Source organism: Juglans regia, chromosome 7, assembly GCF_001411555.2.
Source record: "Juglans regia cultivar Chandler chromosome 7, Walnut 2.0, whole genome shotgun sequence".
Taxonomy (NCBI): Eukaryota; Viridiplantae; Streptophyta; class Magnoliopsida; order Fagales; family Juglandaceae; genus Juglans; species Juglans regia.
In genome coordinates this window covers 46,939,362-47,008,459 of record NC_049907.1, presented here as the reverse complement: position 1 = coordinate 47,008,459, position 69,098 = coordinate 46,939,362, and the positions used below count along the sequence as shown (strand labels likewise).

Sequence of the window (69,098 nt, the reverse complement as noted above, 5' to 3'; positions counted from 1 at the left end):
ATGTTTTAGAGTATGTAGTGCATGCTTTCTTAGAGCTAATTCATCTTACTGATTAGTTCATTGATGTGATCTTCACGATTCCCAGTGTCTCCCCCTCGCTTATATAACATTTTGCTTCCTTGCAATCCTTCTGGCTTCTTAAGTTTAAAAGGATATAAAAAGCTAGTGATCTCCTTGAAATGTGGACCAACGTTAGCGATTTCATGCACAATATCTTCGATGCATATGATGCCAAACTTCCCCAATGCCTGCAGCAAAAGACAGGCAGAAAGAGGATTAGAAACTTAAGGCCGAAAAGATGTTTAAACTCCAGGATTCAGCAACTATATCTACACCTGTTCGATGATGTTATTGTCTGTGAGGGGAACCCGCTGCTTGTCTATCATTGCATAACCCTTCTTGTAAATCAGCTCCTTAATGTTCTTTAGATTTGGGTATCTTTACAATCAAGCAATCTCATTAGAATAACAAAACACTATAAGGGGCACAGCAAGCAAGAGCATCATAAGAATAATCTTCCTCAGTAGAATTTCAAAATCCAAGGAAATTCACGTATAAAAGGAGAAAATCAACTTAAAAGAGCCTGATACTCGGATTTCTGTGGCTTATTAGCATCCCTGATCCAAGAAGGTGGTCACATAGAGCTTAAATAAACAAAGTAAAAACCCCAAGACAATGTTAATTAAATAAACAAAGTAGAAACCCCAAGACAATGTTAATGGTTTGATCCAAAATTATAAATAAAAAGTTGTCCACACTGCCTGGAAAAGGATTAGTTACTTTGGGAAGAGTATTACGGAATAATAGTCTATAAAAAAGAACCCAAAATATAGAAAAACAAGCAAACACCAACAGAAACACAAAGCTAAAAGCTAGTTACTCCTAGTCCTTTTTTATTTTTTTTTACAAGTTGTCCTTTTTTTTTTGTTACAAGTAGTTACTCCTAGTCCTTAATGTAAGCTAAAAGCTTTATTTGCATTATTATTCAAGTGCCCTCTAGATATTGTACATTTATCCTACAGCTTATTCGGGTATATTATATTTATTGCATCGGAATTAGAAAAGGAAGCTTGTGTATCCTACCCATATGTGACGTATGGCTCCACTCTTAGCAGCTTTTCCATAATCCCTTCATTTGCCTTCACAAATATACCACTGAACGTTGACCTCAATCTCATATTGTACAAGACCTTCCTTGTTTTTTGATGCATTTCTCTTTTCCTGGGAAACAAATGCAGATACATCAGGGGAAAAAAAAAGGTGCACAGACCACACAAAATCACCACAAAACAATATTAATCTCACCCATGTATGCGAATGACAAAAAGCAGTTTTGATTTTGTTGTCACCGATGTCGGTCTTTTCCTCTTTACCCTATGTTTCATCTTGATGAGGTCCAATTCCTGCATGAAAACAAATGATAAGACTTATCAACAGTTTTCAATATGAACCGTATAGGAGTTTTGACAGGCAACTAGGCAAGTGAATGTATTATTAAATAGCAGAAAACGCAAGAACAGGCATTTTGTGAAACATTGGCCTAGAAAACATTAAAGCTTAAAATGAAACTCACACATGACTACCTTTCCAATCTGATAAACTGACCACCTGGATGAGCATACACATTTTAATGAATATTGCATGCTTCTCACTCAGTTACCATAAAAAACTCCATCACATCTACTATCGGGATATTTCACAACATGCGTGTCTAACATACAAAACTTTGGAAGAAAAGTACAGGGAAAGCGCCTATATAGTATTCAGAAATGGTAGATACGTAAACACCTCATTATTCTTGAGGGTGTAAGCATCACAATTTCAACAATCAAGACACGTATCCATTTCCTGATACAACAGAACTAAAAAAATTTTGATCCGTCATAGAACTAAATGAACACGATCTGAGTCCATTTAACATAGTTTTATATACTCCAGTCTTTCCTGACATTTTAGTCCTCTAACAACATAGTCTCTGATACTCCAGTCCATCCTTATATTTTAGCCGCAGAGCATTTCCAACTAATCACTAACTCATGCCATATTCTCATTTACTACTTTTCTAATTTTTTTATATACTGCCTAACCCAAGAACTCACGCCTCAAATAAATGAAACCCTGGTTTTCACTCTTCCAATTGAACACTACAAAGAGAACTTCAAATTCCCTTATTCCAACTTTTGTAACATATCAATCTCCCAAGTCCTAACAGATAGTCTGTAAAGAAAAATAAATGCCCAATTCTAAAACTTCTTCAAATAAATGAAACCCCATGATGGGTACATAATAATGGCCCCCCATCAAAATAATGCCCAATTCTAAAACTTCTACATTCTGGCGTATGGAACAAAAAGTTACAGCAACCAACAAAAATCTTAGAAAAACATTCTATCAATTCCCACTGCTTAAAAGGAAATAAAGAAACATTATATCAGTTTTTTTTTTTTTTTACTTAAAAAAAAAAATCAGTATTTCCCAATAACAATACAATCTTAAACCTTGTGATAAAGTAAAATAAAGGGCACGCAAGCAAACGGATATACAGGAACGCAAGCATATACAGATAGAAACAGTTACCCTAGTGCGGTACTCTTTGATGAAGTCCTCGGGCATTCTGATGAAGTCGTGCTTGGCTTTCTTCCTGATAGAGTTTCTCTCCTCATATTGGGCTTTCCTCTTGAGTGCCCATTCTTCATTGCTCTTTCTTTTCTTTAATATTATCTCTGGTATGTAAGCCAACGGCTTCGACTCCTCTTCCGCCATCGTTTTTTTTTTTCTTGTCCTGTATACGATTTATTCAAAGTTGTTCAATTCTTCTCTGCTTAGTTTTTTCAAACTTTCCTAATAACAAAATGAAAAACAACCCAAATTGAAACCCCATATAAGAAGAATACGAAGGCTTACCGACAACTGGATAAGAAGATATCTCAAGAGCGTTGCGGCGGAACTTTGGTCCGGGAAATGCTAAGCAAAACTGAAACGAAACCCACTAAAACCCAAATCTTCGGTTCAGGGGAGCAAAGATGAATAGGCCGACGCCGAAGTAGAAGAGGTGCAGATGCGAAGCTTACCTGATGAATGTCGCAGCAGCCAGCAGATTGGTAGAAGAGAGGAGGCTGATTAAGAGGAAGGGAGAGAAAATGACGAGAATAGAGGAACGGAGGACGTGTGCGTCAAAGCCCTAGACAATTGAGGAGAGGCTGTTCATGGGCCGCAAAAGACAAAGATCATCTCAAGTTGGGCTCTTGGCTTACATGTGGACCCAAATAGACCACATATGGGCCTTTTTTACGATTAACTAGACCGTAATGATCGGGTTTATTAATTGCAGGCAGAAAAGTTGGAATTTTTTTAGAAACAAAATGATAAACACCAAACATTTTACAATACTTTATCTAATTATATTTGAGAAAATATATTTATAACTGTAAATTATACAATCATCACGTAATGTTTTAAAAAAATAAATAAAATATAAGATCTACATAAAAAAAATTAATTTTTTAATAATAAATTCTACTCTTTTTTAAAACGATTGCACGACGTTTACGTATTTTATAATTGTACGTAGAATTACTGATTATATTTTAAAATAGTGATTATGTTTATAAAATTTCTTATAAAAATAATATCACCATATAAAAATACCTTTATTTTAAAATATATATTTTGAAATATTCTATAAAATATATTGTAAGGATACCATTACTTTTTTTTTTTTTTTTATTTGCGTGAATCCAAAAAACAAAAATGCCTGTTAGTGTTTAGCGATTTGACTCAACATGTGATATTCACAACTATAATTTTTTGACACAACTCATAAGTCATATTTAAAAACAAATTTAATTTGACATGCCATAACGAATTTTATCACATGCTTAGTACGTTCCATCGGAAAAAAGTTTGCAGAGATCACTATAAATTAGTTGTGCAAAATGGTTCTCCACTTTATTACCTATCATCGCGCTTATGATTAAGGGCACTACTTCAAGTTGAAATGGTCAAGATGGAAAGTGGAGGCATAGATCTTAACTTAAGTATTCAACAGGCTCAAGTTGGTTTTAGTAATTATTGTTCTTCAGCGTTTGAATCTGAAAATAATTCATTTTAGTCCAACTTAAAACATGGATATCTCTTTTTTTTTCTAGGATTAGAGAGGATAAGGTTGTGTTCGGATATCTATTCAATATTTTATTATTATTTTTCACTATTATTCACATACACTGTATTAATATTCAAGTAGGCATTTAATATTATATTGTTTTCGTATGCCATCTTAAATTGTCTCTAATGTATCATATTTTTTTAAGTAAATATTTTTATTTAAACGATTTATTTGTAAAATAATTTAAAAAGTGTAATACAAGTCATTGTGAATATAAATTATGAAGTTAAGATAAATCGTAATATTTTTTATTATAAGTTGAATAATTAAATGAAAAAAAAAAACCGATCTCTATCTTTATAATTTGAATTTTTCCCAAGTGAACTATCATGAAATTCTCATATTTCTCTTTCCTTCCCAAAAACAGCCTCATAATTCATATTCTCTGTTTTTAAAGTTTAAATAGGTTAGTAGAATTATCAAAATTAATTTGGAAAAATATTTATTTTTCATTCACACACTACCATTTTTTTTAATTTTAAAGTACAAAAATTTATAATTTACACTTTAATCCATCACTATATTGAATCATGTACATTAAAAACATGTGATGATTTATACTGATAAATTAAATTTGAATAGAAGTTTCATGGGCTTTGTATTTGTATATTTAAACCAACCAATAGGAAGAACAAAAGCCCATGGACTAGCCCACATTCTCAATGGTTACAGAGAATAGAACTAGCAGGCTGAGTTAGAATATACCTACTGTACAAATAATAAAATAACCAATGTGCTGGCACCAGCCTTACTCGTACTACGGTGGTAACTGGCACGTATTTGGCGTAGCTTCTTCCACTAGAACCGTGGTTCGAAGGCTGGTAAGGAGAAGAAGAGCTGAAGAAGAAGAAGAATTAAAATGAGGTATTTCAAAATACCTCTCCTTTTGGAAGTTGGGAGACAAAATTCATAAAGTTTATTTTTTAATAAATTAAGAATGTAATCTATGAATTTTAATACTTTGGATATAAAATGCAACAACGTTGTAATTTGTAACTTTGCCAATTTTACGGGCAGACACAGACATGCATAAATAATAAATAATCAAATATTTTATGCTCAACATTAACGTAACACTATATATTACTGGTTTGACAATGTTAGATGGAATAGTATTTTGATGCTGTTAACTCTAATATAGATGATAACTCCTAGATGGGGTAAGTAATAGATGATATAAAGTAGATGATGGATTTGTTTATTCGATGGCGGCTTTCTTTTATCTATAGATCTGATAATAAGACTGCTCATATGATAGCACAATTGGCTATGAAAACAGATTGTGAGAGGGTGTGGTTAGAGGAGGCCCTTCCGAGATTATTTCTATTATCTCGAGAAAAAAATTATGTAATAGTTAGGCTGCATTTGAATATTGAATTTAATTGAGATGATAAAATATTGTTAGAATATTATTTTTTAATATTATTATTATTTTGAGATTTGAAAAAGTTGAATTGTTTATTATATTTTGTATTAAAATTTGAAAAAGTTATATTTTATGAAATGATATTTTGGTTCCAAAACAATTTAATCAATATCTAAGTGCCAAATTGCCATTAAAATTTAAAATTAATAAATTTAAAATTATAACTATTAGAACAATTATATTTACGATTTTAAAATTTACAAGATCAATACATTTAAGAAAAACAAAATAAATTTACGAACAAAATTAAATACTATTTGCAATTTTAATTTTAATTTTTTTTGAACAGGCAATTTTAATTTTTTAAATGATACTGTTTGTTCGATGCCATGCGTCCGTGAAATCACCCGTGTCGTGAGCATTTTCATTTGTTATATTGCATTTTATTAGCTATCCGATTAGAAAACGACGAAGTCACGAAAATATGACCATTAAAAGGGAAATAGTATTTATCCTGAACATTTAGGAACACGCAATCACCCGTTGGTTAGGATCTGCCGATCTGAGTGCCAAATTGCCGTTAAGAAAAGCAGAGGATCTGTCCTTGTCAATTGTCGCCAAACAACCCCTTCAAGACCAAATCCCTCCGGAGAAGAAAGAGGACGACGAAGAGGAACAGGAGTACATTCCAGAATTTTCCACAGATAAGAGAATTTGGAGGAATGATGGATGTGCCGAGCTCATGGGATGCCCTTCGCAAACAGGTCCGATTGGTTCTCATCCTTTAAAATTTCTCTTAAAATTATGTTTGCTTGTTGAAAGATCATCGTAGACGATAAGAAAAATCTGAATTATGTGATGATAAGAAAAATTTCTCTTAAAACGTTTGCTTTTGTTTCCTTCGGTTTGTCGGCAGCCGGAATTGGAGGTTCTTCTGATCGGGAAATATGCATGTTTGAAATCAACTTGTTATACCTTATTTTACGCTTCATTTATTTATTTATTTTTTAGTTTGTGAGATGAAGCATATAACGAAGAAATTATATATTTTTTTTCAAGGGATGATGTAGTTATTGTAATAAAATCGCGAGGCAGATAATTTATGAGTCGCATTAGTTTTAGTTATTTGCAGGGAATGAAGCGTCTAGAGCTCCGATTCAAAATTATCTTGATTCATCCCCCGTGAGGAATTGCCAAAACATCATTCCAATTTAAGGATTAGTCAATCAAATAAGACATAGTAAATGGGTCGGTTTGAAAATAAATGAATTGCTAGTTGCAGAAGTATTAGAAATTTATAGGTAACGGTTAGGTTTAGATGGTGCGTAGAAGATTGTCTTTGATGGTTGAATATGTAGACCATGAGAGATGGTATCTGATTCCAATATGAAATGCAATCGATTATTAAAAAAAAATGCAATCACAGAACATTCAAACTTCAGAAGACGCTTTGTTTTGATTGCATAAGCTTATGGAGGGGTTTCTGCTAGCACTTTTCTGTACAACCGTTCCTTCAGCCTGTTCTCCATTTGTCATTGGACATGCCATTTAAAATATTTACATCTATTGAGCAGGGAATGCATTACGGTTTTTTTGTGTACACTTTCCGGTCTCACCTAATTCATGCTAGGTAGTAAATGCAATTTCCTCCACTGAATATTTTATCCATATGTGATTGTAGGCTCGGAAGCTTGAAGCTCAGTTGGATGAGCAAATGAATTCATATCGTAAAGCGGTTTCTACAAAGGTCCCTGCAAAAAATGATACTTCAGAGAACAATCTTGAATCTGGGATAGATCGACTGTTAAAACAGCTACAGCAAGTTAATTCACAGATGCAAGCTTGGGTATCATCAGGGGGAACAGAAATGGTTTCTCACACGTTGACTAGGCACCAGGAGATTCTGCAAGATCTCACTCAGGTAGCGTGGCTTCTTATTTGATGTTTAGCTGGATCATTTAAAATGAATTTGAATCAAACTTTGTAGTAGGGGCTTTTGCCATTGTGTAAGGGGTCTTGAAGTTTTTTTGCATTGCTTCAAAAGGGTTACACTATCTTTTTCTTTTGTCCTTTTTGTCTTTCATGTGCTTTCTGCTGACTTGAGGGGTAAATCATAGGGCTATAAGCTCCCTCCTCACCAAAATCAACAGCAAGAGGATTAAGAACTCTTAGGGCCTGTTCTTATGTTGTTGTAACACATGCATCTATTCTGCCCTGGATCTCTGTTTGAAAGAAGGAGAGAGAAGAAGTTAAACAGTATTTGTTCTGAGTTTACTGGAAAGTGAAGATTGGTGGCTATTTAATTTAACTTTTATGGTTGACCAATTGCACCTTCTTAAGCTTCATACGACCCCCTATATCAAGAAGAATTTTGTTTTTGAGCTTGGCCTCATGCTGTAGGCCACTGAAGCAGCTTATCTATTTCTCATTCTTAGTTTTACTGTAAATGTTATTAATCAATTGGGAATTCTGTTTGCTATACGTTATAGTGTTTATTTACTTAGATTGAACCTATCAGACGCCAACTTTTAGTTAGACATGATTGAAGTGCAGGAGTTTTATCGTCTTCGCTCCAGCCTTAGAGCTAAGAAGGAACATGCTTCACTTCTTGAGGATTTTAGAGAGTTTGATCGCACAAGATTAGACTTGGAAGAGGGTGTTGGTTCTGGTGAGCAAGCACTCCTAAAAGAGCATGCATCTATTAGCCGAAATACAGGACAGGTATTGTTAACTTCAAATGGTACCTCTCTCTTATTTGTGTGAGTGCTTGTCCTCTATTGGATGAATTTTAAGTTTTGTATGAAGTGTGAGATTAGATTTAATCAATTTTGTAATTTAGTAGTTCTCTGAGAATGAGGAATTAACAAAGCAATTAATGATTGCATTCATTCCTATGGATTCACGCTAGAATTTACATGTATATTCTTTATTTTAGACTTTAGTGTTGCAGCTCATGTATGTGTGGATGGGTTCCTGAATTTGTGGTGTTTACAATGCTTAATATGCCAAAATATCAAATTTAGACATTACGAATATTCATTTGTTACAAACAGGGGGAAAACAGAAATTGCAAAAGCAATCAGGTGACCATCCTTCTGTCTAGTCTTTGACAAGAAAAGAACAAGATATATATTGTTAGGTTAAGATATAAGGCTACAACTTAATCAACACATAAACATCGGGTGTGAGTTTGACACATACAAATAACAACTGCTACAAAGAGGAAAACAAATATTGCATTATTGAAGTAATCAGAGTAACAACCCCGCTTTGTTGGTAATAAGCCAGATATATGGTTAGGTCAAATAGACACAAGGTAGGTTCACCATAATAAAAATCAACCCATCCTACACCTATTTAATAACCCCCATATTGAGTATAGAAGGTGGTGAATGGGACCCTGCATGGTCGGGAAGGGAGAAGTTTTTGCCTCTTAGAATAATTTCAAGGAGCTCGAATTGTAACCATGAGTAGTCTTTTGGGAGTATAGGGCCAGATATGGCTTACACTTTCCTTGAATCATTATAACTATTATAAAACCTAATCCCAGACATAAGTGTGAGACTTGAGCCATGATACTTATAATAGAATGACCTGAAGAGGATATTAGAAATTTAAGAAAAATAAATACTCCACGCTGACTATAGGAGGTGGTGAATGAGATACCTCATTGATTAGTTTGTCGCCCTTTATAATGATTCTAAGGGCCTTGAATTATAATTTTGACTAGTCCATTTAAAATATAGACCCAGATGTGATTTCCATGAGTCGTTATAACATGTCCCATCAAATTTCTTACCAAAGAAAGATTATGTCAAACCTATACTAGGGCACGGATCGCCAGATCATTTCCATATTCCCTTACAAGTATAGGCAAAAATAAAATACATAAGTCAGTAGTAGGCTTGGTGAAGTACGAATCCCACAAAAAATAATCCATGTGTTAAAAAACAGAAACTTCCACACCTGCTTGGATCTTAAACATATGGGAGTGGTTGTGTGAAGAGTTTGACTATCCTGACTGCCATCCTTCTCCCTACGGCATCCATGCTATTAAATAAAGGCACAGGTATTTTTCCTTTGTCTTCTGATGGAATGAGTTTCTTGTTGTTTGAAGTAAAAAAATTAAAAACAAAGAAGTGGAAGGGAGGGGGTGGATTCATTGCTACTTCTGTTCTAGAGTGGGAACTGAAAAGTCTCTTTCCCTTTCTTTTTTTTTTGGCACTGGGTGTCTGGGAACAGCATCCCAACTAATCCCAGGAGTGAAAAGTTTCTTTCCTATTATCCTGGCCAATACTTGCTTAATCAAATTCGATGGTCAAGAGTTATTGGTCAAGTATGTCGTTCTGAAAATGTTATGTTGGAGTGGTGACAATCTTAGTCTGGCTCTCTGATCTTGTAGCCTTGTGGTTTAAGTGGCTGAATAATATGAACCCTTGAGTTGAAGGTTGTTTGTATTTTAATGGTTTCTGTTGTGTGGATTATATATCGTGGACGCATTTACAAAGTTTTTCGTAAAGTGATTCTATATTGGTGAGTTCTTTTACTCGAGGGGAAAACATATACGAAGAACTGTTAGTTTTCAACTTCTGCTTTTAATGAATTGCCTGCTCTCAGCTCTTGCTATGATTCTGCAGGTGGATACTGTGATTTCGCAAGCTCAAGCAACACTTGGTGCACTCGTCATCCAACGTTCCACTTTTGGTGGCATCAATTCAAAGCTCAGCAATGTTAGCAGCCGCCTCCCAACGGTAGGTGGATTTTGTTATCCTCATAGATACTTGCTGAGCTGAGATAGAATTCTTCTACTGTCCTACGAATAGTAGTAGGATTTTTTCATCTCCATCAGCTTCTGGCCAATATTGCACCCACGCGTGCCATGGAAAACCTGAGAAAAAAAGAAAAAAGATATAAACCGTTTATACTCGTCTGGTTGATTGACATTCTACTTTAACATGATGGTGCAGGTTAATAGCATACTCTCAGCAATCAAGAGGAAAAAGTCTATGGATACCATTATACTTTCACTCGTTGCATCCGTGTGCACATTTCTCATTTTTATCTACTGGTTGAGCAAATGAGGATAATATTAGTGTTCTTTTTTCCTGGCCGGTGCTTGTGGTGAACAGTGTATTCTTACATTGATACTCTTTTTTCTTCTGGTTGAGGGCATCCTCTTCTGTTTTTGAGATGGGGTTTTTGTTTTTTGGTGGGCAGTGCATTATATTCTCTTTGTATCTGTAACAAATTGCATTCTGCAGTGAAGTTCATAATTTCGTCACTACTCAATCCTCTCTGTTTTTTTTTTTTTTCAATTTATTTGTGCCATAAATAAATAAAATGGGAACAACTCCCCCTGAAAAAAAAAAAAAAAAAAAACCCTGAAGAAAAATTACGTGAAGCAATTTCTCAAGGAAACTTCTTTCTCAATTAACCATTCAGTTATGGTATTTATAGGTAACTTTGTCTATTTGGGTGATACTCATGAGTCATGAGTATTTGTTAATTCTCACTATAGAGAGAGGGGTGGGGGTGAAAGTAGGGATGAAAGAGAGATAATGGTTATAACTCATAACCAAAAACTCTCTCTAATTTAAATTACTAAATGATCCATAAATTCAACAGTCTTGTTAATTGAGGTTATTCTTATTAATTAGTGAGTTTTTTTTATATATATATATAAAAATGGTAATAATATTATTATTTGTTTTTTTTTTGTTATGATTATTATATAAAACAGTACAAGAATGGAGGCTCTGCGCAAGTTTGCTCGACCTATAGAGATGTAAAATGAAATTATGATACTACTTTTATATATCCTGATAATATTTCTAGTACTACTGCTAGCAGTAGGAATGGCAGTGCAGGTTAGAAAATGGGATTTAAACTAATAGCTGGTAAATAATGTTAAATTTTGGAAAGGTAGGAGTAGCCTCAGAATATTGTTGAAACTTTAAGATATGATGTATTTAATTAAGAGAAAGATATATATATATATATATATATACACACGCACCCGAGCTCGACCACAATTAAAAAAATAAAAAACGTGTAGACGGAAATTTGGGTCAGAGAATCTGGCCAGAAATGTTCATACCATGATTACTCTACTGATATGATGTCTCAATTCCCTTGCTTGCGTAACAATGGAGGGCAGCCAAACCTAGCTACCTATATATATATATATATATATATATGGAGAGAGAGAGAGAGAGAGAGAGGTGGTGTTAATGAGTTAATGAGCTCTACTGTGACTTTTGAAGAAGAGATCAGAAGACTACAATTGTCCTTTTTGAGTAGTAATCCATATCCTCAGATCTTTCTTATGCGGATGAGACAGTGATGGGAAGTCCCTAACTTTCTCTCCAAACTACTCATTCACACACACATACGTAGCCAGACAGAAAATCTCTCCCTTTGATTTTGGGTCCAGATTGATTGGACAAAGCAAGCAAAAGACAACACAAGGAATCATATTTGGTATTCACTGACTAGGACAAGCAAAAAATATATTTTCAAAAGCAAGTGCACTCAAAAGCCAATGACTTTCTATTAATCTTGCTAGATCTTCATCCATCATCAGTATCTCCTTCTTTTTCTGTTTCACTAATTTCTTCATAGAAAAAAAAAAAAACATAAAAAAAAAAAAACTGATGCTTATCTCGATTGGGGGAGAGAGGGGTCTGGGAGTGGTGGGGGTCTGGGCTCCTCCTTATTTTGGTAGTTCTTGTTTTATGAAAAAGATGCATAGTTGTTTTGGCAAATAGAATGGGACAGCACCCATAAGATAGCAATTTAGAGGCTCCATAAATCAACTTCTTGAATCCTTACCCCCATCTACTTGTCGGCCATTTGTCGTGTTGGCCGTCCCCACGTACGCCTTTTATCAACATGTAACGACAAAACTGCCTCTCCTATTGACATGTGGGAATGTCCCGTTGGCTTCTTGCCTGAGTTTCATTTCTGCACGTGGGACTACATTTGACTCATCCCTAATTTTGTTCTCTTCTGTTCTGTTCTGTTCAGGCACATCCAGACCTTGTTTGTGGAGAGGGAAACTGTACTTTCTCAACTTCCATTTCATTTCCCTGAAAGAATGAAAGAGAAAGCTAGCATGATCAACTTCATACCGTGGAAAGCAAATTTGAGAAAAGTGCGTGCTCAGTCTTTGTTTATTTTCTTTTCTATCCGGTACATACGGACGTGTTTGCAAGAAGTTAAGAATACGTGGCTTGATTAGCATAATTCATAATTTTTAAAACGAAAGTTTTAAATTCGAAACCTCTATCACCTCTCTCAAAAAAAAAAAAAAAAAGTATTTGCAAGAAATAGGGATGCTACCCGCACCATACATGGTGTGGGGGCACCCCCTCCCCACCCCCCGCCTTGCATGGCAGCATGGGGTTGAGTTTTTCTCTCCCGACACCTGCCCTCGTGGTACGGGGGTGGGGTATCTCGTCTGGATATCAGGGTGTGGGGGCGGATATCCTATCCGTCCACCTCTCATACCCCCAAATGGGTCATGGGCTCATAAATTGTTTTTGGGTCATTTTAAATCTAGCAATATATATATATATATATAAATATATTATTTTTTAAATAGCAATAAATTGAATTTATAATAAAAAAAAATATAAATTAAGAGAAAAAAAATTAAAGAAATACTACTAATACTCATAACTCCTAACTCCTAACTCCTTAAGTTAATACAATTTACAATGATAATTTATAATAAAAATATAATAACTAAACTATTACAATAATAGAAATTAGGAGAAAACAATTATAAAATTACAAACATAAAAAGGACATTGTAATTGTATAAACATTACAAAGAATTAAATATGTAAAATCTAAATACAATTGTCAATTGAACATAAATTATAAGAGTGACAATGAAGAACTTTGAACTTTGACTTTGATATTTGGGGCGAGTAGCCAATGGTGGAAATAGAATTTAGTGTTGCCTGTTGTGAGTCATGAGATCATAAAATCTGAAACATTAACAATTGAATATGAAGATAAATTAGAATTATAAAAATAAATAAATTAAAAAATTACAAATTAAAATTTGACTAACTAAGATGAAGGTGCGATATTGAGAATATATCATTTGAATTTCGGCTTGGAATTAGGATTGAGGCTTGAGGTGTGCATATGATCGTAAAATTATAAAAATAATTAGATACCAAAAAATTATATAAATACAAAAAAAAAAAATTAAAGGGACAATACAAATTGTACAAACCTATAACAAATGGCAATGGTGGGTCGGGATCCAATATGATGAAGTCATACTGCAGTGGAGGTAGACGTCATATCATATATGACTACAACAATTAAATTTGAAAAATTAATACCGATGAAATGAATATAAATAAAATAAATCAAAATAATAAAATGAAATTAATGATTGTTAGATCCAGACTGATCACCACACTCCTCCTTGTCGGCCTCATTAAAATCAAGAACATTCGGAACAGGAATTTGAGTCCCTTTGATCTAATTTTGTGTGCAAATCAATACCTCCAATGTGGTAAGGAACAAAGAACTTCAGAATGGATCCAATATGTGTCATCTGGTACTAAAGACCGACTCTGAGGCTACGGTGCTAGTAGGGATAGCCAAAATACTACGGGCTATCTCTCCAAGAACGGGATACTTCATGGCATTAATCTTCCAGCAAACTAATATATCAAACCCTTCCGTATATAGGAGAAGATCCCCAACCAAATATCAGTCTACCTCTGACTTCGCCTCTGTAGATTGACGGACTAGTTGAGAGTTCTGTGAGAGACTTTGGGCTCATACCAACCTATGTTTTTTCTCTGCCCCAGCTTTTGGAGGAGGCACTGGGGTAGGTGTAGGTGCGCTACCATCTTTGATCACAGTAAACTCATTAAACAATCTATCGAGGGTGTCTCTAACCATGCCCCCCCAATAAGTTCAGCCCATACGGCTCCGTGCACAAGTTTCAAACTATATATCATGCTATCAATCTTGAGCTGGGGGTCAAGAACAACAACCAAATATAACAAAATATTTTGCCTGCTCAAATCCCTTCAATACTTGATATATTTGACCATCATCATCAATGTCATCTCCCACATCCTAGTACGGTCACTCATATATATCTCATCCAATTATTCTTTTAACCTACATATTTGTTGAGTGAGCTCATTGGATGTATAGTACAAAGAACCATATATTTTCAATGTTATCTCATAGAAAAGTCTTAACAAATCTACAAATATAGTAACCATCTCCCAATCATCATTAATAGGTTTTCCTAATCCCCCATGCTTATCAAAATACTTGACATATTGGATGTTTTCATCACCCATAATTCAAAAGTTACCTTATATTCTTGGGCTGTCTCCAACATCAAGAATGTTGAATTCTATTTTGTAGCAACATTAGTACAAATGCCCTTCTTGGATATTGTGCTCGCATTCCTTATAGAGGTTTTGAATTTCTCCAATCTAGCAGGAGAAGATGTTACAAATCCCACAACCATTTTGACTCGTGCAACTGAGTCATCAACATCTCTGAAGCCATCAGACACAATTAAATTCAAAATATGTGTAGCGCCTCTAACATGTAAACAATCACCACCCAAAATTGTCTTATTTACCTCTCTAAGATAGGTCTTAAGATATCTCAATGGGACATCATTAGACGAAACATTATCAATTATAACTGTCGAAACTCGTGCCATCCACTCGTTTATTAAGACCTCCAAGACCTTCCCAATTGTCTCGTCCTTGTGATAAAAAATTAGACAAAATTTCATAATTTTCCTATGTAGTATCCAATCACAATAAATGAAATGCACAGTAAAAAAACATGTAATTAAATTCTGGACGGATATCCAAGTATCGGTAGTGAGGCTTACAACTTGACTCGACAATTGGCATCTCAACAAATTTTTCTCCTTTTGATAATGTTTTTTAATATCATTTGCCACAGTATGGCGAGAATGAATATTAAACCTAAGTTCCAAGTAACTAGAATATTCTTGGAACCCTCTCCCCTCCACAAACTGAAAATGTATCTCGTCTATAATAACCATACGAATTAACTTTCTTCTACACTTATCGGGATTATACTTAGTATACCCCTTCAACATAGAACCCCCAATACTCCTAACCGCAATTTTTTTTTTTAGTCTAATATCTAGTCTAGATTAACTATTTTCTTATAAGAATATCAATATTGGACTTTTCTTGTATTGTTCTTCTAAGTGCACATTTTATTGTGATGTACCATATTTCTTATAGTGACATCCATAGAGTTTACTACAGTTGTTACACTTTGCTTAGGGGTTATTGGGGTCATCACCCTTTAGTTTTGTAAAGTGAGATCAAACTATGGAAACATATTTCTTGCTTTGTGTGAGTTTGGAGGCAGGGAAAGTGGGGTTAGGACTAGGGTTCGTAGGGTTAGTGCTGGATGTATAGGTGTTGGGGTATGCTCGGTATGGGTAGGACAACTATCACTGAAATCTGAGGGAGTAGAGGAAGTCATTCTCCAAAACAAGCAACAAATATGAAATTAAAACAAAAACATGCCACTAATATCAACAATCAACACATAAGGATCAACAATCAAAACATGTCACTAACATTTTCGTTATTATAATTTGTTTTATAAAATAAGCATGCACAGTCAAATTTCAACATGCCACTAACATTTTCATTATTATAATTTATTTTATAAAATAAGAATACAAAATCAAAATAGACATCATATTATAAGCATGCACAATCAACTCTGAATTTTTAAGAATTTTTTTCTATATTTCTATATGCATCACAAGGAGCACAGTTCTCTAACATTTCTTCTTTGCAACTTGGATCTCACGTTCTCTACAGGTCCAGATTTATATGCAGACCCTCGATGCATTGATTATTGATATACCAGAGAATATTTGAGGACCAATACCAATTTAAATGTTGTGAGACTGTATCTTATATGTTATTTTCATTTAATTTTTCTAGCTCTCAGTTCATAAGAGCTGTTTGAGTTTTTATCATTTTATGTTTCTAGGGGTGGCTACAACATAAAAAAAAAAAAAAAAAAGGAATAAAAATGTATACCCATTAGCATTGCCTCATGGGTTGATGAATATACCTCGAAATTGTGATGTTTTAGTCAACAAAATACTGAGATTTTATTTTGATTGAAAATAGTGGAAAATAAAATTAATTTTAATACTCAATTAGAATATAAATTTGTATATAATCATTTAATGTAACAAAAAGTTTCTAATCATATCTCTAGTAAACCAATATTTCTTCTAGTAAAACATTGTTCATTTGTTTTTTTTTTTTTCTTGTATGGATAGTCTTACTACAAAACTCAAATATATAATGGCCGGCCAATATTGTAAGGAGTATCATATATAAAAACAATGCTGCCCAAAATCAATCACATGATTAATTCTATATTATTAACCTCATTTCTAATTAGTGCCAATTGTTAAAATATTTTTTTAACTGATTAATTGGTAAACATATTTATTTCCAACAGTAGCACGCACAAGCCCAAAAGCACAATTGAAAGATGTTAAAAGACATTATAACCCTCATACAAGAAAAAGTAAAATACAAACTATTACACAATATATGAAAAACCCATAATTAATCAGCTCAACAAAACTTTAGTAATAAATGCATCTTCAAATCTATGGTGATGAGGCTGATTTCTTTATTAAGTAACTAAAATCAACTATAATCCATCAATATTTACGTTTAATTAGCTTTAATGGTGGGAAAAAAGCCAGATTAACATGAATTAATAGACATCATTAGAATAGAAAAACATACCATATAAAAGAGGCGCCTGTATTTATTTGAATTGGAACCCTAAATTAGTAAATTAATTTAGAGTTTCAATCTAAAACCCATGCACAAAATCACAGATTCACGAATCAGAACAATTCACATTCACAAATCACATGCACAATAAAGATTCTTCATAACACAAAGTTCACAAATCTCATCATTCATCTCCATTTAATCTCAATATTCCTCCAATCTCTATAACTCAACAAAAAAAAAAAAACATAAAATACTAAAACTAAGAGATTTGGATTTGGGGTTTACCTTCGACGACAATGATGCGACAGACACAGATAGCGATGGAGATGAGCAGAGGCTGAACACAACGAAGAGACGAGCGACAGAGAGAGAACTGAGAGAGAGTGATTCAATTTCAAGAATGGAAGGGGGGGGAAGGGGAGTTGCGCGATGGGGGGGGGGGGGATAAATTAGCGGGGTTCACTCCGTCATTCGCCTCCGCTAGGGGCCGAAATTCAAGGTTATTGCAATCAAATGAAGCCAACGTAGTACTATAGTTTGAAGTTGTACTTGTCTAGGTACGTGATTCCTTGCATGGTGACCATTACTATAAAAAAAAATTGTTTATTTGTGGCTAGTTATTTCATTTGAAAATGATTATTTCTTGTAAAAATAAATCTATTTTCATTGTAAATAGTCATTATCGTCGCAAATAATTCATTATAAATACTTGTTTTTTTTGTAATGTTAATTTGGTAATTCATACACTAACAGAACAAATAAATGCAAAAATTATGTTGATTTTTGGACTTTAATTACCATCCTACGAAGTTGTATAAATTAAATATATATAAATATATTTCCATTAAATATTTGGGGTTTATTATAAAATGGTTATAATTATGATCGTCTGAATATTTGTGCACCAGCTCTTATAAGTCATTACTTTTATTTCTAAATTTATAAATTATTATATATATGATCACTAGCTAGCTATATATTAATATTATCTGATCAATTAAAAGTAATAGTACTCCTCCACGTTAACTCTGGGGATCGAGCTTACACATCTAAATCAGAACAATAATAGAATTTTTCCCTACATATATATGTTAATTGGTGATCTTTTTTTAATGGATCGAATAATATATAATATTGCTACCTTCCACCCTAAAGACTTTTTTAAATTATACCATACCGACAGAAGTTGCTTTTTCCTTGTCCTTTTCCTTGCTCATGAAGAAAAAATAACCCTAGAAAACACGAACAAAAGATGATCAGCCTTGTGTGATCTTGGAAGATGGTTCTTACTTATCCATCAAATGTCAAAGAATTACTTCCTAAGGCAACGTGAATATTTAAAAAAAAAAAAAAAAAGAGAGAGAAAGAAATTTATAAAAGCAAGCTCCTGTTGAAACTTTTGTTCTGTTCGACTTCGTGTTATTGATGATTAGATATTGACTATATAAGTCTATAGTCTATATCGCCTAGCTAACAGATTCCTAAACTTAATGTAAATTAGATGATCAGTAATAGGCATTGCAAAGTCATGTGGAGGCTTACCTAACATTTTGCCAAATATTCAAACTATATCTGATCACTTAAATCAACTTGATATGACACTCTGATCATCTGAATAGAATGTCACTCGATCGATCGATGATCATCATCTGGTGGCGCAGAGAGAGAGAGAGTATGCAGGGTGTTTAAGGAATTAATGGATAATTATTGAAATGACTGCAAAATCTGACCTGAGATCAGACAGAATGTATAATTTAAGGATTAACATAAATATATATTAGTGGCTGATTGGTCAATATATATATATATATATAGAATCCTCACGGGGATAATTCTAGCTCGTCATGCTAGCTTTTGACGTTAAAAATGATCTACGTACGTTAGTTGCCTTTTAGGATTTCTTTAGATTCGGCCTCAATTATTTTATTTTATTTTATTTCTGACGTACGTGAGATCATATAATGAAGACAATACTTGTCTTGAAAAAAAAAAGGGTGTTAAAAGAGGTGGAAGGCGGGAAAAAAAATCATCACTCGAGGATGGAAAAGACAAACGACGATCAAGATCAAACTCATGTACGTGTTATCTCTCGAAAAAAACATGGCATATATTTTAAGACAATTAATTGGACATTCATGAATAGTACATGATAGCCTCACGAAGACTATTAATATTAGTGCGTAGTACTGATCATCATGACATTGTCATGACAATATTCATGAATATATATATTGTTCATTCGAGAAATTAAATAATCCACAGTATACTATATATATATATATATATTCTTGTTGCTCTTCTCAAATTATCATTTTTATAAAAAATAACAAACTATAAATAAACAATATTTTTCAGCTTAATTGTAGTCATCATGTGATCTCATGATCATCAATCCTGCAGGTATATATCTGCAGGCCTTGATCATGAACTACTAACATTTTACCTAATCTTCTTAGCTAACGTTTGCATGCAGTCTGATGATCTCACTGATCAGTCACTAATTAAGATGGATGGATCTAAATTAGGATGGTGTGTGAGAGGTTCCCGTCTCCAAACCTATAATATGAAAGCAGTACTGCCTATATATAGCTAAGCTAACGTGGTAAAGATGTACCAAATTAGTAAAACAGGAATAAAATAATTACATTCTAACTTCCTGCAGATGAGAGAAAGTGATCAGCTCAATGATGAATGTGAAGGAAAAAAAAAAAACCAATGAACAAATTTAAAAGAATATTAGACATGCAACGTCGTCAAAGAAGTTTTACTTGTCCTAAAGTTTCAAATTCCCCATAATTTGCAACATCAAGTAGTGCACAAATTTTCAACATGCAAGCTGTGAGATCACGCCGCCCGCCCGCCCGAATATTTACTCGATCAGCTTATAATTAAAGTAAATTATTATATAATATAAAACTTCAAATTCAAAAACCAAAGTCAAATAAAAAGCAAAGTAGGTTATCATGTACGTACGTAGTAATTAAATTAACAAACAATTTTTCATAATCAACCAATTGACACACATATTTACTAAAAAATTACTTATTTACAACCAGTTAATTTTAATAAAATGACTATTTATAATTAAAATTAATTATAAATAAATTTTTAATTGTAATAAATTAGTCACAAAAATTTATTTTTCTTGTAGATATATATATATATATATGAAACATATATATATATATATATATATATACTGTATTTTAACAGATCATGAGTTCTAGTCACTAGCTTTTGCTGCCGGAGAAAAAAAATAGTATTTATGATGAGTTATTTAAAATGAGAATTGATTTGTTTTAATAAAAAAAGATCATTTTGTAGTAAATAACTAATCGAGTATTTCAACAGATCTTGAGTTCTAGTCACTAGCTTGACGTTGGACTCATGTACTTGCAAATCCTCTTTCCTTTTTTGGGTGAACGGCCGGGAGGGAGGTCTGATTGCAGGTTCTAATATTAATTATTAATTGATCAAAGTGTTAAAAAAGCTAGCTCATGTGTTAATCTCTGATCTAGCTAGATGAGATAGAGCAAGAAAAGGCCGGTAGATGTTTCGTCCATATATATAATTGTTGATTCCATCCATCAGCTGAAAGTGAAGAAGCTGAACATGAGAAAGTACCCCACACTTCAAATAATTCCCATGAGGCCAGATGATCCTTCCAAGCATTAACTTCAATCATCATGCATTCTCTCATTGTCATATTTTAATCATAATATATATATATATATCGTCATGATATATTATATGGTACTGATCATCATACATTATACTTTTTGATATTAATGCATCCTCGCTTCATAATCAGTTTGGCATTTATAGATCACAAACCTAGATTGATCTTCAAAATTTACACAAAGTTCTCTGATGGAGTTGCAATAATGTGGAGATGATGACGACTGATCATGAACGAAGCTGCATGTAGTACTACTCTTATATATATATATATATATATATAAATTCTCACTAAATATTGTACGTGCTGATCAGGTATATATAATATGCCATTAATTAAGTATATAACAAAGTAGTACTGCCATATCAAGGGACGATTCATTAGAGAGGTCATAAATATTGTTTGTTTGATGGATATTATAGAAGCCATTATGCAGGATAAGGACAGAATATATAGTCTGTGTGAAGATTTTGAAAATCCTCCAACACTGTTGAAACTATACAAAAACCACACCTTTTTTAAGACACGTCCATTCTACACACCTACATGCATATATAATTCTGGATGGAATCCAGAAAAGCAGATTATTATAAGTCGTACCTTGGATTTTTAGTCTGTCATGAGTTATACTACCCTTTACTATATCCAAAAAAGGGGACCGAAAGACAAGAAAATGTAAGAAGACAAGAGTGGGAAGACAACAGAAGATTAGAAAAACACTGAATGGGGTATATGGTTAGGAAAGGTGTTACATGGGTGTTCCTCATCAGTGTCGATCAAAAGGCTGCTTTATGGCACACAAACTCTCTCTCTCTCTCTCTCTCTCTCTCAAATGCGCACGCGCCCACACACTCACGATTAAGTCTTATTCTCCAAGTGTTGGGATATATTAAGACCTTGTAACTGTAAAACAGTGATACATCGTCCTTCGTTACATAGTACAGAACATCTATCGATCTCTACAACAATAAATATTTCATCTTCCTTGCTTGAAAACCCAAAATTTCATCACGCCCAGTACAAGGAGGAAGCTGTTCTCACGCACCACTTTCTCCATATGGGCCTTCCAATTTCAGAACCACGTTCCCCTGATACTTCAACCATCATCTCATTTTCAGATGCTCAACCATGCCAGAAACCCATTTCGGGAATCCCAAAGGGGGGAGGACAACAAGAACAAGATCAGAAAAGCCCGCCAGGCTCAAATCCTGATCTTGTGTTGGATCTAAGCCTCTTCAGCAAGGATCCCAATCACGGTTCGAAGCCAGAACTCAATCTCATCGATTCAGTCGATGTAAACTCATCGAGAACGTCTTCGGACACTCCTCCAGGTCAAGGTTATGAAACCGAGCCCCGGGTTTTCTCATGCAACTATTGCCAAAGAAAATTCTATAGCTCACAGGCACTCGGAGGGCATCAAAATGCGCATAAACGAGAGCGGACACTGGCAAAAAGAAGTCAGAAAATAGGTGCAGCTTTTGGAAACCGATACCCTATCATGGCTTCTTTACCTTTGCATGGTTCTTTCAATAGGTCTCTTGGGATTCAGGTACACTCCATGATTCATAAGCCCTCCTACCAGTCATCTAACTTTGGCTCCCCTTATCTGTATGGACAAAATGGGTGGTCAAGACAGTCGATTGATCAACAACCAGCCATTGGGCGGCTTGCAACGGAGAATTTTCACACGGGAATGGCAGTGGCGTCGTCCGGGACTGGTGGGGCTGTAAGATTCGACAGCAGCCGGAAGTTCACTCCGGCAACTGATGGAGGGTTTTGGTGGGATAGGGTTGGCCGTTTGAGGACTAAACAAGATGAGTTGCAGAAGCTCGACTTGTCCCTTAAACTCTAACTACATACATGACCACTCTCTCTCTGATCTCGTTAGTTGGGTTTTTTTTTTTTTTTTTTTCCCATTTATCTGTCTCCTTTGTTCTTCATTGATTTAGAGGTGATTTTTCAATTTTATGTTCAGTTTCAACTTTTGTAAATGCTTTTTGGCTAAAGAACAAGAGATCATTCTGTAGCTTTGGCTTCGCAATTCATAACTTGGAAATTAATGATCATGCCCATGGTCTATGGAACTTTTGTAAATGCTTTTTGTCTAAAGAACAAGTGATTTGGTAGCGTTAATTACCAGGTCTATATATATATATATATATATATATATATATATGGGTACTTTGGTTTAGAGTGGAATTAATTCGGAAGTTGCTGATCTCATGTGATACCACACGCATTAAATATTAACAGCTGTTATAGCTGTAAAATTAAAACTCGATCGACCTGTAAAATGATCAGCTTATAACATTCTTTAATTTTGGGAGGCAATAATTCCTCAATGCTTTTAGCCATTAATGAATTAGCATTTGATTTCTCAACAATACATGCAATAAAAAGTCTATAATCTGGCCTGAGATTAAATTCTATCTTTTCCTAATCTAAATAAAAAAAGAAATTAAATTTTATGATCTCTTTGAATACTCTTGCCTTTGCCATTTTTTCCATATTCAAATGGGAATTAATTTGGGCTTGGAGGAAGGTGGGGTTGATCCTAATGGCCAGGTATGTATATCATGGGACGTACGGCGCGCGCCTGAACCAGGTGACGTTCTGGGACTGACTCTTTGATCAACGGCTGGCTAGCTAGCTAGCTAGCTCATCGATCCATCTAATTACTATCATGTGAGTAATGGTCCAAGAGATGTGCTCATGTTTGGAAGCTTATGGTTGTCATTCATTTTTCTAAAATTAAATTGTGATTTAATAAGATGGCCCACCAAAATTATACTAATCGAAGGGTTGTGGTTTCTCTGTGTGACAACATCTTTGACCCACTTGCAGTTGAATTAATAGACCATCTCTATTGGGATCAAAGAGGTAGGTGTAGCAAGCCATGTGAAAATAAGGCTCATTAATGACCCTCAGCTATCCTATCACATCAGGATATATGTATATATATATATATATATTATATTAATATAAGATAGATCATATTATATGGGTTATAATTAATCTTTATTTTTTCCTAAGCTAGCTAGCTTTGGGTAAATCTTGATTGTCTTAATTAATTTCTTACCAAGAAGAATATTTCTGGGTGGAGCCCACCTAATGGTGGGTCCAGATCCTTGTGATTTGTACAACCTAATATGATATTAGCAATCATAATTCAACATTAATATCTCCTAAAATTAAGATGTAAAGTAACTGAAATCTTGTTATGTGACAGTTAATTATCATAATAATCTCACACTAAGATGGGGCTCGATCATGTGAGGAAGGAAAGTCGCAAGCACAAGTCTTGTCAATGAAACATATATATATATATATATATATATATATATATGAAGAAGCTGTGGTGCATCATGCTTTTGCTTTGCCAGTAGTACTTACTGTGAATCAGTTGGGCTGTCAACTTTTTTCGTGTTATACTGCCTTAGTCCTCACCATATTTCCATTTAAAATATTCCGTGCCTTCCATTTTGCCTTTGAATTAAGAAACAACTCAAAATTTCCAGTTGGAAAGAGACGCTCCAAAGATGCATGTGGAGCTATCACTTTGCTTGGATTAGGTGGGAAATTAAACCAACAAGGGATCTTCTCACTTACCATCTTATGATAATTAAAGACGATATTTATTTATTATTATTATTGTCCCCAGCTCTTATATTTTTATGAAAACTTTCTTAAAATAAATACACTGCTACATTTGAACTTTGAAAACTACTTCTTTTTGTGTACTGGATTATGTTATTTGCTATATATACATCAGTTACTACTCACTTTCACATTTCACACCTGACAATTTTTTGTTTCAAGTGTAGGGTGTGGGGTGTGGGGTAGTAAATAGTGGCTAATGAGAAGAATTATTCCTGGATTATATATGCATGATAGAGTTTTGTTATATATCAGTCACTCTTCACTTCCACACTCCACACTTGACAATTTTTTTTTTCATAGAGTGAGATAGTTTTCATAAGGTATGGTGCGTGGAGTAGTAAATAATAACTGACGAGAATAATTATTCATGCATGATAATACATGGTCATCCAATAATAAGAACCCACAACATCGATCAAGTGAGAGAAATTAGAGACAGATTAATTAGGCAAATAAATGAAAACTATCATATATATATATATATATGTATATGAAAACTATATATACAAGTAGATGACTCAATTTAAATAATTAATTGTTGTTTACATGATTGTTACGTGCCTTTCCTTTTCTAATGATCACTAGCTAGATCGAACCCCAAACAAGGTGATCCATATATCCCAGTAGTGATAAGCGTGCTATCAGCTAAAAGATGCAGTACTAATGAATTTGTTTAATATATATTTCTAGAGGATCATGATAATCATAATAACATAAAAAGCTTAGAAACATGAGTCTTCGGGCAACGTACGTCCACTCGTTAATTTCATGGCACAAATACTTTTTATTGCTCGAAGACCAATCCATTTACTCAAAAAGTCTCTTTACAGATCAACTCAATTTGCTTCAAACAAAAGGGAGGGCCCCCCCTACTGCTCAATTACTTTCCTCCTATGTTCCTGTACGTTCTTCGCTCAGCCATCATATATATAGAAAAGAAAAAGAAAATGTAGTAGCCTTTATAAATCCTAGTACTAGCTAGAGGTGGCAGAACCTGATGCAGAACGGCCAAAAAAAAAAAAAACAAAATGCTCAAAATAAAGAGGACCCCATGCAAGTTTTGACCAATTGACACGGCCATTCACAATAATGATCATATAATATGGTGGAGATTTACTGAGATTTTAAACATCTTTTCACTTGCAAAACGCTGGACCCCCCTTTGGAAAATCTCTGTATCAGATCAAAAAAAAAAAAAAAAAAAGCCTTACTAATTGCTCCAACATGGGCAGCAAACGTTGTCCTACTTAGATGTTGATTTGATTTGATCGATGACAGATCACTAATTTCATGAACTAAGTTGTCATAATTATTTGGTTTGATGATGAACAACAGAAGCGATCAAGACTCCCAACAGTTTGCTGCATAATATAAGACAGTAATAGTGGAGGACCTCACATCACTTGAGTTCTTCTGAAGAAATGGATGCAATAAGCCAATATGCATGCAATGTCATCTCATTTAATAGAATTGCAATATTTCCATGATATTCGTAGGTAAAAACTTGAATGCAATTTATGTAACAAATATATAATTAAATGCAATAGGCTTCTTGTAATTTTCCTTTGCGTTTTCTCTCTTTCCAAACGCAACTTTCTGCGTTTCTTAGCATGGAAATTACCATCAGAATTGGGAAATTACAAGAGAGAGGAGGAACCAAAACATTACGCCCCTGCCCTATAAACTTCGTCACAAAAAGAACATCGAAAGGGATTCTTGCATAAAGTTTGATTTTTAAGGCCTTTACCCGGTTTGTCGTCAATTTGCAGGGAGCACCTGTCTAGCCGAGTTATCTTATTTTGAAATAAAAGGCACGCTTCCGAATATAAAGGAAATCAAGTGAAACCTTAAAGAGTTCTTAGTTAACACAAAATTAATAAATTAAGTATATGCTTCCATGGAGACAATTGTTACTCAAAGAATTCATACACAAAGCTTAGCCAAACAAAATGGGCATTGGGAAATGCACATATGATCCTAATAATCTCATCCACAACACTAAAAAACCAATCAATTCCCTCGACATTCAGTGAAAGATTTCACAGTTCCCATCCATCTAATAAACTCAGTTATATCTTTGTTCTTCATGTATTCATGCAAGAAAGCAGCAAGTTCATCATTTATACCCCTTCTTCCAAAAATTCATAAAGCGAGTCTTGTAACTCATCATCCAATTCCCTGCAACAAACCAATCACAAAAATAGCATTTTCAGACCAAAGCTCAATAATCCAACCTTTAGATGATGTGAAAACAAAGAATAAAGTACATACTATTTAATGATCATAAGCGTGGCAGTGTTCTGGTCATTTTTTTCAATTCAATTGAGTAGGTCATTTTGTTCTACCCAGCTAGTATGATTTAAAACTCTTCTTTTACTACCCTCCATTTCCTTAATAATTAAATGGATTACTAGAAGAAACTGAAAGATTCATATACTTGAATTCAGGGTCTGAATAAGGCTGAACCGGCATCTTATCAACTTGACTTGATAAAGCCTGTTAAGCTATATACTATCTGACCAAGCCGAGCACAGAATCTCCAATACATCACCGCCTTCCCATTTAGTGGATTCGCATTGACAATATTCAAGCAACTTTAACTCACAAATCTCACTACTATTCACAACTCATCTCATTACTATTCACAATCCATCTCAAGTAATGTGAAGCTCAAGGACTGGACCCCAACCATAGTGCTGCCACCACCACCTGATTTTGAAGCATGAATGGCTTCATCAAACATGGCGACCTCGACTTTAATGTCTTCATCTCCAAATTTTCTTTTCAATACAATCCACTGCTCTCCAGGCCAGTCATCAACTGTGAATCAATAAAATCTTACCACAGGCTGTAACATGAGAATATATTTAACTACTAAAGTCTAGATAATGAAATGACTATTGACTTAGGTGAAACTGTTCAGGGACAACATTTTTGAAAAACAAAGACTAGTTACAGGAGATAGAAAAGAGAGAAAAAAATATATATATCAACTCCCTATATGGACGCTGAGAAGATCTAGTAGATAGGAGTGTAGAATTGGGCCAGGTTTTTTTTCCCGCCAGGTCTAAAACACGGAATCCGCACCGGATTACATTCGGGCAGGTGAGATACATCTGGATTCGGTTATGTAACCCGGTTATCCGTAACAGGATTTTTTTTTTTTTTAAATCCTGACTCATTTTATTTCGTCTCTTCTGGCTTCTACTCTCTTGAATCCTCTCACTCTCTTTCAAGTCTCTTGAGTCCAGGATCGGCGAATCCTCTTAGCTTCTCTTACCCATTCGATTTCATTGTTTTGTTTTTTTTTACCCAGTTGAGCCATATTTTGGAGAGGTAGTACTAAGTTAATTTGATCAGGGACCTTACTTTCGGCTGGCTTTCCTGCCCAACTCCTGAGAATTATCATCACTACTGCTCGTGGAGGATGGGTTGAGCCCATATTTCCTTGTGGCTCCATATTCCTGGCTATCTGATGACATCCTCCTCGAATTCTAGATTTAAGATGTGAAGAGTAGTAGATTGTATTAGTTTAATTAGTTATGATGTATTATTATTTATTTTATTTTTTGTAAATTAATATTTTGCATTGTGAATTTCTGATTTAACAATTATATTATTTATATTGCATTATTATTTATTTTGTCCTTTATTTTATTTAAAAAGAAAAAACTATTAAAAAGTGTTTAGATTATTTTTAAAAAAAATCTGGACAATTTAAACATGATATCATAATTTTTTTAAAAGAAGTACTATAAAAATATTTTTTTTAAGTTTTAAATAGTTTTTTTTTTTTTTTTAAATAGTACTATTAAATCCGGTTATAATCCGGATATCTAAATCTAGATTAAATCCAGTTACAACCAGGATATCCAGATTTATAGCCGAAAAAGGAAAAAAATCCAGATATCCAGTTACAACCAGGATATCCGGATTGAGTCCGGTTATCCGTCCAGATTATTTCTGGATTAATCCGGACAGATAACCGCCCAATTTTAAGAATCCGGATCTGGTTGCACACCCTTACTAGTAGAGAGAAAAATAGCAGAAAACACGACTAAAATAGAAAAATACGACTATATTCATATTTTGTTGCTTTTGAAGAACATAACTCAACTCGTGGAATTCAGGTAATAAGGGTGTTTCTCAGTTGGGCAAGGGATTTTGCTTAGTCCCTCCCAGGCCCATCAATCAAAATGTTTTTTTTCTTCAAGAAAGATCTCATTTACCAACCAAAGCACAAGCTTAGTAACGAAATTTCAAACAACATAAATGGATTCTTATATTCTATTTGATTGCTGAAACTAAGTAAGACCAAATAAATATGAGACTGTTATGGTAATGTGAGTTTAGATTCTAACAAGCAACAATTCAGCTAAGTCCATAAGTCTAGAATTTTTCATCGATTGCACAGTTTCCAAACTGATAATAGAAACAAGATTCAGTTAAAAATATTATTCGAGAATATCATCCCATAGAACCAAACAAAACTATTGTAGTTTTTTACTTTTTCTTCAGAACCATTTACATTCTGGAAAGAAGAATAAAGAACAATAAAAAAGAGTTTGTAAAAAGACCTGTGCGGCAGGGCAACGTTCAAGCTCGTACTGGATCTCGTTTCGGAGGAGTTTGAGGATGTGCCCTTCGAAGGCCGAGTTGCGCATTTAGGAGATGTAAAATCTTTTTTGGGTTGTTTGAAAGCGAGAGTTTCGTGTGATTTTGAGAAAGGGTTCTTGTAGTTGCGGTTGGAGAAGGTGGATTGGGAGGGTTCTGGAACATGAGGAAAAAGAAGACGAAGAATAAAGGAGGGGTTGGATAAGGCGCGCCATTGGAGGATTCGTTTTGGTGTGACAAAGGGAATGAAATGGTGGGAGAGGGAGTGTTCACAGGTTAGGGTTTATGTACCTGTCATTTCAGGTTGAATATGGCCCAGATTAATTTTGGACAAAAGAAAATAAAAAGTACATACAACAGGTAAAACTTGAGCGGACAGAACAACCGCCATCAAGCAAAGGTATCGTGAATGACTTTCTCTTGATCAATCTGACCGAGTTTTTGGAATTCAAGATGACCCTAAAATCTGGGAATTAAATGGCAAAATAGGATGGAACGAATATAGATTACACTAATCAGAGAGAGAGAGAGAGAGAGAGAGATGCGAAACAATAATTAAAAACAAACTCGCAGTGGATTTCGAGGCAAGGAAGGCCAAACACAAATGGGACAGGGAGAGGTGGGCATAGACAGCGACGAAATCTGGAACTATAGAGTATAGTTTTCCTCTTTTTACCGGGGATTCCTAAGATCTCGTGTTTCTTCTGTCCCAGGTGTTTCTCTCCATTGTGTGTAAACTGTACATATAGATTGAGTTCTCTGAAAGTCTAATAGATTGAGTTCTTAATTTGGTTGGCTTATCGTTTGTGGTGTAAATCACTTGGATTTCCCTCCCTATTGATCTCCCCATCTTCATCCGAACCCCCGGCGCCGACAAAGGAGGTGATCGATACCGTAAGCAAAATTGCAAATCATCGGATCTCCCACTAGATGGATCAACGGGCTAAGCCTCAAGATCAGTTATTTAAAGATGACATTTTTAGAATTGCATGGGCTTTGTTTTCACCACTTAAAGATTTGTTTTTCAATTTTTGTGTATGGGTTGCATGGATACTCCAATCTGATTGAAACTATACGGGTAAGGGTTGAAAGATAGTCTTCCGTCCACCTGGAATCAGAGCATAACACTTTCTGCAAATGTGCAGCATCACGACTATTCTAAAATAAAATAAAAATTGAGCTTTTAACTTTATAAATTGGAAGTGATCTTGTATGCAACTAATTATCACAATGTGCCCTTGCCATTCCATCCAAGTGCGCGCGCCCACCCACATTCCCACACAAGCTAAGTGATACCAGTGATGTTGAAGCCGCCGGTTGAATCTGATATCGGTGACCCTCCTGTATAAGAAGTTGGTTAGTATGTGCCTCTCCTTTTGCGCTATGTATGAGATATCAGAGCTAATACTTTCGATACCAAATTTAACTTGGCATGGACAAAGATGGATTAGAAGATCGGTGGAACAACACTCAGTTTGTCGTATAAGTCACCGAAAACAATCTCGGTGCGATGAGAAATGCAAACGAAACAAATAGATACCACACTCTGAAAACAAGAAGACACATTTGTAGGCAATGTAATGCATCTAAATTGAACTCCCCAAGGCATTCACAAATCAAATATTTCTTCCATATTGCCAGCAGAGAAAGCCCCTCAACAAGAGAACATTCAGCCGCATACAAATTTCAACTAACAAGCAATCGAATTTGTTGATCAACATACCTCTGTGTCACCCACCAGTCCGATCCCACTTTCATGCCAATAAATTAGTGGCTTTTCAAGAATATACGCATACTGAGTCAGGTGCATGCTATGTCTAAGACACAACAAAACCTCTGCGCTTTTATATCTACACTAGCTGAAGAAGCTTTTTTATTCATGTCCAAGCATCTTGAGAAGGTCCTCCATTAATTTTGGGTCTTGCCCTTCTGATCCTGCAAGGAAGCATCAGGAACTGGTGCTGACCCACTCACCCTCTCTCGGCCCAACCAAGGTCGATCCTGTTTATTGAGATGATCGCTCTCTACAATCTTGCTTGGTTCTGATCCACTTTTGGTGTCAGGTGGCCCAGTTGTCGCAAGATTCCTTTCCTCACTACTGTCTCCCCCGTTTTTGGCTACGCTGCTGATGGTCTGTTTCTTTGTTTCAACAGCAATTCCTTTTACTGCCTCCTCAAGTTTATCCAGTCTCACTTTCATCTCCAAAAGCTCTGGATCAGATATCGGTTCTTTTCCTTCTATAACACTTAATTCCATTTCTTTTTCCTTCTCTTCTTCATGCTTCTTTTTTTGCTCCAATTCCTAAAATTTTGGTGGAAAAACCGATCATAACAAGAAAACAAAAAAAAGCCAAGCAAAACATAACTATCCTTTACAAAGTTTTCACATTTCTATCAAACTACAGACGTGTTGTACACCCATGAGATCTCGTACCTTAAATAAGTTATATCATTGCCGATAGCAAAGTATGATGCATGAGACAATATGTATGCTTTTTAGATATTCGACATGTCAGTTGAAGTGAATATAGATTCACCATGAGAATCCTTGAGTTTTTGAAAGTAAATTCCATCCTTCAAACAAAGTATTGAGGAAATAAAGTGAAGAAAGAAAGAAAGATCAAGAGTCTCTAAATGAAGAGAGAAATGACAAAATAATCCGACAAACATTAATATCTAATATACTTCATTGCAGGCTTATAAAGAAGAAGGAAATTTACTTACAGCTTCCATTCTTCTCATTTCATAGCGAGCATATTGAGCCACCAAATATACAGCTGTCACAGGAAGCAAGCTTTTTAGATAGTAGCATCAAACCTAGGAACATTTCAAAAGAAAAAACATGATGTGTAAATTAACATACCAAAGGAAGGCATACAGGCAAAGAAGAGTTGTACCAGATGGAAATCAACCCTGACCATGGAAGAGGGACAAGTAAGAATATGAATTGATATTGGAGATGAACATGAAAAGAGGATAACCAGATATAGTCTTATAGATGGCGTGAATAGTACATAATTCCTTTGAGAATGGTTCGCAGTATACAAACATTGACACAAACGTGACATGAGTAGTGATAGGCTAACAACCTATTCACAACTTATAGACAACTTTAAATAAAATAATATATTTTATTAGATTTAATCACATCAAATCAAAAGTAAAAGTCACAATAAAATTTTAAAAAATATTATTCTATTACATAGTTGTATACAAGTTGTTATTAGTTGGAAGGCTATCATTATTCAACATGACATTCCTGTTAGGCATAAATTGGGCAGTTTCCTCAATAAACATTCTCGATTTATTTCTCAATTGCACGAATACCCCAAAATGAGTAGATTACCCATCATAACCATGTTAGATTTATTTTATTTCACCCCTGATAAAAACTCACATGAATGCTAGGCTGCAATCTGAATGTACCATATATATAACACAAATTTACTTGTATGAATTAGCTATAAACCATTAGACGCATGGAAATAAAACCCCATATGAAGAGATGTGGACACTAGGATGCAAAGGTGGATTCTATTATACAAGCATGAGGTCGGTTGAAAATATAAAACAAGCATATGAATTTATTCCTCAATTTAATGGTGCCCATACTACCCTCTCTAATTTCACTACCTTTTCTTTCACTTGTCCAGCATATTATCCCCGTTCCTTCTCAATTGCCCAGCGCCAAAAATCAAACAAAAAGGAAACCCACATTCCTGCTCAGCTGTACGCTACCTATATTCTCTTGCATTGTATTAAAGACTATCGCAGTGCTTAAATTTATGCAGAAAATAACCGCAATCCACTTCATACATGCCGAAGACCAATGAAGCAGACATGTTTGACGAAATACCAATAAGAAGTCACGAAACGAAACGAAACGAATAACAATGCAAAAAGAGCCTGAATTTGCAAGCAAAGTAATACCCAAATTTCTTTCTCTTGGGAGGATCGGTGAAGAGGATCTTAGAGGCAGTCGCGAAGTCGAGCTTATCCAGCTGTTTATACGCCTCGTCATAATTACCTGGACTCGATTCAACAGCATTGTTTTCACTGATACTGCAGTTGTTATTGCTTGGGGGTTTGGTGGTGTTGCTGCCGCTGGTGGTGGGGGTGCAAAATGGTCTGGCTGGGACGGGTTTCGAATCTTTCGATCGCGTAGCGAATCGGACCCAAGAGGCTCTGGCGCGAAACATTGTGTTTTCGCATTGTAAGTAAACGTCTAGGCTCGTGTAACTTCAAGGTTCAGGCGCAATCGAACCCAATTAAAAAAAAAAAGAAAAATAATTATCATACAGGTCCCTAAAGTTTCAAGATTTTAAAATTGAATTTAGAATTGAAAAAATTCCACAAAAATTTATTGTTTAGAATTCTATAACAAAGTTCTCTCTCAACGTAACAATTTGGCTTCCGTAGAAAGAACGAAAATCCATTTTATTTAAAGAGGTGAAATATACAATAGGCAAATTAAGATTCCGTTTGTAAATAGAAACGGTTTCATCTTATCTTATCTCATCTCATTATTATAACATTTTTAAATTTCTACATAAAATATAATAAATAATTTATTTTTTTAAAATTATAAAATAATAACAATATTAAAACATAATATTCTAACAATATTTTATTCAATTTCAACTTTTATCTAAAACATTCACATCTCATCTCATCACACTATCCAAACGGGACCTAAGAAGCTCAAATAACCAATGGGTTATTGAAAAACATGACTCATATCTAGGGGTATAAATCGGTCGGACCGGACCGACCAAATGCATGGTCGGTTTCGATCCAATAAATAGGAAAATTTTGATCTTTGGTCCAGTCCTGGGGTGGAGATTTCTCGGACCGGACCGGACCGGACCGACAGAATAAAAAATTAAAAAAAAATATTATATATATTATTTATATAATAATTATACAATTAACAATATAAAATTTTAAATATGTTATTAATACTTGTTAATATTCTATAAATTAACAATATTTTATATATATCTTCATCTAACCTATCACTATTAACAATATAAAATTTTAAATATGTTATTAACACTTGTTAATATTCTATGAATTAACTAATATATAATATCAATTAGTTAATTATAAAGTAATTATATAAATTAATAATGTAATTTTCATTTAATTTATTATCATTGACCATATAAAATATTTTTTATTGAATTTGTTACATAATCCACAATAATAAATCACTTAATTTAATTTAATATTTTAAATAAATTTTTTTATTAATTGATTTTAAAAAAAAAAAAGTCGAACCGAATGGACCGACCGGTTTATACCCCTACTCATATCTATATAATAAGTTTTAAAAATACATAATCAACATATTATGTAGTTATAAATTATTAAAAATACAATAAAATATGAAAAATTAAATTCATGAAATTGGACTTACAACATTTATATTGTATTTTAAGGCTATCTCATATAAATTCTAGACAATTATAAATGTTACGGGCACATTTTATCATTCAAGTAAAAACACAATAATTTAGAGTTGAAATAAAAACTTTAAGAAATTCGAATCTAGAAAGAGAAGGCAGGAACTAATATTATTGAACAATGATACACACGCAACCACTTTCATAATTATGTTTTAAAATGACGATATTTATGTAAAATTATATAATTTTTATAAATTATTTTGTAATAATATTTGTAATTTAAAATATAATTGTATAAAAAGTTGTAAAAATAATTGTTTGCTCGTTGTAATACATTTAGGCATTGTTTGGATTGAGGGATGAGATAAGGTGATTTGTGAATAATAGTGAGATTTGTGAGTTGAGATGGTTTTTGAAAGTTTTGTGTGTTTGAATTGGAAGTGAGATGAGATGATTTAAGTTGTTGGAGAGGAAATAGATGTGGATTCCATAAATAATTGCATAATATTTATAATGATTTTATTTTATTTATATATGAGAAAATCTCAAAAACGGTCGGGCGTCTAACTCATATTCACACCAGTTAATAGAAACACAACATGTGGCAGGGATATTTTCCTTATAATGAACCATACCTTATTTTAAAAAACCTTTAGACTTTCCTCCTCTCTCATTTTCTCCCTCCCCTTTCGATTACCTCTTATGACTTCTCTCCTTTATTCTCCCGAGAAAATATAAATATCAGCCTACTGTTTGTTGAAGCCACCGCACACTCAATGGATTGAGTGAAAAAAAAAAAAAAACCTGTGTGGTGTGCTGCGGCTTCCAGCTGATGCGCAACACAGCCCTATTCTCCCACCCGATTCTTCCTCTCTTTTTTCGTTCTGCTCTTCTATTTCTACCAATCTCATATTATGGCTAGCTGGAACGCATTTTTGCTCTTGGGAGACTTTTTGATAATAAATTTCTAACGGTACAGAGTGATCTTTGTTTTCCTCCTCCCTTAGTTCATTGCTTCTCTCACTTTTTTTTCCCTTCTTTTATGCTTCCATTTAATTCCTTTAAGGTGTGCTACATCTACCTGGTATTGGTATGAATTTTTCGTGTTTGGTCTCTCTAATTATTTTTTTGGTTATATTTTTTTCTATAGTGTATAACTCAATGGTAAAAAGGTTTCTTCAGAAACAGAAATTAGAATTTTTTGTCTTTCTTTGCATGGGGGTTTTCGAAATCAGAATCCTTCTTTGCAAGGGGTGGTTTTGAAATTAGAATTTTATCATTTACCAAACAACATTTATCTAACAAGAGAGAACTACAAACTAACCTTAGATTCTTTAGAAGCTACAAATCTCAAAGGCCAATTGGGGGTTTCGAATGGACGGTGGGAGATAGGGGAGGAGGCTGATAGAACAATTTTTTCCAGAGAGAGGCAAGGGAGGAGGGCAGCGGGGGTAGGGGGAGGAGTATAGAGAAGATAAAATTGGAGAAGAGAGGAATTGTGGTCTCGGGCACTGTCTTGAAAAGTAGCGATATGCTACATGCTGCTTCATTCACAATATTACTGAAATTCATGTGTGGCATGTTGTTATTCGCTGGTGTAAAAAACCATTTGACACCCGACCGACTCTAAGTGCTTCTCTTTATAAATATATTTATTTGTTGAGAAAGCTGAGGGCATGAACTATATTTTTGTCGTGTTATTGATTTAAAAGAAAAGCTGAACGTTTTTCTCTTTTTCTGTTAACCTTAAGAAAAGTTACTATTTAAAATTTTGTTGTCTCTTGTAAATGCATCAAAAATTATTTTCAAATCAGCATGCGATGACCATTTAGATAAGAATTGGTTTCTCTGTACAAAATGAGATGAGAGGAAACCACACAATCTTCTTAATCAAAACCACACCAAGTCTTTCGAAAGGACTTGGTACCGTTACAATTTTTTCTTCGTTTGAACAGAAAGTATCCAAGTGGATGACCTATATATTTCAAGCAACATAGACTCTGAAGAACATTCACGTTTAATGGTATGAATCTGCTTAGGTATAAGATAAATTGCAAATGTCATAAGCATAGCTATCATTGTCACCACCTAAAACAAATGAGGCAGTCTTGACTCTTAACCCTTCAAAACGTTGACCAACTTCACTCACCTCTCACCTAAATCCTTCTCAGGTCAAGTTTCAGTCTTAACCGTGCGATGTTTTGACTTTGGGAAACAGCATTTTATACTTGTTTTAGATTTAATCATGGAATTCTGAAGACCCATTATTATAATATATAATATAGGAGTTCGATTTATTCCAAAATTAAATAAAATTGAATTATCTTCCATCTGGAAGTCCCCAAACCCCTTTTCCGTGCAGTCTTCACCCTACAATCACGAATCATGATATTCCTTTCCTTTAAAAAATAACAATAAAATAAAATAAAATAAAACTAAAACACCACTAATCAGAGATCAGAATATAATTATAATTATAAAAGACAGCCCACTTGGCACCATAATGAGTAAACCACTAAACGTTACTTTCTCCCATGATTTCAAACTTTTTTAAATTGAATCAGACCCAGCTCACTGTTTGTTCAACCCCATCCATTCACGTAATTTCAACCCAACATCAAGGCCATTTATTTCCGAACTCAGTTTTATATATCAACAACCATTTTGTAAGATTTAATTCACGGGGTGCGGCACTATCTGCCGCCGGTGGTACCATCAGCAGAAAGTTCTGATTCCCCTAAAAAAGAAAAGATTTTGTATTGTTGGTAGAATTTATAGATATGAGGTTGATATGTAACTGAGGGGGGGGAAGAAGAAAAGTGGGGTGCATCAGAAGATGAACGTTGATGCAGTGAGATTCTGAAAACCATGTTGTGTAGGAAAGGTTCGAGGAATAGTGAAGCGGGAACGGTGCCGGTCTACCTTAATGTGTACGATCTGACACCCATTAATGGGTATGCCTATTGGTTTGGCCTCGGAGTTTACCATTCTGGCGTACAAGGTTAGTGGTGGTTGTGTTTTTGTTTCTCCTCATCCGTTGTTTGGGTCTTCTTTGAGGTTGTTTTTCATGATTTTGAATTTTGGATGAAGTTGGTGCTGTGCATTGTATATTAGATCTATGCTTCGGTTAGCTTCCCCAGTTCAGATTGCCTCTCTGATCAAATCTGCAAGGGACGTTTATCTCTTTACCTTGTATCTTTGTGCAATGTTTTTGGTTATTTAGTTTATTATCTGTTACTGATTGGATTTATAGCTTTGAGGATAGAGGGGGAAGTCTGCTGTGTTTTGTTTGGATGACGAGAAAGTGCAAGAAAATCGAAGGTGTTACAGAGTTGAGTACACATTAAAATGTCTACTCAACAAGGATAAAACATATGACATGGTTGATGTGAATTTCGTGATTTGCTTAATCTGCAACAACATAACGAATAAAGTCACTTGTTTTCTACTTTTCTTTGTATAGATCTCTCGGGAAAAAAAAAAAAAAAACAGAGAATTTATTTTCTCTTCTTAATGTTTTATGTTTTGCACATTCTTTACATATTTCCTCGGTTTTCTTTTCTGGGTTTTTGCTGGGCTAAAATATTGTATCTTCTATCTATCAATTAAGGCTTTTATGTTGGATATATTTCAGTCCATGGTATTGAGTATGCATTCGGAGCTCATGAGTACCCAACAACTGGAATATTTGAAGGGGAGCCAAAACAATGCGATGGATTTACATTTAGGAAGACAATTTTGATTGGGAAGACGGATATGGGGCAGACGGAAGTGAGGGCAGTCATGGAGGAGCTGGCAGGGGAGTACCGAGGGAATGCATATAATTTGATTACCAAAAACTGCAACCATTTTTGCAATGATGCTTGTCTTAGACTCACTGGAAATCCAATCCCGAGTTGGGTTAATCGGCTTGCTAGAATCGGTAAGAGCCATTTTTTGTTTTGGATTTTTGTCTCTGTCAATAAATTTTTGGATCTGGATTTGGGGTTCTCTTGGATAGCATACCAAATTTTTAGCGTTTAAATTTAATACCATTCCTGCAGAAACAAACTAATTAAGAGCAACATGCTTTGAGTTTATTCTTATTTTCAGGTCCATAAATTAATGAGATTTGTTTTTGTAGGATTTCTATGCAATTGTGTCCTTCCGGTGACTCTAAATACAACCAAAGTTGGGCATCATCGAATCGAAGATAAGCCATGTGAAGAAGAAAAGAAGAAAATCACTAGCGACTCAAACAGACTCACTTGTTCTAATTCATCTTCTTCTTCATCTTCTCCTTCTAGCTCTACAATTCGCAGGGGTAGAAGCAGAAACAGACGTGCCCTTCCTCCAACTTCGCCTTTGATTATGGGTTCTTCATCCTGATGGTCAATGTTTGAAAATTGATGTTTTTTTTTTCTTTTTTCTTTTTAAATTAAAAAAAAAAAAAAAAACTCAATGAAAGGAAGCAAAATCAAAATTTTATATTTTTCGTCCATTCTTTTCATGAGGTCTTCCCCCGAGAGAAACCTTGGAGGCATGCAGCAAATTACTGTACGAGTGCATGCTTTTTGGGGGCAAGTTATGAAATGTCTCTGCAACATTACAACCTCATTTTGTATGTTTTTTTGGATAACTTCATAACAATTGCCTTGTGGGCATATTCTCATCTGGTGCAGTCCCAAACTCTGAAAAGTAGGCTAACGAAATGATTTTGAAAGAGTAAACAGGCTCAACATCTAAGGAATAGTTTTCTATAAAAAAAAAAAAAGGAATGGAAAAGGGGAAAGTAAAGGCTGTCTGTTTTTTGTCAACTTGAACTCAATAAAGAAACAAACCTTCGTTTTAACGAGACCATATTGCAGGAAAACAAATGTTGGACTTGACGAGGTGGTGATGGTACTGGGCTCGTTTGGTTCCTTGACTGCACTTAGTTCAGTTGAGTTCGTTTCAGATTTATACATTTTTTAATATCTAAATACTAACTCTCAAATCATTAAACTATTTTAAACTCAAAACTTTTTTATATACGAGATTCACAATCATTTTTAACTCAACAATTCTTTGCACATGAGATCTATAACTTTTTTCAACTTCTCATAAATATATTTAAATTCATCTTAATATCCAAACACATCTAAACTCATCTTAGGCCCACAACTTAGGCTACTATTTCAACTCACTACTATTTATAGAAAACTCAACTAAAATTCCAACACAGTCTTAGTAAGTCTGGAAAGAAATATGTATGTCGCAGGGATTTTGCCTTAATGATCTTCTTTGTGTGTTGGTAAGTAATGTGGGGTAGCATCATGTGCAATTTTTTTTTTGGCAAAAATATAGAAATCTATTGCTAATCATGGTGCCACGATTTAAGGAAAGATGTACCTGTCATTTTCCACGAAGGCTGTCGATTTTCTCATCTTCTCCAAATCTTTTACTTTTATTCACTGTATTACTCTTTTCTGTCAACAGATTTGGAACTACTACCTTGACCTTTGGCAAAGCACGAGGTCCTTAAAACATGTTACATAAAATAATAATGAAAATAATATGGGTGGATCCCGCTATTACCCCACTAGGCGATAGGGATTCCGGGTTCCTTAGAAAGTTTAAGCTGAATATATTAATTCAAAATTTCCAATGATAACAGGAAAAAGAAAAACAAGAACAAAGAGTTCAACATAAAAAGAGTATAATATAAGCAGGCTTAAAAGATCAGCAACTTACAACAACTACTTTGGTGGTATCTGTGCATCGAAAAAAAATGATGGAACCGCATAAACAGTGAACAATACACTTTCTTAAGCATCATACCTAATACAAACAAGTAACTTCTAGATGTATGGACCTTGGGCACGAATTTCATGTCTAAAAGGAAATGGAGAGACAAAAGAAGAAAGAAATCCTGGGGCATTTGACTTGTGTAGTCTGAGGGGCCCTGCAAACAGATGAATAACAGTGAACTTGATCAAAAAATGACACGCTTTGAAATATTAATGAATAAACCATTACGGAAGGGGATTTCAAGTTTACATACTTCAAAAAATAATTGTGGTTTACAGCAGAGAGTCAATCTGGACAGAAATAGATCAATTAGCTCTGCTTTGCTTCCAACCATTCAACAAAATTGTCCAGGATCAAGGGCCAAGCAAGGTTAGGATCATAATTACTAAGGTCTGGAAAACTTATCTGCATGAAAGTATCACTGCTAGTTAGAGTTTAAAATGATAAGTCAAAGTGGGGAGGCCCTATGGGGAACCAACATCGATGGATAGACCTTCAAGCAATTTCACCCATATGTTGCAACTGATATGGTTTCAAGTGAATATAAAATTTCTCCCCCTATGAGAACAATCCCCCCACCCCCATGGGGCAGGCTCCCTTCAGAGAAAAGTCCTTCTCATAGCATTAATCCTACGGATCTAATGCCAAAGTGAAAAAGGACAGACACCTAAAAAAGTAACATAAGACGTGGAATTTCTCCCCCTCCCCCCTCTCAGAAACAATGTAATAAAGTGTCCAATGCAGCATATATAATTGGTAAAAGAACAGTGAAGCCATCCATCGATCCATGTTTATGACCTTGTAAACAGTAACCAAACTGTAATAGTACCTCATTGCAAAACCGGTAGAAGCCCATCCATTGATCCATATTTATGACCTTGTAATCATTCTGAGCCTGCATTTGGAACACAAACATCTAAGCAACGAGTCATTGGTTTTTTTTTTTTTTTTAACTTTTTGGCTTGTCTGAGAGAGAGAGAGAGAGAGAGAGAGGAGAAGGTTATGTACTATCAGTAATTACAAAAGATATTAGCTTTCTAGTAGCAACACAATCCCTTTTTCACAGAATATGGCAGAGTTCATTGGTACAACAATGCTAAGCACTGTGTCACTAAGCTGGCAAACTAGGGTGGGGCTGGGACAATACATATTTAGCAGCTTAAATTGACACGAAACCTTCCTTCACAGTGATACATGAGAGATGCAGGGCTATCAACTGCAACCGTTAAAAATAACATAACTGAACAACTATAATAGTGAGAAAAGGAGGGAGAGAGAGAGAGAGAGAGAGAGAGAGGAAAGAATGCAATACATGCTCACTCACCTTTAAATACTCAACAAACAAGTCAACCTGTGCCCGGAATTGGGTGCCCGAAACAAGATCCAATAATTCGCATATGCTCTCTATATCTATGCTCTTTTGTTTCTCCTCTGACAGAATAAGTAACAGATGGTTGAAAGTAAAAGCAATATGAAACTAAAATAAGAAAAGAGAAGACAATACCATGTTCCAAGATTGAGTTGCAAGGCACGCTAAACTATTTGTACCTGTTAAACAATATTGGAATGCATAGGAAGAGAACTCCACAAAGGTCGATGGCCTCCTAACCTTCTCAGTGTATATTTGAAAAAATGCAGAAATTAGTACACTTTCAACCTTTTTTCCATCATCGGTAGCATCTTATGCATGTTAAAAACATATCTAATTACCAGCATGTTTCCCGAAAGAAAGCCTATTCAAATATTTTACCTCTTTCTCCAGCTCCGGGAGTGCCTTTTTTATTTTATGTACAGTGTCTGCCCTTAGTGCTTTGAGGCCTCTTCGCCACTCTTCCTATAAGAGTAGTAGCGTCATCTCAGCATAGGAATGGGCTTTTAGAGTAAGAGAGACCAAAAACTACAGCCCTTAAATATTAGGCAACATGATTTCTTGAGTTTAAGAGTGGGACAAACATGAAGAATTGAACAGAAATATGAAGAAGAATGCAAATTTTTTTTTTATTATGTTCATATGACAAAATATAATTAGAAAACAATGATAAAACAGAACATAAAGGAAAATAATGTAGATAAAATTTCCTTACCAGGCTAAAATACCCCTGTTTTTCTGATTTCATTCTCCTGGAATGCGTAGCCATCAGTTTTAGCCAATGAGCTAGAGAGTGAAATCTAAGAACTGAAATATCCAATAATGCTAAACAAAACTTACCAAGCAAGCATTAAGATCCTCACATCAGTATGATCCACTTCCATGTCCAAACAAAGAGTTTCAATTCCCTCTGGGCTGTTTACAAAATACCAAGTATATTACAATTGTACTTAGATTCAGCTTCTCACATGAGAATTAGCATGGCAGAGTTTGACGCAAAAGTTGGTTATCATAAAATTGAGGTGAAATATATTTACATTTCAATAATATATAAGTAGCACATAGGATGAACATGCTACATCTTCAAGATCAAAACTGAAAATTCAAAAGAATAGTGGAATCCAAGAAAGAATCGCAAAATATACAGCCCAAAGTGAAGCCAGACAAACAATGAATGAAGAAAAATTCTTTTCAGCAACTTCCCAGATGCAACATATACAGCACAAAGTGCAGCCATAAAAAAATGGACGGAGGAATATGCTTTTCAGCAAGTTTCATTAGTTGGCTCTAGTGACCTCTACATTGTAAAATTTATGATAGTCTTTTCCGCACAAATTATCAACAAGAATTTCCCCCAATTCAAGCCATGATAACCAAAACTACCTTTAAGCATAGCAAACATCAGCCTAGCATGCCTTTGAATGCAAAAATCAGCCTTGGAGAACTCAGAATTGATATCAACATGGGGCAATGTAAGTTGTACACACAAAATTGACACAGTCGGATTGAAAAAGGAAAGCTTACATTATCAGTAGAAAAATGCACAATTTAATTAAGCCAAATAATCAAAGAAAGCTTACATTACACAATTCAAAAGGCAAATACCAAAGACTATAGCCACATATTTCTTATCTGAATTGTGATAGAGTAGACTTACTCAATCATACCAGAAGACCCATTTGCATAAGAATAAAATAGGTTATCAACTCGTTCCAACTCTTTTGAAGTTGCTTTACTTGAGGCTGAACAAATGAGATTCATATCATTATAATAACTGACAACAGAGTGTTAAAATCCATAAATGACTAATGAAAGAATTTGGAAAGCATATGCACGAATTATTCAATAATAATTTTTAATTCAACATATGCATAATGTATGTTACTCAGCTCAACTCAGCCATAATTGGGCTCTGTCGATCTTTATCCATTAATCGGGCCTAAAGACGGAGCAACCACATCTAAATTTTAACTGCCTACCATATAAAAATAAGCTGTTTGCAAGCCTTCTCATTTGCTCAATAATTTAACCCATTATTTCGCGCTGAAATCTCCAAATGAATTATCAGAAAAATTAAAATTTGAAATTCTCCCAGCGTATCACTGAATAATGGACACTTATCATTTCATTTTTGGTTATATTGAAGAAGTGGAGTGAGAAGAAAAGTGAAAAAAAAAGAAAGCTTTAAAAGGTTCTCTTCCTTGCACTTGAAATTCTCTCCAAACTTCATTTATTTGAGAGGGAATTTTGGTTGGCAGAGAGGAATTGCCAAGCACTCGCGACTCTTTTTCTTTTGTCTTCCAGGAGGAACCAAGACAGAGAGAAGAATTGCAATGTTTTATTGTCTTCTCTGAGCTCTGTTTTCCGTAATAACTCTACTTCCTTTTTCGTTGAATCCATTAATCATAGCCAGAGAGGACTTTTGCAAGATACTTGAATCAATTTTTTTTTTTTTTGAAATAGACTTCTTTACATTCAATAAAACCGAAGTTACAATTGTGACTTATCAATACAGGAAAAATCCAGACTACAAGCCAACCTACGCATCTGCTCTGGAGCACCCCCGAACACAAATTTTTTGTGACGGACATTGTCTAAACTTCTATAAACTCTCTCCGAACAAACCTACCAGTTTATCTGAGAGAATAGTGCTCTGTAAAAACAGAACTAACCGACTCCTCTCCAAAAAAGAGAAGCACTATCACCTCCGTCCTCCCTAGGAGGAGGAGGAGTACTATCACTCCGTCTCCTCCCAAAGGAAGAACGGGACTCAACTGCTATGGACACCAAGTCCAATAGTCTATTTCTTTTATTAATAAGCAGAAAAAAACTAACAAACACTGAAAACCCTACAAAAAGTAGAGATACACTGCGCAAAAAACAAAGTCACAAAGATTGCCTCTAGGGTTTCATCTCCAGCAAGTCTTGCCGCCTCTCCTTTGTCTTTTTCTTTTTTCCTTTTTCTTGCTATCATACGTTGCCTTCGCAGCCCCGTACACCACATGAGCACCTCGCTCCCCCCGCACTACCACCATCCCTCTCGGCCACGTCGATTTGCTCCTATCGCCGCCATCTGTGCAGGCGGCCTATCTGCTCATGCCAATCCCCTCCACCTTCGCACATACACCGGTCATCCGCCGCACGAGCAAAGGGTGGGTGGATTGATATAAGGCTACCCAAACGTGGGATGAAAATCAATCTGAGAGATGGGTATTGGACTCTAGAAACCACAAAGGATCAAAACATAGATGGGATGAAAAGCTAGGTTGCTTTCCCCATCGTCCAATCCGCTGCAGGAGAGAGCCGGCCATTTCCACCACCATCTATCTCACCCATCACCATTTTCGCACACACATCGGTTGCGCCCACAGCTTGACACCACCGGCTCAAGCACCGACCATCCATCTCTAAAAACATCACATGAAAACCATTTCGAATGGAGATCTAGAAAAGGTTGGGTCAGGTTAATGAGTAGCAGGGGTTTTGTGGATTTTCTCAAGCATCTAGAAGGAGAAAACAGACAAGGCGTAGAGTTTGGACCACCGGATTAGACCTGAAAAACACAGAAAGAAACAAAAACACAAAACTGAAGGAAGGCAAGAAGGAAGTGAGGGGGAGGGAGCCAAAGCTCCCACCCCCTCAAGCGATTTTCAGAGTGAGGAGCGATTTTCCATTAATCCTGACATCGCTCAGTTATTTATACCATCAAAAACCCGGATTGGGCATTATTATACCATCTTGTTGGTACTCATCATCCCTATATACCCTACCCACCACATTTATTTTTATTTTTATTTTTTATTTTTATTATTGTTATTATTTTAGTTTTATTCTTCCTAAACTAATTAATTTTTTCTGCTTTTTATCTATTCACCATACATTTGACAAGAAAAAAAAAAAAAAAAAAATTATACGTGGTGTTTAATGTAAGGATGGTTAATCGAATTTTTCTTTGAAACTGTCGCCCGTGTACACGGAAAGTTTTTATTTTATATTTGCACAATTATTCCACTTGAGCTTTTCTATAGGATGAAGTATTCATCAAAACTTAAAAAAATAAACTAAAAAAAAAAGAGTTGTCCTCAATATTATACAGATAATGTATTTAACAAAGAGGATTAAACTAAATTCCAGAAGAATAAAATACTCAAAAACGGAATTCAACGAAACAAAGTCGAGCCAGAGGAAAGCTTTCACAGAGAGAGAGAGAGAGAGAGAGATCAAATACCGGAGCGGAAGAAATCTGCGGGTGAAGAATTGACAGACGACGTTGAATTTGGTTGACCCGTTTTCCTGGATGCAGAGCGGCGCATCTTCAGGAATTCCAACGGCAAAGAATGGGAGAATCAAGACCAACCTCGAGTGAACTCGGAGAGTCGGAAGCTCTGCTATGCCAAGCGCCAGAGAGTGAGAGAGAGATTGATTAGTTACTTGTGAATGGAAACTTGAAACTTAAAGATAATAAAATTTTTAATAAAATTTTTATTTTATAATTTAAAAAAATTAAATTATATATTATATTTTATATAAAAATTTATAAAATATATAATGATTAAATGAGGTAACCAAATAATTAATTTTGTATAATTGAACCTTTAAGGCGATTAAAAACTTATCTCAATTTATTTTAATTTATTATTATAATTTTTTTAAATTTTTATATAAAATATAATAAATAATTTAAAATTTTTAAATAATAAAATTTTATTTAAATCGTCTAAAACCTTCTTAATTCATCAATCGGCGTTAAAATCATGAAAAATTATTTACATCATCTATTGTAGGCTATAAGTGTTTTGAGTTAAAAAAAAAAAAAAAAACACAGCATGCGGAGAGTGTCGGGCTGATTGATATAGCCGGGCTCTAAAATTATATGTATTCAATTTTACGAGTGTACAGTTTGGGAACTCCGCCTTTGTCTATCGGAAAGACCGAAAGATGGGAAGGAGATGACGTGGTGGGTGCGTAGTGTTTCAGCGGGCACCGTGAGGCAGAAACGCGTAGACGGCTGCTTGGTTCGTTAAACTCGAAGGTTTCAGCAAATTCAAATCTACATGCGCTCCTTAAAAAAAAAAAAAAATCTACACTTGCGCATCTATGTTTTATTAAATATAAAAAAATATAAAAAATTTATAAATTCATTTAAAATAATTTCTTAACAATTAAATAAAAAAATATGAATTGATGACTTTTGTCGCATTTTCCTCAAAAAATTACGTTGCCAAACCCCAAATGAAAGGCATCACTCTAATTACTCCCAAGATAAGATTTAAAAAAGAAAGAACTGTTTGCCCATTTTTCCAGATTAATAAGTTAGAAATCGGATGAAAATTTAGAGAAATGACATTTGTATTTGTAAAGTGTATAAGTACTGTACAATTTTTTTGAAAAAATATATATATATATATAATCTACGTGAAAAAAAAATTAATTTGTTAATAGTAAAATCTATACAAGAAAAATAATTCTTTGTTGGGTTTTAACAAAGATAATGGTAAAAAATCTTTCCGGAATATATATATATATATATATATATATGATATTTCAATCATTTTCAAAACTTTAGTAAAATCATCTTTTAATGCAAAAACATCTATGATCCATGCGCCATGCATGATGCATCTCAAAGGTCCATCCACCAATGCTACATAATACGACTCTCAAATCAAAGATTATAGGGTCAGAGGAAAAAAAGATAACAACCTTTTTTGTGAGGGTGGGGGAGGCGAAGAGAGCATTGGCCCAATTTTCTTTTCAGAATGTAAAGAGGAGGCAAGTTTACATATACTATGAAGGCACCTCCGAAAGAAAGCATGTAAAAACAGACACTGCACCCTGCAAATAACTTGAGCGAAGGTCTTCAGGGATCGGAGCTCTAAAAACAGTGTCAAAGCAGCTTAACTGACCATCGTATGTTGAGCCTTCACCAATGTCAGAAAGAAGCAAGCCACATATCTCCTCTGCCATTTTTGAATAAGCTACCCTGCAAACCCACAGTAAACAACATTCAAACTCAATAGTTCAGACCTACAAGTACAAAGATTGGTAACAAAAAATTAATAGAAAAGAAATATGCAATACACAATCAAAATTGTTTCGATCGGGTAATTGAGTCAAGGAATTTTGTTTTTCTGAGTAATTGAGCCAAAGTATTGGAATTCATACCTTGCATCAACTTGTAATCTACCACTGAAAACTTGTAGAGACTCATTTAACCGACCCAGAAAGTCTCTACAAGCAGCATTTTTGCTCTCAAGAGAATCCTACAAGAGACATTACAGTTACTTAAGTGCGCATTAGAGAAAGAAAGACAAGTCATTATTACAATGCATTTTGAGGATATATAAATTAGGGCCTATAGTTTGAGCTTCCACTCCTTTGATTGAATCCATACACCATAACATCCCCATGTTGATATAACCATCATTCTCACATTTTCATCATTATTCAGCAGGAATTTTACAATAATTTTTTTTTTTATTGGTAAACAAATTTTTATTGATCAAAAGAGTACACAAGATCACTAAGCGTGCTAGTTTCGTGATACAAGAATAATTTCTGGAAACAGGTTCCCAGAAATATTAATGTTGACCTTATCTTTTTCTTATAGTGATAGGGTTTAAGCTATTCCTTGCCATCATTTATTTCCGTTCTATTGGCCTACTAGCAACAGGTTCTGGGACATGGCTGTTTTGCCCTTTTAGGGTAAGGATAAGTTCTAATATTAGCCCAGCAAGGCGAAAAGCAACAAAATGAAAGAGGACCTTGTCCAATAATACATGTCATGTAACCCGGAATGTCATCAGGCATTCATGGCAACGCCTACACAGGACATATGCATTATGAATATGCATGTCTTTAAACTGCTTTATGATAATAACCTCACAATTTAAGCAAGCTTGCTTTGGTGTTTTACACACAGAGACTCATGCAGAAAGCAAGTTATATACTATTCAAATTAACCACCTCAGTATTTAGGGTAAGCTTCATACCAGTTCACTCATAGCATTGTTATCTTCTTGCAGTGAACTTCTCAATAGATAAAATGAAATATAAATTCCAGCTCCCAAGTCCCAATTCTCAATTTCTGACTTATGGTCCTCCATACAGGTAGCAAGCCTCCATATCTCCGAGTGTTTGGCTGCAACAGACGAGAAAAATGTTCAAAAGGTGACCTTAACTGAAGCATGCTGCTGACTATAGAATGCAAGTTCACCCATTCTCTCTGCTAATAGAAGAGTAGTTACAGATATTAACAAAGTTCAGCCAAAAAAAAGAAAAAAAATCAGCAGTACAATATCTTTTTTTTTTTTTTTTCTTTTTTTTATAAGTATCCGCAGTACAATATCTAAAGGCAGGAACCTTTTTGCATATGCATTTGCCAGATCTCAAGCAATCAAACATTACTCAAAACCAGATATATTTCTTGTATTGACAACTGCAAATACAAGTACGGGCATGAGAATGGAGAGAACTATTAACCACTAATTTTCTGAATACATTCTTGTGGTTTTCTTTAGTCGATGACCAATGATTTGATTCACGAATAGTTATGAATTCATTCTCCATAAGAAAAAAAAAGCAAAAATACATATAGGTACCATATGAACATCGGGCTGTATCACAAGAGTATAAGCTACTTATGCAAAATGGCCACACCAAATATACTTTTGAGTGTCAACCCTTTGTCTAATTATGTGAACATCAAACAAGAATTACTTATATAAAAAGAAAAACAAACAAGAACATTGCCTGCTATTTTCCCTTTTCTTTTAAGTGAGAACATAACGTCCACCGTAGCCATACAATTCCAGTATTAGTCAGTTCTGCAAAACAAAGCATGGCTGTCGCAAAGGAATTCTTCACATGATTGACTACCTTCTGAGCACTCCCAGCAACGGCTATAGATATTAGATAATGAACTAATATATATTTTTTTTTATAAGTAGATAATGAACTAATGTAGCACAGTAATATCTCAAACCAAGCAAAGATAAATTTTACCTGACAAGAACAATTTATGAGCAACCGTTGTTATCAAAATAGTATGAGCTTTTTGCCAATGTTCACATTGAAGAAAGTTCTCAAGTGCGTTTGAGAAATCTCCATAGTAACCACAGTAAATAGCCTGCATTGATCAGGAATGATATAATTCAAGCAAAGATACTAAAAAAAAAAAAAAGAGCCAGAAAAATTGTTTAATATAATAATATCCAAGCCTTTTGTAGTGGAAGCAACTGCAAACCAGGACAACACAATCTTTCAAAAACCTTTCACAATTGAAATCCCATGGTAGTCTCAAACACCACCACCAGCTAGGCAAGAATTTCAATCAAGGTGCCAAAATCATTGCTACCTTAGTTTGCAGTATCGGAAACTTGAGTACTAGTTACACCATCAAATAAAGGGCAGGGTGAAATGGTTTGAGAAATGTTAGGTCAACCAAATTTAAAAAAATGGCATACCATAGCCTCATGAAGCCACACGACTGGAACCCCCAAGTTTTCAATAAACTGGCGTTGCGACTCATCTGAACTCCAACATTCACAGTACTGGAACAAGATTTCTCGAATGAGACTTGCATGTAGATATGGAAAATCTTCACGGTAGGGCATATGAAGGACCACATAGATGGCCCAATGACATTTCCCAAGACATAACAGCTGCGAGACAAGTCCCATGTCAAGAACATGAAGATCATTAGAAGTGATAGCACCAATTGCCTCCAACACTGCACGCTGATGCCAAATCATATGGTAATCAAGTGGATCGTTTGTTGAAGATAATGCAGTGAACATTGCCTTCAAAAGGTCAAACTCTCCCTCTCCACTTGCATGAAGAAGCATAAGATAATACGAGAAGTCAAAACGTTCCTCTTTACTCCATTTAACAGCCTCTTCTACTGGTCCTTCATCAATGTATACTGGAACAGGATATGGAGCTTTTCCATCATCAACAAGATGTTGATAAGTGTGGAAAACAACGGGCAAGGAAGTGTCAGGTGGTTGTTGATACCACATCAATAAACCTAGAAATCGCTTCCAATCAACTTTCATACCATGCAAAGAACCATGAATATTACCAGCAAGCAATTCATAAAGCCTTAACCGGTCCTCCTCAATGAAACTGAAATCCAGTCTATTGATTCTCCAAAGATCAAGTTGCTGTGCAACATCAGCACGATTCACCATCGACCCACCAGCCTGGCTTAATAAGCAAGCCAGTCTCACATCCCCAGTAGAAGCAGCAAGCTCCACAGCTGCATCAAGCTGTCGCCCCGTCAAGAGTAAGAATACATGTTCCAGATAACTTGATTCATTCAAGGAGCTTATTGTATCTTGTACCCGAGGACAGACACTCTCTTGCAACCATAAGCTGAACTCTGCCCTTCGAATAAGAGGAAGTGCTTCTATGTCTACATCTGAAGAAGCTTCCTTCATATCCTGCATCATGTCTTCCTCATTGTCAGCAACCAAGGACTTCAACTGTGAAATATTTTCCCTATCAGAAAAAAGAACTTTTATCAATTCCCACACCATTACTTGATGAGACAAAACCACACGACTAGAGGAAGATAGCCCAGGAACTTCCAACCTCCTCTCAATAATATCTCCATAACTCCTACAAATCTCTGAAAGCATTAAGCGATCTGAGACAAGTTTCCGAAGTCTCAGCTTGAAGGAACCAACTTCAACTTCTTTTGTTTCATGACTTATCTCCTTGTGGAGATTTAATGGAGAATCAAATGCAAGGTCAACAAGTTCTTCTCTGACCTTGTTATTTTCATCTCTAACCACTTCATCTGTAGCAACCTTTGCTAAAGTGATGACAGATGATAACACCCTCTGAGAATCGTTACTGCCTACTGGTGTCCCAGTGTGAACAAGAATCCCATTTGGGCCCCACCCAACCCGAAATGACCTACCCATGAACAAGCCTGCATCCACTATGTTGCGAGAATGGCTTCCAGTTACTGGTGTTTCTTTCTTGAGGTCCAGCTTAAAACCTGAACCTTCAGGTTTTAAAGGCCTCAGAGACAGACCCTTATTTTGTTGGGCCATCAGAATGGCTCCAGGTGAGTTTGAGTCAAAACTACCATGGTCGTACTCGAGCAACGGTAATGGGGCTTTTCGAGCAACGGGTGGACTAGATCTATGGCTCATCATTTGAGCAGAGTTGCGGAAGGGAGATCTTACGCTATCTTTACCAAAGGATGGCTTCTGGTATGTTGGTATTTCACTGGTATCCTCTGCCTCCTCTTCCTCATCAGGAAACATTAACATTTTCATCTCTCTCATTCTTACAGGGTCAAGCCCAAGATGGGCAGGAAGAGAGTGAGAGAGCACAACACTAGTAGCTCCCATGTGTGTTTCTTCATCAATATCAGCAGCCTCACCACCATTCATACCCATGGGATTCTGAACTACAGTTGCATCATCCATTACAATATCTTCCTCATCATCTTCATTCAATCCAAATCTGCTGAAATGTTGAACCAAGAATTTCCATTCACCATTTGCTGGGTCAAAGGAAATGAAGCAAGCCCCCTGTCTTTCTGCAATGATTCTTAATTTGTCCACTATCATCTCTAGTTTTCCCTCTTCAAAACCCAGAGATCTCACTTGTAGCACCAGAGTCACCTCAGCAGCCTTGTTAAGTCCCTGTCCAACTCCAGGCTTAGCATTTTCATCTTCATAAACAACTATCTCATGCCTATGGAACTTCAAAATGTCATCTAGATCCAACCATCTAATGTCAGTCTTCCCAAGAAACTTGACCGATCCATAACCCACCCTCCCAATTGTGAAGTCCAAAACTCGGCTACAATAACCAGGGTCCTCAAGTTCCCAGGTAGCCAATTCCTTCAAACAGGGTCTCATGTAATAATCAGCTGACCTTAAAGTAGGTAAGATAGCTTCAACCTCACTCAAAATCCCGCACGAAGAAAAATCATTGTTTTGAGATGTCCTCCTTTTCTTGTAATGAGATACAACTTCTGAACTAGTTCCCACATCAGAGTCCACTTCACAAGAACTACTAAATGATACGTTTCTTCTACTCTGAAGTTCACTGGAAATCCCTAGTAGCATAAAAATACTGAATTAGTTCACTGAAAACACGCTACACTAATTTTCATACGTGGAGTAACATAATCGTAATTTCCAAGCAACTAAACTAGAACAAACAGAATTTCTCCGATTGAAACCATGACGACAGAACACACTTTTTCACTTGCATTTAGAAAAAAAAAAAAAAAAAGGTCTTGAATCATTCAAAAGCAACCTTCATCTGCGTTGATTAATTACCTAAATTCCACATTTTATAAACATCAAGCAAAAAACACTAAAAATTAACCCCTAAAAGAAGCTAGATCTCCTCATATCTAACCCGAAAATGACAACCTTCGACCCTTCGACACCCAGAAAGCTGTGCTTTCATATTGCTCTCCTAGTTGTCGCATCTTAAAACTACAGAACGTCGCTGGATGATTAGCTAGTAATTTTATCGTTCGCAGGTCCCAAATAATGAAGAAGGCTGAAAATTAAGTAGTAATTTTCTTTTCTTTTCTTATCCTAAATTTTCAGAGCAAACAAACAGAATCAAAGAGAACTTGACAGTGGCGACCGGAGACTTGACTACTTACCGGAAACCGGGAGCAGAGAAGGGGACGCCATGGTCGCGGGAGGAGGAGCAACGAAAGTTTGAGTGACTGGGGTTTTTAGGGTTTTGCTAGAACAGGTCCACCGGTTCTTCCGGTTGGTCAGACTATATTACATTATTGCCCTTTAAAAATAGTAAGGGAAAAAAATGCCCGTTTCCGTGCAGCGTCATTCTGACGCTACGCTCCGGGTGCCATGCCTTCTTAACCTACGCCTGCGCCTTTCACTGTTTCACAGCTTATATCTGGCTCCAACTTTGAAGCAAAATTCCCTCTCTCTCTCTCTCTCTCTCGAACGGATTAGGAGTTTCTGGAGGCCTCTCTCTCTCTCTCTCTCAAACCTACTAGTAGTTGTAGTTTCTGAGGGTAACTTTCATATTCATTCCTAGTGTTGCATATCCTTGTTCTAGTTCTAATTTTGTGTTTCTTGCGAACTTTTAACTCTTATGAGATTTGGTCTTCAATTTTGTGGTGTTAGAATTTTGCAGTTCCAATGTCTGCTTTCGGAACCCCTACGGCCCCGAACCCTAATCCGAATAAATCCTTTGAGGTAGGCGTTGTGATTTGAGTGTTTAGTTTTTTTGTTTTTGTAACTTTTTGTTTATTCAATAGCTTAATGCCATGATTAAAACCCTACTAATGTGGCCGAATGTCTGACTTCTACTATTGCATCTGAGTTCTTATCTGAATTCCTGTATTTCTACTATTATCGAGCTTGAATTGTGTTATCATGGACGATATTAATGGCAACGTTTTGTTTTTCCCTTTGTTTCTTTAATGGTTTCTCAAAGTATTTTGCGAACAAATGTTGACAATAAATATCTTTTTATTTATTTTTTATTCTTGAGTTATTCCCTGGAGTTATCTTGTTCTTGGAAAAGTATCTGTGATTTTTTTCTTTGAATTGATCATGATTATGCAGAATCCTTAATGGCTTTTGACATATTCAGTTGCCGTACCATTTTGTATCAAATGGTGTTTTATCATGAACCTGGAGCCTTTATTTTTGAAGCAGAAATCTATGTTTTTTCAATTAAAAATTTGTCCCTGAATTGCTTTGTGGTATCTGCACGTATCTAAGTATAACCGACAACTTCCCGATATTTAGCGGAATAGTAGTCAATCAAATATTACCGCTATTCTGTCATTCTTGAATTCACCTTCACTTGATGTGGAACATAGTTATTCCCATTATGTATTCAACGTACTTACAATTCTTGCTTTCTGGGCTTGTTTGCTTCCAGAATTTTCTCTGCAGTAATGTGATTTTGTTTTTGTTTTTGTTTTTGTTTTTAAAACGTTCCTTGAGTTGAAATGACTTGGAAATATAATTCTAGGTGGCTCAACCTCCCAGCGATTCAGTTTCAAGCCTTAGTTTTAGCCCCAAGGCCAATTACCTGGTTGCTACTTCGTGGGATAACCAGGTTTGTTCAGTTGTTTTTTTTTTTCTTGTTTACTAAACTAAATTTTTTATTCTCGTGCTAACTTGTCTTTCCTTTTATCCTTTTTTCAATCCTATTGGCTTTTTTTTTGTAGGTAAGATGTTGGGAGATAATGCATAGTGGGGCTGTTGTAGGCAGTACACCTAAGGCTTCAATATCTCATGACCAACCGGTAAAACTGAAGTTCATGACTTATACAAATTTTCTCGCTGTTGCTGAATCTACAAATTTTCTTGGTTGACCTTTTTTCAAAAACATTTGTTTTTAAGGTGTTGTGCTCGACTTGGAAAGATGACGGAACAACTGTATTTTCCGGAGGTTGTGATAAGCAAGCTAAAATGTGGCCTTTGTCTGGTGGGCAGCCAATGACTGTGGCCATGCATGATGCACCTATCAAAGAGATTGCGTGGATCCCAGAGATGAACCTCTTAGTTACAGGAAGTTGGGACAAGACCCTCAAGTAAAACGTTGATTCATATCTTCATCTATATTCCTTAGATATCCTCATTATTGTGTAGTTATGTTGTTTTTGTCTACCAGTTCAATTGGAATACTTAACTGAAAGTTATGACCAGTAGTGTTACCGTGGATTCTGTTTTCATGATTTGTATATGATGCTAACATTTTAGAGCAGGTTTGGGGGGTGAGATGAGAATTTTGTGTTTTATTTTGAAGTTTAAAATATTATGTTTTAATATTATTATTGTTTTGGGATTTGAAAAATATGTATTGGGATTTGAAAAAGTTGAATTGTTTATTATATTTTGTATGGAGATTTAAAAAATGTGTAATGATGAGATGAAAATTTTGTGTTTTGTTTTGGTTACCAAACCTGCCCTTAGTGTTTCAAGACTATTATGGAAGCTATCATACTTTATCTTTGTGGCCAGTGTGTACGTTGCAAAAGAAATACTGTATGGCTTAGAGTTTGATACTATTGATCCTTTGAGTGCTCAATGGCTTGAGCGACCTTTCGATGAGAATGAAGTTCTTATTGTGTTAAGAGGGATGGTCAGAGATAAGGCTTCTGGTCCGGATGGTTTTACCATAGCTTTCTTTCAGGATTGTTGGGACATTGTGAGGGAGGATGTGATGAAAGTGTTTCTTGAATTATTCTCCTAGACAATATTTCTTTTGCATTGTGGAATAATTTTTATAAACACAGTGTTCTCTTATGTTATGGGATATAAGTACGACGTTTTTATCTGCAATTTTTACAAATTGGATCACTGATTGAGGCTTTGTAATTTTATATCCTTCTTCATGTTTGAGCACTCGCCATTTATAGCATTTTCGTCCATCGGATGGTTAATTGTGCACTACTAATTGTTTTACATGCTCTACCATGCTTTGCAATCTGGTCGTCTTGTGCACTTGACTACTAAGATTCTTATATTTGATTAAATATTTCTATTGTTTCCTACCAATTCTTAGGTATTGGGATACTAGACAGTCAAATCCAGTGCATACTCAACAACTCCCTGATCGTTGTTATGCGCTGACAGTGAGGCATCCTTTGATGGTTGTTGGCACTGCAGATCGAAATCTGATAGTCTTCAACTTGCAGAACCCCCAGGTAATGTTCTGAAAGAAATGAGTGAAATATGCCTCTGACATGATTTTGTAGTCTTTCAACAATCAGATCTTCAATATCTCAAAACAATATTAGGTAACTGTCTGGTAGTTGGGCTTTGCCTATTATTATGAATAAAACTTTTTGATTACCAATAAAAAAAAAACTCTGGGTGATATTTCAAACTTAGTTTCATAAAATCGAAGCTAACTCATTATGCAATTTTTTATATTAATTATCTCATCTAGACTTCTAACAATTGAGCATATATTATCTCATCTGGACCTCTAACGATTGAGCATATGAGGCAATCTTCAAGTTTAATTTATACAGCAATATATGGACATCTATCTTTAGTTGATTGGGTAAGATTGTCTGGGTATTTGAAAGACGGTTTGCTATTTCTTTGAAAATTTCCACTTATGGATTTCATGAGAATTTCATTAATTTATTTTTCCACAATATTCTTTACCGAAGCTTAACAGCTTGAGTGCTTCCTCATTTTTATTATTTTGGAGGGTCCTTATGAGGCCTTCAGATAAAGGGTCGTCCCATTGTTTAGGTTAGTGTTTTTCTTTGTTTCTTGTACGGTTTAATAAATGCTGGGGTCTATTATTTAATCTGTGGATGAACTTGATTGTGAAAACCTTAGTCTATGCTGTTGCTCTATATACTTTCACTTGATATTGGTTTGTCTTTATAAGTTTTAAAGGAAGTTTCACTTGGTGAGTTGGGATAAGGTATGTCAACTGGTTTCAAGTGGAGGTTTGGGAGTGGGAAATTTGAGGCTGTTTAACAAAGCTCTTCTTGGGAAATGGTTATGGAGATATCATATAGAGAGGGATGCATGCATTATGGAAAAATTTGATAGATGTTAAAGTTGGGATTGTGGAAGTCCATTCGAATAGGTTGGGGGGAGTTTGTTAATCATGTCAAATTTAAGGTGGGGGATGGATCAAGGATACATTTTTGGCATGACATTTGGTGTGGCAATTCAGCACTAAAAAATGTCTTCCCTTCACTTTTTAGGATCACAAGGCACCAAGATGTAGCAGTGGCTGATTGCTTTTCTTTTTTGAATAATAGTCCTCAATGGAATGTTGATTTTGTGAGAAATGTGCATGACAGGGAAGTGAATGTAATCTCTGATTTATTTGGTAGATTATATGAGTTGAAGATTGTTCAAGGAAGGGAGGATAGCTTGCTGTGGATTCATGAAGGAAATTTCAGATTTTCGGTTCGTTCCTATTAAAAGGTGTTAAGGGTGTTTGTGACTACCCTTGGAAAAGCATTTGAAAAGTTAAGGTAGCTTTCTTCTGTTGGCTGGTGTCTCTTGATAAAATTCTGACCACGGAAAATTTATGTAAGTGTGGACTTTGCGTCGTAGATTGGTGTTCCATGTGCAAGATGGTGAATTAGTAAACCACCTGTCTCTTCATTGCGAGGTGGCTAAGAGTTTGAACGTGATTTTTGGTAGGATGGGTATAGCTTGGGTGATGCCTAAGCAAGTGGTGGATCTACTTGCTTGTTGGAGAGGTGTAGAGGGGAGACGATGTATTGCTGCCATTTGGAAAATGATTCCTTTGTGTTTGATGTGGTGTTTATGGCTGGAGAGGAATGAGAGGTGTTTTGAAGATAGAGAACGTTCAATGGGAGAAATTAGGGAATTTTCTTTATTACTTTATGTTTGTGGGCTAAGGCTTACTATTGTAATGAATGGTGAAGAATTTCTGGATATACTTTAGTCTTTTCTGTCATTTTTAGTTAGTGTATGTAGGTATTTCCTCTTGTATACCTCCTGTATACTTGGGCTATGCCTATTCTTGGTATTAAATCTCTTATTAATTATCAAAAAAGAAGTTTTTGTGCTTTTTGAAGCAACAGTATGTGCGGTTGCTGTCATGGAGTTAAATTTAAAAATATAACCTCTAATGCCTCTCCATGGGAGTTAAAGCTTTTTCTGTGTACGTGGTTATGCCTGCTGATATCAATAAATTTTTACTTATAAAGAAAAAACTTTTTTCTGTACGTGTATTGTTATTTGATAGTATATATTTCCACAATAATGAAAAAATGCCTGAGATGCATTGATGTTTCAGTTTTAAATTGTGTGAGAATTTAGATATCCATATTTAGCTTTATTTTCCTTTAAATTTTTTAGATGTGGTGTTTATGGCTGGAGAGGAATGGGAGGTGTTTTGAAGATAGAGAATGTTCAACGGGAGAAATTAGGGAATTTTTCTTTATTACTTTATGTTTGTGGGCTAAGGCTATTGTAATGAATGGTGAAGAATTTCTGGATATACTTTAGTCTTTTCTGTCATTTTTAGTTAGTGTATGTAGGTATTTCCTCTTGTATACCTCTTGTATACTTGGGTTATGTCTATTCTTGGTATTAAATCTCTTATTAATTATCAAAAAAGAAGTTTTTGTGCTTTTTGAAGCAACATTGTGTGCGGTTGCTGTCATGGAGGAGTTAAATTTAAAAATATAACCTCTAATGCCTCTCCATGGGAGTTAAAGCTTTTTCTGTGTATGTGGTTTTGCCTACTGATATCAATAAATTTTTACTTATAAGGAAAAAGCTTTTTCTGTACGTGTATTGTTATTTGATAGTATATATTTCCACAATAATAAAAAAATGCCTGAGATGCATTGATGTTTCAGTTTTAAATTGTGTGTGAGAATTTAGATATCCATATTTAGCTTTATTTTCCTTTAATTTTTTTAAGTCTACTCATGTTCCACATGCCAACAGACCGAGTTCAAGAGAATCACTTCACCTTTAAAGTATCAGACAAGATGCGTCACTGCCTTCCCTGATCAGCAAGGTTTCTTGGTATGAATCTGCTTCTTGATACATTATTTCACATCATTTATCTATGATTATTCTCTAGATTTTTTTATTGTTGACTTTTGGCAGTGCTGCCCCCTGCCCCCTTTTTTGGGTTGCCTCTATTGGCATGCTCCTTACTTTTTCAAATTTCTCCAATGGTTGATAAACAAAGTATTTTATATTCATATGTTCATGAGAAAATTTATTGGGACTTCCATGTCTTATTACCGTATCATCTGTAGACGTTTAGATCTTCATTCCAACTATGTTCTGTCAGCTGGTGGAAAATATTAAGGAAGACAACCTTTTAAATAGTGCAGCACGTCCTATATTATTAAACATAATACAAAACAATAATACTCAAATGATAACTGCTCATCTATTTGTACTGCACTAAAGTAGACATATATCTGTTATTAATTTCCCTTGATAAGGTCTAGCAAAAGCTTTTTCACAACGTTCAGTATGTTTAGTCTCCAAGGTTACCTAGAAACAGGTGAGAAACCCAAAGCAATGATAAAGCACAAGATATAGAAACCACCGACATGGTTTTCATACTAGTGAGTGATTAGAACAAAATCCACTTTCTTAATGGAAGAAAGTTACCCCTAAGACACAGGTATTTGGTCACAGACTGCACGAGGAAGAAAAGATGGCAAATAATCTTTTTCATTTCACATATTTTTTTGGTTTTTACCAGTTATATATCTCTTGGTCAAGTGTTTTGCTTGAATTTGCCGTCACTTCATGTTTTTTACTGTAATGGGTGGTTGTGATCGTTGAATTTGTTGTTTTTTATCCAGGTTGGCTCAATAGAGGGAAGGGTTGGTGTGCACCACCTTGACGATTCACAGCAAAGTAAAAACTTCACTTTTAAATGCCACCGGGATGGCAATGAGATATACTCTGTCAACTCTCTAAACTTCCACCCTGTAAGATTCTGTATTGCTATTCGATCTCTTTGTAAGTTATTTGTTTGATAGCTTATGCTTTTATAGTAGACTCAAATCTTTCACTAGTAGTAGCTTTATTTCCTCAAGTTACGGGAAGATACAAGTATTTGAACTCAGAATGTGAACTGTTCAGTGCTTTATGTTTTTTGATCTGTTACTGCATAAGATCTTATCTGCTTACCCTCTGTGTCAGGTGCATCACACTTTTGCAACTGCAGGGTCTGATGGTGCTTTTAACTTCTGGGACAAAGACAGCAAGCAGAGACTCAAGGTGTGCACAGATGACTTTTTTAAGCTCAAATCATATTCAATTAATTTTATTGCTTCATCTTTCCACAATTAAAATGTCTGGGTTGGTATAGACACATGCACTCATTCTTGCTGGCTCATAATATCTCAAATCTAATATGCAATATTCGGCCAAACCCCAAAGGGTTCCTAGTATGCGAGATATCTTTTGTCTATTGTCATTAGAGCTGAGAGCAGTTATATTTTCTGGCTGAAGTACACGTGTAACACCATTTTTTGGTTCAGGCCATGGCTAGGTGCAGTCAACCAATACCATGCAGTACATTCAACAACGATGGTTCACTCTTCGCCTACTCAGTATGACTCGTTTCATTTTTTTTTTACCACCAGTATGATTCCTTTTTTTAAGCATAATGCTCGCTTTCTCCTTCTCACTTTACATCCTGGGCATACTCATCTATACATGTGTATGGGGGTCTTCAAGATTAAAATAATGGGTGATTTCTTGAGAACCCCCCCCCCCCCCGTTCTCTCTCTCTCTCTCAACTTGATATGTTTTCTGCAAGAAGAGTAAATAAACAAGGTTTTTAGAATGGGAAATCAGTTCCTTGGAGTGAACTATTCAACTAACCATACCGAGATATGTTTGCGAACCTTTCCAAGTCCAGATGTGATCAAATCAATCAGATCTGGCTGCTAGGGTTGCTTCTTGCTCCATATTTTCGTAGCTACAATATTTATTCAACTAAAGGAGGGACGCTTAATTTAAGGCTAAATCTGTCTTGTTTGAAATTATCTTGGACATATATTTATGTGGGCACGGAATTTTTACCTTCAACTGGCTTTTAGGCATGCTACGACTGGAGTAAGGGTGCCGAGAATCACAATCCAGCAACTGCAAAGTCCCACATTTTCCTGCATCTGCCACAGGTACATTCCTTTTTATGGTTTGATGCATAGATAAGATTATTAAATGAAATGCCAATCTGTCCTTCAGAACACCCTGGTGAAAAGTGAAACATCTATTTTATCTTTCTATGGGTTCAGGAGTCTGAGGTTAAAAGCAAGCCACGCGCTGCAACTGGTAGAAAGTGAAGGTGCTCATTTACTTGAATCACTACAGCTGATCGGAGATTTGATCGTCTGATCTCTTTTTGCTCCTCCCTCCCCTTCCTCAATTACTGCTGTATGAAGGCAGCTTACTGTCGTAGGTTATAATGAGGTTCACCAGGTGGTGGTTCTCTGTATCCTGAGAGGGCATTTAGTTTTTTTAGTTTTGCGTTTTCTGTGTGTTGTAGGTTAGAACTTTGTTTCTCAGCTGTTGGTTCTCTATCATGAAAGGGTATGTATGATGCTTTATGCCTTGTTTTGCATTACATATTTTACAAGATTCCGGGGTGTTTGGTTCTGGTCGTGTGGGAAGGATACTTGGAAGGATATATTATCGATTGTCCTTCATAGAGTAGTAGTTTGTCGTCCAAGATCCGTGTGAGATCACTTTTAGATGGTTCAGATGTATGGTTACCTGAGCCTAACCTGATTACTTTCTTCATTTTCTTTAGGGATGTAATGGGTCCCATTTTGGACGTATTTTAGAATTATACCATTATCACTTTTAGATGGTTCAGATGTATGAAGAAATGAGCCTAACCTGATTACTTTCTTCATTTTCTTTAGGGATGTAATGGGTCCCATTTTGGACGTATTTTAGAATTATACCATTATGCATCGATTTTGAGAATTGAAGAAATGATATCGGATCAATTCATCTTCAAAATCGATATTTTTGGTTTTACCGATTCCGGTCCAATTCGGTAGTTTTACCAGCTTTTTCGTTTTTTTAACAAGACCAGGCATTTAAGAAGTCGAGCTTGGAACAAACCGATAAATTAAAAACAAAATTGTCTACATATAAAAATGATGTGCAATAAAAAATAAGAATTGTAGTAAAACTATTATACTACTATACGTACGTATAATATTTATAAGAATCATATTATCATATATGTTAGTGATAGTTATATATATATTAAACTATTTATGTTGTAGTATACTTATATTATTTTATAATAATTATATTAATCAACACATGCTAGCATAATAGTGAATTTAACTATATTATTATACTCTATATAAGTTACACTATAAACTTTTTATATGAGTGCATATGATCAAATATGTAGAAATGTATTTATAAGAAATTATATATTATAATTTATTATGCAATAAAATATATTTATCCTTGATATAATATATATACATATCAAAAGTAGGATTATATTAATAACCTAATATTATTGCTCATGTTTAAGATTAAGACTTTATGTTATATTAATTTTATGTTATAAAATTAAAATTTCTATGTTATATCAAATGTTATATTAAGATTTAAAAGATTAATTTTTATATGTTATTAAATTATTATATATGAATAATAAGATTTGAGATTTTCATATTATATTAATTAATAATTTAGCATAATATAGTATAAAAAATATATATTTATATATAAATCGGGTCCAAGCTCTGCCACCACTAGTTTTGAGTAGTAGTGTGTTATGTATCCGAGCAGACGCGAATGGGAAGAGGGCATTATCACCACCAGGTAAAGAGTTTTGCTATACAACTTTAATCATACTCCACACTCTATATTTTTTTTAATTTTTAAAATTTTTAAAATTTTTAATATTTTTAAAATTTTTTTTTTTGAGTTTATTCTTTTTAAATTATTTTAAATTTTTTATTCATTATTTATATAATAAATATTTGATAAAAGAAAAAAATAATAAAAATTAAAAAAAAAATATGGAATGTGGAATGTTAAGAGATTGTGAAAATTTTTTGCCAGGTAAAAGCTCTGCCACAAGTCGTTGTCAGTATTGCATAGGCATGATCATGGTATTTGGAAAGAAAAATAATAAACACACGTAACTTTTCATAATCTATTACACAATTATATTTTAAAATGAATGATAGTTTAGTAAAATATTTTATAAAAGTAACATCATTTTACAAATGTACATACTTTAAAATTATATGTATTATAAAAATAATGTAAAATATATTATGTAGATATCATTGCTCATTTGAAAATAGATCTTGTTTTTGCGTCTTCAATTGACTTTTACATTGGGGCTGGCTAAGTTTTCATACTTTAGAGCACTCTCATTGGATTAGTTAAAATTAAAGGACAGTTTTGATAAATGTAAGAGAAATTTGACTTTTGACTATTCCATTCACATAAATCTCCACATTGGAATAGTTATTTTTTCATTATATAATAATAAAATAATATAAGATAAATTTTATTTTGGTTATTCATATTAAATCTCCACATTAGATTATACATTTATTCATTATACGGTAATGAATAACTAATAATTTCAAAAATATTTAATTTTTTTAATTATTAATTTATTTAATTTTATCATATTTTAGTATTCTACTTTATTATATGTTAATTAATAATCATGTTCTTATTAAATTAATATATCACTAAGTCAAATTAATATATTAATTGTGATAAAATATGTGATAGAAAGAAAGGGAGAGAGAAATAATTAATAAAATATGTATTTGATGTATGTACAGTAACCTTCAAATTTGAAAAAACTTTTGAAAGTCACTGTAGCTAAATTCTAAACATTTGGAATTTGACTAATCTAATGTGAGTATATTTTACTCTTTAATAGCTAAATACTCATTGGATTTAAGTTTTAGCTAATTCAATGAGAATGCTAAGAGGCGTATAGTCAAATTCCAATAGTCAACTTTAGAGACTAAGTTTGTATTTAAAAATACTCTCAATCCATCTCATCTTATTTTATTTCATCATTATAATTTTTATAAATTTTTACATAATATACAATAAACAATTCAACTTTTTTAAATTCTAAAACAATAATAATATTAAAATATAATATTTTATTCAATTTTTAACTTTCATCTCAACTAATCTTATCTATTCAAACCTAACAATTCCATTGGTCTTACCCATATTTCATTTCATTGTTAAAATTTGAAGAGTACTTTCTTCACTCGATCGCTTGCATTATTAGTTTTTAATTTTTATGATCAGTGAATTAAGATGCCCAAAATTAAAGTCTTATATAGCCATGTCATCCGTTAATTGACATGCACAAAAATTATGACGTACGGATGGACTTGATCCAAATTATTTTATATCACAAGATCATCAGGCTAATTCTGGAAAGCACGCCTAAAGAAAAAGCTAGCTAGCGATACTAAAAGAGTGATTATTGAAACATGCATGCATATAATCTAGGCTAATAATGTCCCTGACAAACCGTGCCCTTCAACAAGCTCCAGCTTTTTTAGAACATATATAGATCTCTCTAATTGTGTATATATATATATATATATATATATATGATGATCGAATTAAATTAGATGTTTTAATATTCTTGTAGAAAGACATATATATCATTTATAATATCTTAGGAACATTTTAATGTAATTTTATGCTGCCCAATGGTTACAATTCTATTTGACTGCACAGTGAATTTTATTTTTATTTTTTATTTTATTTTTATATTTTTTAAAAATATTTAAAAATAAAAAAAAATTAAATAATAAAAAAAAACACTACTTTTACAGCGGTCACTTGGCACAGTAGTGCAGCTCTGTTTATATTTAATCTGCCATGCACGTACGTCCCCTTCATTCCTTTTTAGCTCATGGTTTGGATTGAAAATTCTCATTAATTCATATTTATTCATCTTATCTTATCATTATAATATTTTTAAATTTTTATATAAAATATAATAAATAATTTATTTTTTTAATTTTAAAATAATAATAATATTAAAAGATAATATTTTAATAATATTTTATTTAATTCATTTAAAATTATCTCAATTTATCTTAACTCATTTCTAAATCTAAACGAGACATTAGTGTTTCACTTTTACGTACTCATGTCCTGATCTTTAACCATTTCTTTTGAAAAGTATTGATGATCTCTTGGTCGCTCGACCGTATGTGCAATAAAGAAACAAACTGCACAAAAATTTTGCAATAGATCTAAGGTATGTAACTTATTAAAAACTGCACATTAACACACATGACATGAATACATTAGATTACTTTAAAGAGTCGAATTATTAATGTGCGTGCATGGGTAATATAAATATGAGATGGGTAATATAAATATAAGAAATGATAATTGTAGTTGTGAATACAAGCTCTGCACAATCATTTTAAAAAAAATGAATATATACGAGATTTATATGAAAAAATTAATTAATTTTTTAATAATAGACCTCGCTCTTTTTTAAAGTGACTGTATACTTGCGCACTTCACGATTGCATTTAACATTACTCAGGTGACCTATTCCTACCTAGACCGATTAATGAAGGAAACAAAAATGGTGTGAAGTGGATGTGTCTTAATATATATATATATATATATATTTGTTCATACTCTTGGATTGCCTAAATAGCATTCACAAAAGTTTTTTTATCCTATCATTTAAAATATATTATTAAACTTCACTTTTTCTATTTTATATACTGACTTTTATATTAATATATCATACATTAACTTATCTATTTTTTTTCATATTATTTAAATAATAGTTTTTTATTCTTTTTAAACATTTATTTTCTACCAATAAATTTGTAATATCCATATATTTTTTTTATATTTACACTATACTATTATATACAATGTAATATAATTCAGTCCTATACGCACAAAATAAAAATATATAAGCCAAATTAAAATTAAAAATAAAATCAAAATATGAAAAAATTGGATAAATAATATTTTCAATTAGATATTTTTTAGAAGAAAATTAAATGGAGGTATTTTAATGATGAACAATAAAAAGAATTTATATTGAAATGTAAAAGTAAAAATGAAATGAGAGTGTAAATGAAGTATAAATAATAAAACAATTGTTTGAATGAGGAACAATACCCGTTATATATAGCGAGTTACTATAACAATTTATATTTTACATATTTTTTTTATATAATCGAATAGAACTCATTTTATAATTAATTTTATAAATAATTTATATTTTTTATATTATACATAAGTTATTGAGAATACCCACGATTCGTTGGCTGGTCAAAAACAACAGCTACGACACAACGTACAAGCCCATGAGAGAGAGAGAGAGAGAGAGAGAGAGAATGGGCGTGAAAATTAAACAAAACGTGGGGGATCTATATATAACGCGTTCAAACCAATGTACTGCGGTACTAGTACTGTGGCATATCGGTAGGTTTCCTAACAATGATGTGAGCCACGTACTCTTGTCTACTCGTACTCATGACTACTACAATTAATACAAAACATCTCTAGATCGATCGAGGAGTACTAGAATTTAATATTTACTTCTTTCTCGACGACGATACTTCTATCTATGCTAGTATGCTGGCCTGGCCACTTGTGTAGAAACTTCTTAATTAATTAATTTAATTCGTATTATATAAAGGTTAATTTCTACCTTGTCCCTTTCAAATCTTCGTTGCCGACTTACATATATATATATATATATATATATATAAAGGTTACTTATAAAATTGATTTGATTATTGTATTTACAACTTGCTTTGGTTGCAAATAATTAAGGAGTACTTGCAACCATGCATCTTCAATATTAGCGAAGGAAACATGAGATTATCAATTCATCAACACTACAAAAAAAAAAAAAAATTATTTGAGACATATTATTTGTAATGAAAATGATCATTTAGAATAAAAATAGATTCATTTTAATAGAAAATAACTATTTTTGTAGAAAATAATTTACAATAAATAAACAGTTTTAATGTAGTATGCAATTATAAAGTGATGTAATTGTTAGATTATCAAATCCAAAATATCATTTATTATCATATACAAATTAAGAAGCTGATCACCATGATCTTAGCCTTAAAACAAAGAAACAAAAACAATGTTCAGCTTGTAGTAATATACTCTTAAAAAAATCGTTTATCACCTTGTAGTACTGGAAAGGTGGAAAACAGGAAAAAAAGCATAAACGAAAAGGAGAGAGGCTAGGTACGTAGGACTAGAACTCTTCGTGGTAGGGGTATCTAGCTACCTCAAACGAGTGTTAGAGCCTAGAGCTTTGATGAATGAAGGCCGCCTCAAAAGAGGCTTATATAAACCAGTACCTCTGCTCCCACTACTTCAGTCGCCTGCCCATTTAATTTTCTGGGTGCTGCAAACTAGGACACATACACACACACACACATTGCAATATTACTGCATATATCAAACACACGTTCAGCTTTGTAAGCTTTTGAATCGTTTCTCTACTCATCACCATGGCTAGGCAGCCACAAAAACGATATCGAGGTGTCCGCCAGAGGCATTGGGGTTCTTGGGTCTCCGAAATTCGCCACCCTCTACTGTAATTAAATTCTCTTTAATTTGCTAGCTTGGCACCTCAAGCATACAATATTTCTATCTTTTTCTTTTTCATCAAAAGCTAGAAATTAACGTCTTTATTATTTCCTTTGTTAGTAAAAGAAACTTAAACTTCTTGATTAATTGTGATCTATTTTCTTTCTTTTCTTTTTTGGGGCATCCGTAGAACTGATAGATGCATTTTTCTTTTAGCAGAGAAAAATTTGGATGGAGTAATTTCTGTGTTAACCATCTTGACTTTTGTAGTTTTTTTTTTAAATGAAGAAACGTTCGTGTGGGTAATGTTATGCGCAGGAAGACCAGAATATGGCTAGGCACATTTGAGACAGCAGAGGATGCAGCACGAGCATACGATGAAGCAGCAAAGCTCATTTGCGGACCAAAAGCACGAACCAATTTCCCATACAATCCCAATGATCAGTCTCAACCAAATTCATCTAAGCAGCTTCTCTCAGCAACTTTGAAAGCCAAGCTACACAAATGTCACCTGGCATCCCTGCAAATGGCCAAAACATCTGTAGAGATCAAAGAGCCCCAAGATGCACAGTGCTGCACCCATTTCTCCTCCAGTACTACTACTAATTATATTGGCATTGGTGCAGGAAAAAGTGGGGAGAATGGTTGTAGAAAGGGTCAAGTAGTACTGGAGAGTAGTACTACTGACGTTCATGATCAGCAGTTAAAACCTCTTGAAGATGATCATATAGAGCAAATGATTGAGGAGTTGCTTTACTACGGCTCGATTGAGCTTTGCAACGTCGCTCCAACATAGGCTCTCAAATGCAGCATCTTTTATATATATACACATTTGCCGAGGCAAATTTCTGTTTTTGGATACGGGAGACAACTACGTAATAATGGCATGATTTTCTGATACATTTGGAGAATTTGAGAAAGCCGCGCGCAATTCAATCTGATCTTTTTCTTCAGTCTTCCTTTCCTTTTTGGGAATCGTGATGGAAAAAAAGGTCAAATATTCTTAATTAATATGCTGCATGGTTTTTCTTTCTGTGATTTGGAAGTAATTAAAGAAAGAAAAGTAGTACTACATGCGCGCAGGACCTCAAACTTGGAGTATACCAAGAATACGATAAAGATGAACGAAAGATCAAGGACAATCATTAGAAAGG

At 34.4% G+C, this 69,098-nt stretch overlaps 9 protein-coding genes across 14 annotated transcripts in view; 5 read left to right on the top strand and 4 right to left on the bottom strand.

The window, feature by feature from the left end:
• LOC108984598 (60S ribosomal protein L7-1) overlaps positions 1-3,167 on the bottom strand; it is a 3,409-nt gene extending 242 nt beyond the window's left edge. The window contains exons 1-7 of one of the 2 annotated variants that reach the window (XM_018956602.2): positions 3,072-3,167; positions 2,905-2,989; positions 2,578-2,782; positions 1,306-1,403; positions 1,084-1,221; positions 336-438; positions 1-248 (exon numbers count right to left, since the gene is read on the bottom strand). The exon at positions 1-248 is cut by the window's left edge and continues 242 nt beyond it. In XM_018956602.2, coding sequence (XP_018812147.2) covers positions 36-248; positions 336-438; positions 1,084-1,221; positions 1,306-1,403; positions 2,578-2,763 — 738 coding nt within the window. In that variant the 5' untranslated portion in view covers positions 2,764-2,782; positions 2,905-2,989; positions 3,072-3,167 and the 3' untranslated portion in view covers positions 1-35. Of the gene's footprint in view, positions 249-335; positions 439-1,083; positions 1,222-1,305; positions 1,404-2,577; positions 2,783-2,904 lie in introns of both variants that reach the window. The other variant, XM_035692212.1, reaches the window with a different exon arrangement.
• A 2,983-nt stretch (positions 3,168-6,150) lies between these two features.
• On the top strand, positions 6,151-10,815 carry LOC108984599 (Golgi SNAP receptor complex member 1-1-like). Its single transcript, XM_018956604.2, has 5 exons — positions 6,151-6,295; positions 7,213-7,452; positions 8,085-8,252; positions 10,169-10,282; positions 10,499-10,815. The coding sequence occupies exons 1-5, from the start codon at positions 6,254-6,256 to the stop codon at positions 10,610-10,612; spliced, it is 678 nt and encodes a 225-aa protein (XP_018812149.1). The 5' UTR covers positions 6,151-6,253; the 3' UTR covers positions 10,613-10,815.
• An 11,014-nt stretch (positions 10,816-21,829) lies between these two features.
• Positions 21,830-23,098, top strand: LOC108984593 (zinc finger protein 1). Its single transcript, XM_018956598.2, has one exon. It carries the CDS (start codon positions 22,090-22,092, stop codon positions 22,882-22,884), a length of 795 nt encoding a protein of 264 aa, XP_018812143.1. The 5' UTR covers positions 21,830-22,089; the 3' UTR covers positions 22,885-23,098.
• A 7,287-nt stretch (positions 23,099-30,385) lies between these two features.
• LOC108984591 lies at positions 30,386-33,537 on the bottom strand. Of its 2 annotated transcripts, XR_001995045.2 has the most exons (5): positions 33,236-33,536; positions 32,169-32,218; positions 32,030-32,082; positions 31,030-31,607; positions 30,386-30,647 (listed from the first exon to the last, which is right to left on the bottom strand). XR_001995045.2 is itself a non-coding variant. In XM_018956597.2 (4 exons), exons 1-4 carry the CDS (start codon positions 33,502-33,504, stop codon positions 31,215-31,217), a joined length of 765 nt encoding a protein of 254 aa, XP_018812142.1. In that variant the 5' UTR covers positions 33,505-33,537; the 3' UTR covers positions 30,683-31,214. The 2 variants fall into 2 exon arrangements, 1 of the variants encoding a protein (XP_018812142.1); XM_018956597.2 differs by lacking the exon at positions 30,386-30,647 and having other exon boundaries at positions 30,683-31,607; positions 33,236-33,537.
• Positions 33,538-37,369: 3,832 nt separating this feature from the next.
• On the top strand, positions 37,370-39,366 carry LOC108984594 (deSI-like protein At4g17486). Its single transcript, XM_018956599.2, has 3 exons — positions 37,370-37,714; positions 38,348-38,635; positions 38,837-39,366. Exons 1-3 carry the CDS (start codon positions 37,582-37,584, stop codon positions 39,079-39,081), a joined length of 666 nt encoding a protein of 221 aa, XP_018812144.1. The 5' UTR covers positions 37,370-37,581; the 3' UTR covers positions 39,082-39,366.
• A 1,007-nt stretch (positions 39,367-40,373) lies between these two features.
• LOC108983884 (DCN1-like protein 4) lies at positions 40,374-46,286 on the bottom strand. Of its 2 annotated transcripts, XM_035692211.1 has the most exons (10): positions 46,080-46,286; positions 43,509-43,593; positions 42,692-42,766; positions 42,567-42,603; positions 42,233-42,316; positions 42,031-42,091; positions 41,807-41,913; positions 41,312-41,377; positions 40,736-40,887; positions 40,374-40,636 (listed from the first exon to the last, which is right to left on the bottom strand). In XM_035692211.1, the coding sequence occupies exons 1-9, from the start codon at positions 46,162-46,164 to the stop codon at positions 40,792-40,794; spliced, it is 696 nt and encodes a 231-aa protein (XP_035548104.1). In that variant the 5' UTR covers positions 46,165-46,286; the 3' UTR covers positions 40,374-40,636; positions 40,736-40,791. The 2 variants fall into 2 exon arrangements, with proteins under 2 accessions (XP_035548104.1, XP_018811213.2); XM_018955668.2 differs by lacking the exon at positions 40,736-40,887 and having other exon boundaries at positions 46,080-46,269.
• A 1,141-nt stretch (positions 46,287-47,427) lies between these two features.
• Positions 47,428-53,599, bottom strand: LOC109019371 (nuclear pore complex protein NUP96). 2 transcript variants are annotated; one of them, XM_019001653.2, is made up of 6 exons: positions 53,496-53,599; positions 50,317-52,931; positions 49,856-49,979; positions 48,844-48,992; positions 48,017-48,114; positions 47,428-47,834 (listed from the first exon to the last, which is right to left on the bottom strand). In XM_019001653.2, exons 1-6 carry the CDS (start codon positions 53,524-53,526, stop codon positions 47,639-47,641), a joined length of 3,213 nt encoding a protein of 1,070 aa, XP_018857198.2. In that variant the 5' UTR covers positions 53,527-53,599; the 3' UTR covers positions 47,428-47,638. The 2 variants fall into 2 exon arrangements, with proteins under 2 accessions (XP_018857198.2, XP_035548103.1); XM_035692210.1 differs by lacking the exons at positions 47,428-47,834; positions 48,017-48,114 and adding an exon at positions 49,604-49,752 and having other exon boundaries at positions 48,905-48,992.
• A 74-nt stretch (positions 53,600-53,673) lies between these two features.
• On the top strand, positions 53,674-62,124 carry LOC109019372 (protein RAE1). Of its 2 annotated transcripts, none has more exons than XM_019001655.2 (12): positions 53,674-53,876; positions 53,999-54,060; positions 54,848-54,934; positions 55,047-55,124; positions 55,222-55,412; positions 56,387-56,528; positions 59,284-59,364; positions 60,165-60,293; positions 60,508-60,585; positions 60,849-60,920; positions 61,413-61,493; positions 61,611-62,124. In XM_019001655.2, exons 2-12 carry the CDS (start codon positions 54,004-54,006, stop codon positions 61,656-61,658), a joined length of 1,044 nt encoding a protein of 347 aa, XP_018857200.1. In that variant the 5' UTR covers positions 53,674-53,876; positions 53,999-54,003; the 3' UTR covers positions 61,659-62,124. The 2 variants fall into 2 exon arrangements, with proteins under 2 accessions (XP_018857200.1, XP_018857199.1); XM_019001654.2 differs by having other exon boundaries at positions 53,989-54,060.
• A 5,741-nt stretch (positions 62,125-67,865) lies between these two features.
• Positions 67,866-68,740, top strand: LOC109019370 (ethylene-responsive transcription factor ERF003-like). Its single transcript, XM_019001652.1, has 2 exons — positions 67,866-67,951; positions 68,263-68,740. Exons 1-2 carry the CDS (start codon positions 67,866-67,868, stop codon positions 68,738-68,740), a joined length of 564 nt encoding a protein of 187 aa, XP_018857197.1.
• The last annotated feature ends 358 nt before the right edge of the window (positions 68,741-69,098 follow it).

What these genes read in the sequence shown, in the direction of transcription:
- LOC109019371 (XM_019001653.2), bottom strand. Translation starts at nt 53,526, where the DNA reads ATGGCGTCCCCTTCTCTGCTCCCGGTTTCCG. An exon ending in TTCTCTGCTCCCGGTTTCCG is followed by an intron (nt 52,932 to 53,495) that starts GTAAGTAGTCAA and finishes TTATGCTACTAG; the next exon opens with GGATTTCCAGTGAACTTCAG. An exon ending in ACAATGCTATGAGTGAACTG is followed by an intron (nt 48,115 to 48,843) that starts GTATGAAGCTTA and finishes TGTCTCTTGTAG; the next exon opens with GATTCTCTTGAGAGCAAAAA.
- LOC109019370 (XM_019001652.1), top strand. Translation starts at nt 67,866, where the DNA reads ATGGCTAGGCAGCCACAAAAACGATATCGAGGTGTCCGCCAGAGGCAT. An exon ending in GAAATTCGCCACCCTCTACT is followed by an intron (nt 67,952 to 68,262) that starts GTAATTAAATTC and finishes TGTTATGCGCAG; the next exon opens with GAAGACCAGAATATGGCTAG.
- LOC108984591 (XM_018956597.2), bottom strand. Translation starts at nt 33,504, where the DNA reads ATGTTTCGCGCCAGAGCCTCTTGGGTCCGATTCGCTACGCGATCGAAA. An exon ending in CCCAAGAGAAAGAAATTTGG is followed by an intron (nt 32,219 to 33,235) that starts GTATTACTTTGC and finishes TTCCATGGTCAG; the next exon opens with GGTTGATTTCCATCTGGTAC. An exon ending in TGCCTGTATGCCTTCCTTTG is followed by an intron (nt 32,083 to 32,168) that starts GTATGTTAATTT and finishes TTCCTGTGACAG; the next exon opens with CTGTATATTTGGTGGCTCAA.
- LOC108984594 (XM_018956599.2), top strand. Translation starts at nt 37,582, where the DNA reads ATGTTGTGTAGGAAAGGTTCGAGGAATAGTGAAGCGGGAACGGTGCCG. An exon ending in TTACCATTCTGGCGTACAAG is followed by an intron (nt 37,715 to 38,347) that starts GTTAGTGGTGGT and finishes GATATATTTCAG; the next exon opens with TCCATGGTATTGAGTATGCA. An exon ending in TAATCGGCTTGCTAGAATCG is followed by an intron (nt 38,636 to 38,836) that starts GTAAGAGCCATT and finishes TTGTTTTTGTAG; the next exon opens with GATTTCTATGCAATTGTGTC.
- LOC109019372 (XM_019001655.2), top strand. Translation starts at nt 54,004, where the DNA reads ATGTCTGCTTTCGGAACCCCTACGGCCCCGAACCCTAATCCGAATAAA. An exon ending in ATCCGAATAAATCCTTTGAG is followed by an intron (nt 54,061 to 54,847) that starts GTAGGCGTTGTG and finishes ATATAATTCTAG; the next exon opens with GTGGCTCAACCTCCCAGCGA. An exon ending in ACAGCAAGCAGAGACTCAAG is followed by an intron (nt 60,586 to 60,848) that starts GTGTGCACAGAT and finishes TTTTTGGTTCAG; the next exon opens with GCCATGGCTAGGTGCAGTCA.
- LOC108983884 (XM_018955668.2), bottom strand. Translation starts at nt 46,164, where the DNA reads ATGCGCCGCTCTGCATCCAGGAAAACGGGTCAACCAAATTCAACGTCG. An exon ending in AACAGGGGTATTTTAGCCTG is followed by an intron (nt 42,317 to 42,566) that starts GTAAGGAAATTT and finishes CTACTCTTATAG; the next exon opens with GAAGAGTGGCGAAGAGGCCT. An exon ending in TCTACCGGTTTTGCAATGAG is followed by an intron (nt 40,637 to 41,311) that starts GTACTATTACAG and finishes ATCTGTTTGCAG; the next exon opens with GGCCCCTCAGACTACACAAG.
- LOC108984599 (XM_018956604.2), top strand. Translation starts at nt 6,254, where the DNA reads ATGATGGATGTGCCGAGCTCATGGGATGCCCTTCGCAAACAG. An exon ending in GGGATGCCCTTCGCAAACAG is followed by an intron (nt 6,296 to 7,212) that starts GTCCGATTGGTT and finishes ATGTGATTGTAG; the next exon opens with GCTCGGAAGCTTGAAGCTCA. An exon ending in TTAGCCGAAATACAGGACAG is followed by an intron (nt 8,253 to 10,168) that starts GTATTGTTAACT and finishes ATGATTCTGCAG; the next exon opens with GTGGATACTGTGATTTCGCA.
- LOC108984593 (XM_018956598.2), top strand. Translation starts at nt 22,090, where the DNA reads ATGGGCCTTCCAATTTCAGAACCACGTTCCCCTGATACTTCAACCATC.